This window comes from Thalassophryne amazonica, chromosome 13 (genome assembly GCF_902500255.1).
Source record: "Thalassophryne amazonica chromosome 13, fThaAma1.1, whole genome shotgun sequence".
NCBI classification, from domain to species: Eukaryota; Metazoa; Chordata; class Actinopteri; order Batrachoidiformes; family Batrachoididae; genus Thalassophryne; species Thalassophryne amazonica.
Window position 1 is genome coordinate 69,677,671 of NC_047115.1, and position 72,089 is coordinate 69,749,759.

A 72,089-nucleotide genomic window follows, 5' to 3' on the forward strand; every position below is an offset into this window, starting at 1 on the left:
TCAACCTGTGAGAAAAGTAGGCACATGGGTGAAGAACCTTATCGGTCTCTCCACTCTGGGATAGCACGGCTCCTATCCGTGAGTCAGAGGCGTCCACTTCAACCACAAACTGGCGGCCAGGGTCAAGCTGCACCAGAACTGGTGCAGTCGAGAACCATCGTTTCAACTCCCTGAACGCGGCTTCGCACCGATCCGACCAGGTGAAGGGGACTTTTGGAGAGGTCAGGGCTGTCAGGGGGCTAACTACCTGACTGTAGCCCTTAATGAACCTCCTGTATAAATTTGCAAAACCGAGGAACTGTTGCAGCTTCCTACGGCTTGTTGGTTGGGGCCAATCTCTCACCGCCGCAACCTTGGCCAGATCAGGGGCGACGGAGTTGGAGGAGATGATAAACCCCAGGAAGGACAAAGAGGTGCGGTGAAACTCACACTTCTCGCCCTTCACAAACAGCCGGTTCTCCAACAACCGCTGCAGGACCTGACGTACATGCTGGACATGAGTCTCAGGATCCGGAGAAAAGATGAGTATATCATCCAGATATACGAAGACGAATCGGTGCAGGAAGTCCCGCCAGACGTCATTAACCAAAGCTTGGAATGTCGCGGCGGCGTTAGTGAGGCCGAACGTGCCAGGTACTCAAAATGACCTAACGGGGTGTTAAATGCCGTCTTCCACTCGTCTCCCTTCCGGATCCGAACCAGGTGGTATGCATTTCTAAGATCCAACTTGGTGAAGATTTTGGCTCCATGCAGGGGCGTGAACACTGAATCTAACAGGGGCAACGGGGTATCGATTGCGAACCGTAATCTCATTCAGTAATCAATGCATGGACGGAGTTCGCCATCTTTCTTGCCCACAAAAAAGAAACCAGCACCCATCGGGGAGGTGGAATTCCGGATCAGCCCGGCAGCTAATGAGTCCCGGATGTAGGTCTCCATTGATTCGCGCTCAGGTCGTGAGAGGTTGTACAGCCTGCTGGACGGAAACTCAACGCCCGGAATCAAATCAATGGCACAATCGTACAGACGGTGCGGGGGAAGGGTGAGTGCCAGATACTTGCTGAAGACGTCAGCAAGATCGTGGTACTCATCCGGCACTGCCGTCAGATTGGGAGGGACTTTGACCTCCTCCTTAGCCTGTAAACCGGGAGGAACCGAGGATCCTAAACACACCCGATGGCAGGTTTCGCTCCACTGAACCACCACCCCAGACGGCCAATCAATCCGGGGATTGTGTTTCAACATCCAAAATCACGCGGGAGGTAGAAGGAGTCACAAAAAACTCGATCTCCTCCCAATGATTTCCAGACACCACCAGAGTTACAGGTTGTGTCTTGTGCGTGATTAAAGGGAGAAGGGTGCCATCTAGTGCCCGCACCTGCAATGGTGAAGGGAGCGCCACCAGAGGGAGCCCTACCTCCCTAGCCCATCTGCTGTCAAGCAGATTCCCAAGTGACCCCGTGTCCACCAGTGCTGGGGCTTGAAGGGTTAAATCCCCGCTCAGGATTGTAACTGAGAGTCGTGTGGAAATATGTGTATGTCCCACGTGAATGTCTTGGCCCACCCTAAGCCCAGTTTCTAGGGGCGGATGTTGGTGTTTAACTACTTGGGGCAGTCTCTCTGCAGATGCTCACTCGAGCCGCAGACAGAGCACTCCCCGCGGGCCAGCCTCCTCTGTCTGTTAGGTGGTCTAAATGTGGCCCTGCTCGTGTCCATAGCTTCGTCAGCAGGGGGAGCTGTAGCCACATGGAGCGTTGAGGCTGTGGAGCGTGGGGAGGGCGGAACCTTTTTGGACCCATGAAGGGAGAGGGATGGCGTGTGCCCGGCCACGTCCTTCGTCTCGCTCCCGACGGCGTTCTTCTAACCGATTGTCTAACCGTATAACGAGATCAATAAGCCCATCTAAATCCCGCGGTTCTTCCTTGGCTACCAGGTGCTCCTTCAGGACCGACGACAGTCCGTTTATGAAGGCGGTGCGGAGCGCAACGTTATTCCAGCCGGACCTCGCAGCCGCGATGCAGAAGTCGACTGCATATTTGGCTGCGCTCCGGCGCCCCTGTCTCATTGACAGCAGCACAGTTGAAGCAGTCTCTCCTCTATTAGGGTGATCAAAAACCGTTTTGAACTCCCTCACAAACCCAGTATAAGTGGTAAGGAGCCGTGAATTTTGCTCCCAAAGCGCTGTAGTCAAGCGCGTGCCTCACCACGAAGCAAGTTAATTACATAAGCCACCTTACTGGCGTCAGACGCGTACATTACGGGACGTTGTGCAAAGACGAGCGAACACTGCATAAGAAAGTCCGCGCACGTCTCCACACAACCTCCGTACGGCTCTGGGGGACTTATGTATGCTTCAGGGGATGGTGGGGGGTGTCATTGGACGCCCAGTGGAACGTCTATATTCTGCACCAAGTCGGCAGGAGGAGGAGCTGCAGCAGCGCCCTGAGCACGCGCTTCCACCTGCACGGTGAGAGCCTCCATCCTGCGGTTAACGATGACGTTTTGCTCGGTCATCAAATCCAACGGAGCGGTAAAGGCGGTGAGGATTTGCTGCAACTCACCAATCACGCCTCCTGCAGACGCCTGTGCACCCTGCTCTTCCATTGGTTGTCCAACAGATGGTTGACGCCCCTCGGGATCCATGACATTGGCTGAGATATCCTGTTGGCAAAGTGTAGTGACACGGACCCACAACAGGGGGCGTAAATGATCGGACAATGAAAGAGTCGAATGTGAACACTTTACTGTTGTGAAAGAGCACAACAAAAACACAGAGGATTACAGAATTTGAGCAGTCAATCCACAAAGGTGACGTGTGGGCAAGCTCGAGGATAGAAGACGTCTGTCCTGAGAAGAACCGGAACCACACGATTTCCTCCGCCACCGAACCTGGAGAATACTGGAGCCGCCAAGTTCCGAGTCCCCAGGTGGGCACCGTCTCCGAGTGTCGGATCTGGTACTGCTGGCGAGGAGCAAAAACAGTCAGATGTGGGTGCGTGCACACCCAGTAACAACAATGGTGGGAATTCCACCTCCACCTCTAATACACACTCGTGCAGCTCCTGTCTAACCACTTATCTGGTTGGGGTGTGAAGCGAAGCCGTCGCTGATCACACCAAACGCCAATCTCTCAGATAAGGAACACCACAGGAAAGCGGCTGCAAAAAGAGTTCAGACTAAGACACAGTTTAGTGTTAAGGCTGAGAATATTACCTTCACAGGTAGATGATATCTCGGCAACGAGGTGGAGATGACGTCCGGTTTTTATGGAGTGGAATGATGAAGTGTAGATGGATGCAGCTGTCATGAGATAATGAGTGACAGCTGTCACCCCCGGCTGTGTCCGTGGTGGCAGCGCCCTCTCGTGCCTGAAGCCCGCACTTCAGGCAGGGCGCCCTCTGGTGGTGGGCCAGCAGTACCTCCTCTTCTGTCGGCCCACACAACAATCTTGTTTTGTTTTATACCACATTCTGTTTTATCTTGCATTTGATTTTTTTTTATTATTTTTATTATTATTCTTTTACTTTTTCTCTATTCTCTTTTTATATTTTGCACTGTTCCTTATTATCTGTAAAGCACATTGAAATGCTTGATGTACGAAATGTGCTCTATAAATAAATTTGCCTTGCCTAAGAGGCATACGCAGTGAAGGCAGGGTGGACGGATTTTTAGGGAGGACCGTTCGGTCAGCGACACTTACTCCAGTCATTTTGGTGCCCTAGGTGTGATTATGATTTGAAGCCCCCCCACACACACACACACACACATTAATGTACAACAGGTGTATGACAAATCTTAAAGGATTAATTGTTGATCAAACACACAAACAAACACACTAAAATAACATAAACAATAAAAATAATTAAATGAAATAACATAGGTACAAGTAGAGTTCCTTAATCAGGGTCTGTGAGTTGAAGCGGCTGGACACAAATGCAAAGCTCTGACACAGATGGGTCATGTTTAAGAGGTTTTACTGAAGGTACTGGCAGGGTTCGGCACACCAGAAGGCAGTCCAATATCAGCAACAGTATCAGAAACATTAGGCAAAAGCAGGGCCCATAAAACAGGCAGGCAGTTTAAAAAAACCACAGCAGGGAAATCAAGACAAAACTTAGAAGAAAACGGGTGGAAGCACAGATGGTAAGGCAAAACGATCTGGTGGGGAAAGAGGGAAGAAGGTGACGCTTAAATACAGAGAGGTAATGAGCAGAAGATGAGGAACAAGTGTGAGGGAAAGATTCAGGGTGTGGGTGTGGAAAGACAGAGGGAAATGCCCACCACCAAGCACCAAGTGTCAGACAAGAGAAAGCAATGAAGCAAAAACCCAAGCAGAAAATATCATACAAGACATTATAGTCTCAAACATCCTGCTCAGGATTTGTACAAATGTTTGGAAAGTCTTGACACCTCCCACAATATGAATAATAAAAAGGTGCTATGTTCAAACAATACATAACAGTGCAATAAAATATAAAAATAGTACACAAAAATTAAAGTACAGGTTTGACTCAAAATCAGTCTCAGTGACAGCAAACATTTTTCCCCTCTTTTTTCAGCAACATACTAAATGGAAATGATTCTATGGTCAGTGATTATTTTGTACTTGTATTTGGTAACAATGAATCTTATAGAAGCAGAATGTGCAAACAAGAAGACAGAATAAAATGTCACCAGCTGTAATATAAATACGAATCATAACCAATAACATACCTGTACAGTATTTAGCACAGTGCTTTAATTTTCCCTCAAAAATGTTATTTTACGGAGGACTTCCGGGTCACGAATGGAGTAGACGCTCGCCGCTCGCGCTCCCGCAACATCTCGATGTAAATTAATATTTAACAAGGACTGTGTGCTTACATAGCAGCGTTGGCCTTTACTACCAATCTACTACTGCCCGAAGTCCAAATGGCGTCGAAGTCAGCCAGGAAAGATGGGAAAAAAGACGACGAGTCAGCAGGTGCTAACATGGCGGCCCTGGCTAAGCTACTGGAGGAGCATAAAGCAGCCCTCTCCGCTGAGTTTAAAATGGCTATGATCTCCCTTGAAACTAAGCTAGACTGTGTTCAAACAACCATCTCCGACCACGGACAGAGACTGACTTCCCTGGAAGCCGAAGCGAACCAAGTTAGTGACAAGCTGGAGGACATGGAGGCTAGGATCGGTGCTCTGGAGCAGGGCTACAACAAGCTAAAGGCTAAGGCTATCGACCTCGAATCCCGCAGCCGACACAACAACATACGGATAGTGGGAGTGCCTGAGTCTGCGGAGGGCACGCAGCCCGCTGCCTTTTTTTCAAAGCTTCTGCTTGAAATCCTTGGCGAAGGGGTTCTGAGCTTGCCTCCAGAATTAGACCGAGCCCACCGAGCCCACGCCGACTGCCAAGCGCTCCGGGGACAAACCACGGCTGGTGATTGCACGAGTTCACAACTACAGGCTTAAAGAACTGATCGTCCAGGAGGCCTGCAAAAGGAGAGGGAAGCTGTTCTACGAGGGGAAACTGGTGGCAATTTTTGAGGACTACTGTCCGGAAATTATGGAGCAGCGCACAGCATACCGAGAGGTGATGTCGGCACTTTACCAGCGGGGTTTCAAGTCATCGCTGCTGTACCCGGCCAAATTGAGAATCACAACCAAAGACGGTGGGAGGAAACGCCTCGCCTCTGTGAAGGATGCTGAGGACATTCTGGCGTCACAGCGCTAAATCCGCAGTGATGTACGGTAACTGTGTGACACCCGTTCGACACTACATGTTACGCTGATGCTCTGACCCAAAGATGGTGCGATTCGACAGCTAATTGTAGCGCCACTGCACAGCATATCGGACAACACACGTGGTTTCCAGTTGGGTGCCTTTATCGTCGATATTCCCCCCCCCCTTTTTTTATCATTATAAAATAATTAAAAATATTAATTAAAATATTAATTATTAATTATAAATAAATCAATATTAATAAACAATTAATAATAATAACTCTAATTAGGGGTCTTCATCTTGGTAGCACCAACCTATCTAACTCCAAGGACTGGCCACGTCACGTGTCTCCTAGCATGGTGCTTACATCACCCCTCTCCCCCCCCCCCTTTTTTTTTTTTACATTAAATAGGTTTCCTTATTTGGGCAGTGCTCGTCTACCCTGTATCAAAAACTGAACATGTCACATGGCTTCCAACTGAGCGCTCCCACCGACCCCCACCCTTTTTATTTATTTAGTTTTTAATTTATTTATTTATTTAATTATTTTTTATTTTATAATAAAAATTAATAATAATAACTCTAATAAGGGTTCTTCACCTTGGTCATACCAGCCTACTCAACCCCAAGGACTGGCCATGTTACGTGGCTCCCAGCCAGGTGCTCCCATTCCCCCCCCCCCCCCCTTTTTTTTTTTCCTATTAAGTACCTCGTTTGTAGTAGCACTTGTCTACTGTATACCAAGAACAACGTTCCTGCTTATGTTGGTCTGAGTTATGACACCCCATCATGCTTATTCAGCTGGCAACTGAGTCTGAACCTCTCTGTCTGCAAGCCATTGGACAAGGTCTACGGGGCAAGTTGCGCCACAGGAGACATATGGCTTACAGCCCCAGCGGCTATCACGGTTTCTTATGTTAGCATTCTCGTCAATGTTACATATTGATCAACTTTCAATCCAGGGAGAAGGAATAGGTACACAGGGAAGTATATCGATGGAGTAGTGCATGGGAGAAGCATGCAGCTGCCCTTCGAGTCAGCTGCTTTGTGGGTAGTGGTGAGAAGGTCTGTTCTTTGTTCTTTGGATGTTATGGGTAGGGTTGGGAGGGGGGGGAGAGGGTTCTGTTTCTTACAGCAAGCACACGTGCAGGTCTATCTATTTCTTCTTACCTTCTGTGTGTCGGTACATGCATGTGCATATGTGTATGTATATGCATATATACTCAACAAATATAAACACAACACTTTTGGTTTTGCTCCCACTTTGTATGAGATGAACTCAAAGATCTAAACTTTTTCCACATACACAATATCACCATTTCCCTCAAATATTGTTCACAAACCAGTCTAAATCTGTTATAGTGAGCACTTCTCCTTTGCTGAGATAATCCATCCCACCTCACAGGTGTGCCATATCAAGATGCTGATTAGACACCATGAGTAGTGCACAGGTGTGCCTTAGACTGTCCACAATAAAGGCCACTCTGAAGGTGCAGTTTTGTTTTATGGGGGGGGGGATACCAGTCAGTATCTGGTGTGACCACCATTTGCCTCATGCAGTGCAACACGTCTCCTTCGCATAGAGTTGATCAGGTTGTCAATTGTGGCCTGTGGAATGTTGGTCCACTCCTCTTCAATGGCTGTGCGAAGTTGCTGGATTTGGCAGGAACTGGTACACGCTGTCCTATACGCCGGTCCGAGCATCCCAAACATGCTCAATGGGTGGACATGTCCGGTGAGTATGCCGGCCATGCAAGAACTGGGACATTTTCAGCTTCCAAGAATTGTGTACAGATCCTTGCAACATGGGGCCGTGCATTATCCTGCTGCAACATGAGGTGATGTTCTTGGATGTATGGCACAACAATGGGCCTCAGGATCTCGTCATGGTATCTCTGTGCATTCAAAATGCCATCAATAAAATGCACCTGTGTTCTTCATCCATAACAGACGCCTGCCCATACCATAACCCCACCGCCACCATGGGCCACTTGATCCACAACACTGACATCAGAAAAACGCTCACCCCACACGACGCCACCCACTCTGTCTGCCATCTGCCCTGGGCAGTGTGAACCGGGATTCATCCATGAAGAGAACACCTCTCCAACGTGCCAAACACCAGCGAATGTGAGCATTTGCCCACTCAAGTCGGTTACGACGACGAAATGGAATAAGGTCGAGACCCCGATGAGGACGACGAGCATGCAGATGAGCTTTCCTGAGACGGTTTCTGACAGTTTGTGCAGAAATTCTTTGGTTATGCAAACCGATGTTCCAGCAGCTGTCCGAGTGGCTGGTCTCAGACGATCTTGGAGGTGAACATGCTGGATGTGGAGGTCCTGGGCTGGTGTGGTTACACGTGGTCTGCGGTTGTGAGGCTGGTTGGATGTACTGCAAATTCTCTGAAACGCCTTTGGAGACGGCTTATGGTAGAGAAATGAACATTCAATACACGAGCAACAGCTCTGGTTGACATTCCTGCTGTCAGCATGCCAATTGCACGCTCCCTCAAATCTTGCGACATCTGTGGCATTGTGCTGTGTGATAAAACTGCACCTTTCAGAGTGGCCTTTTATTGTGGGCAGTCTAAGGCACACCTGTGCACTAATCATGGTGTCTAATCAGCATCTTGATATGGCACACCTGTGAGGTGGGATGGATTATCTCAGCAAAGGAGAAGTGCTCACTATCACAGATTTAGACTGGTTTGTGAACAATATTTGGGGAAATGGTTATATGTGTATTGTGTAAGTTTTAGATCTTTGAGTTCATCTCATACAAATGCGAGCAAACCAAATGTGTTGCGCTTATATTTTTGTTGAGTGTATTTAGGATTAGAGATCACCCGTAATTTAAGGACTTATTCCGCGAAAATTGTGTAACTCTCCACAATCAGGTGAGAAGTCTCTGCAACAATGGTCACCCCTGTCATTGACACTAGCCGGTCGTATATAAATTCCGTAAAAATGAACATATGCCTAAGTTTACATACCTATTCCAATCTCACCTATTTTTGTTCCCAAATCCTTTTTACCTTGTTGGATTCGACTATTTCTTCATACATCTGGCAGAATAAGAAACCCAGAGTAAGCAAAGCTGTCCTCCAATGTTTGAAGATTGACGGCGGCATGGGATTACCAAATATGCGCTCCTACTATTGGGCAGCGAATATTCGCTCTCTCGCCTTTTGGTATAAATACAACCTTCGATCGGATGTCCCAGAATGGCTAAACAGTTGAGCTGAACTCAGTTCAAAACATGTCACTCTCTGCATTGCTTGGTGCCCCAACTAACTACCCAATACCCAAACAAATAAAGAATCCAGTAGTGCGCTCCGCATTGAAGGTGTGGACTCAGTTTAGGAGGGCATTCAGTCTTGCCGAAATTTCCATGCTCAGCCCTGTTGCATTGAATCCCCTTTTTGCCCCGTCTCAGTACGATACCTCCTTTACGGACTGGCATAAAAAGGGCATCATCTCACTCTCACATTTATTCAAGGGCAACAGTTTTTCTTCTTTCGACAAACTCTCTGAGAAATTCCACTTGCTCAAAATGCACTTTTTTCGTTACTTACAGGTCAGAGATTTTATGCGACCCACCCTGCCATGCTTCCCCAACAAACCAGGTGCTAATCCAATTGACACATTTCTCTCCTTTAATCCAACCTTGAAGGGCGCACTCTCTAAACTATACCGGAACATTATCGCACTCTCGGATTTGACACTAGACAAGACCAGAAAGGTGTGGGAACAGGACCTAGGAGGCACGATATCCACCGACCGTTGGGACTTGATCCTAAACTCGATTCATAAATCGTCACTGTGTGCAAGACACTGCCTAATCCAATTCAAAGTGGTCCATAGAGCTCACAGATCAAAAGCGGAATTAGCTATCATATATCCCGATGTTACCCCCACCTGTGTGAAATGTAAATTGGGCGACGCCACACTCTTCCACATGTATTGGTTATGCCCCCATTACAAACCTTTTGTAGTGAGATTTTTCGTGCTCTTTCAAATATCCTGAAACGTGTACTCCACCAAAATTCTATGATGGCCTTATTTGGTACCTTTGGGCCTGACGACCCCCGTCTGACTTTGGTGGAGCACCACATGGTCTCCTTCTCTCTCCTGTTGGCCAGGCGGGCCATTTTGCTTAAGTGGAGGGAGGCAGCCTCGCCCACACATACTCAATGGCTGAGGGAAATTATGCACTGTCTTGCTCTAGAAAAGATGCGCTTCTCACTGAAAGGCACTGAGGGCAAATTCTGTAAGACTTGGGGATCCTTCCTAACTTACTTTCATGATTCTTACGCATTGTAAAATACATTTACGGAGTAGGCCCCTGACATCCAAGTAGCTCAATATTTGAAGAACGACAAGCCTGCTGACTGATGTGTGTGCCTTAGCTGTATTTCTTTGGGGGGGGGGGGGGGGGGAGCAGGTTCAACGTCCTACCTCTATCCTAATAAGATTAAGTGGAGTCGTCATACGCTCCTACATAGGTGTTGCATAACACTTGGAAGGGTAGAGCACTTAACTGTACTTTCCATACCGGTACCTGCCTAATACTGGGAAGATATGTTCGGTTGTGCTATTATTGTTTTTATATTTGTACTATTCAATTCCAAGGTGCATTTGCTGTGTTTTTTTTTTTCTTTTCTTCTCCATGTGTATGTATATGTACGTATATGTGGGTGCGTGTATGTATACATTTGAATACATTCGCATTGGAAATTTAATAAAAAGATTTTGAAAGGAAAAAAAAATGTTATTTTACAAACTATATCTTGTCATTTTTTGGAATTAATTGTAAGGCCTGAAAGAAGTTTCTGTAGGAAGTATTTTAGACATAAGGTCAAGTGAGACGGGGCTTTCTAAATACTTGAAAGACACTGGACTCATCAAGAGGATTTAGTACTGCTATGACAGACTGATGCAGAAGGTGGCAGCAATGCAGCAATAAGGATGCCGGCTGCCACTAAACACCATAGAAGAAGAAAGGGTATATATTTTTATCTATCTATCTATCTATCTATCTATCTATCTATCTATCTATCTATCTATCTATCTATCTATCTATCTATCTATCTATCTATCTATCTATATATATATAAGCGGTTTTATATGACAAAATAAACGGAACATGGAAACGAATTTTGATGGAAATCCATATACAAACGGAGGTTTTGCAGGACAGAGATGCCACGGAGGGCACCATCTTGGAAGTACTAATGTTACAAGGTCAAAATAAAGGTTTAATGTCAAATTAAAGGTTTTGAAATTAATCCCCAAAATTTTCAGAATAAAGGATGCACATCATTGTGCCATGCGCAAGCCATATCCGAAAGCTGAGGTCAATCTGACAGTCAGCGAGATATGCGAGCCACATACATACACACACACACGTTTCTTGATTTATAGATAGATTTGTGAAGAATATTTGAGAGACCACGTGATATATGCCACATTTTGACCACATGGCTATGCCATATCCGTACGGAATCCTATGGAGAAAAAAACATATCAACAAACAAGAAGGTGGAGCTAACAAAATTGTTCCCAAAAAGACCTGCAGCATCTGGAGAGGTTAATGTGCCCCGGACAGGCAACTCTCAGATACCACTGCTTGTGATGAGACATTTAAAATAATGTCTGGACTATACGATAGCATGGTTACACCAACCACAAGGAGAAAGGAAAGCTTGCAAAATTGAGAAGTTTGCTTGGCTCATGCAGTCATCATTCACTCAGCGAGTTGTTGATTCTGGAACAGCTTTCCCAGTCATGTGATCAAAGCCACCAATGTGCCTACCTTTGAACATCGTCTGGATTAAACGGTTTAAAGATCTGAAAATTAAATTTGACCACGAGTGTGAATTGCTGCTGAATGCGTTATGTAATCTGCACCTTACTTTGCAGTCAGATTATGCACTGTGGAAAAGGGCAAAGTGTAGTTGGTCATGTCCCAAACGCACCTCAGCTATACATTCAAGCTCTACAGATCATAAAGATCGGGCCCTTTGGTGTCAAAAATTGAGACAGACTGGATTTACTTCTCAAAAATTTAACTTCATCACAAATCAAATTTGCTTACAAATTTGCTTATGAAACCTAATTTCTTACAATTTGCCATGGCTGGTTCCTGCAATTTCTTATTTTGCAATCCAGAAGACTATGAACAATACAAAAACACCACAGAACAACCTGTGTGTGTTTGAATTGGGATAAACAACATGAAATAGAAGATCACTACCCTAGAGGGCAGTGTAATCCATTTGGAAACAGATTGGGTGCTTCAGGGAGGGCACATAAAGGGCCCGCTCAACAGGTAGGCCCATTTATCACTGACATCTGTCTGTGTGCACGAGGCTTAGTGTAGATCCTGTCACACGCACACTTTTGTGCCCATAACAGTAGACGATGGGGCCACCCAAACGTTCTGTGTGCTCCTCACTGCATTTTTAAACCCCAGTGGTTTCACAGACCAGTTCTATTCAGCTGAGACTGAATGCCTAAAATAGTGGAAATTTAAACTGTTCTCCACACACACACTTACACACGGCCCACCCATGGACAAATGTTAGCAGATTAATGAAACATGCAAATATCACAACAGGTCCTTGCAGCTCCAGCCCCCGACAGTGTCATTGACATGCATAAGAACCATTAACGTGAACGTCAAAAGGCTCAGCTCTGCTGTACTATATGCACCATTTATATGTTAATATTTGAGAAAAGAACTGTTACTGTGCTGGTGCAGTAGAAGTGGGAGCTGAAGTGGGGTGTTAAAGTTGGGGATGGGGGGGGGGGGGGGCAGGGGAGCCTTGGACCAGTTTTGAACTTGAGAGGTTTGAGGAACACTGTATCCCAAAAATAAAGTTGTCCTGAACATTACACGGAGGGTGGGTTGTTTTTGGCCACATTCATAGATTTCCTCTGTCGACCTCAAGACTTGTTCCTGCTTCACATGCACACCAGTGTAGCTGGCACTGAAACAGGTAAAATCACAACTGGGCTGCTCCCATTTTGCCTGCTTTTAATAAAGGACAGTAGTGCCATTTCGTCTCACACAGACCGGCTCCTTACCTAGGCAGTTATGGTTTTTGTGTTCTTTCATGATAACTGGCTAGCTAGAGGGCTCTGCGTTCAACCGAGCTCCGCCTTTCTCTTCGGAGTTTCCACAATTCCTTCTACAACAGGACTATTCCTCACAGCGTCGTTCTATTACGATCCCCACAATACAAAATAATGCAAAAAACATGATGAAACAGCTTAATCCGGTGTGGTCCCCCTAAAAATTGGTCCCCATGGTGACGCTGGTTCACGGAATTAATGCCTCGTTTCTGATTCAAACTGCACTCCAGTCATCATCTATCCGCGACAGATATCTGCTGCTTTTGTACACAATCATTTCCATATAAATTCAGCATTATTTCATCATAAAAGTCAGTGGAAAGTGACCAGACACCCTGCTCAGAGTGCTGCTCTGGACCGACAGCTTCTTGTTCTGACTTTAACACGATAGTGAGTAATCAGCTTGGGACTCTGACGAGGGCGGTCGCATCTCCCTGCACTCTCCCTTATCTCGTTCTCTGCTTTAACCTTAAGTATCTACTCACCAGACTGTGAATTCCTCAAATTATATGGATACTGGATCTATTGGACTACTATTGGATTAACCATGGAATTGATCAGCTGGTCTCTGAACGCTATTGACACCATTTTTTCTACAAGAAGGTCAGGACCGGGGATCCTACCTGTCCAGATGAAACGTATCCTACGGCTATGTTTCTCGACTCCTGGAGTTCCTGGCGTGTGGTATGCTTGGCGCCTTTCTCGTTGAGGATGTCGAGGATTTATTCACTTTTGGTCTCATGGTAGCAGGGCCTGGTACTTTTGGCTTATGTGCTGCCCTGATCTACCGGAAAATTGGCACGACGACGGCATCAAGAACCACGGGCCCTCACTTGTCCGTCATGATTACGAGGTGGCATTCTATGACTGCGATGACTCTGAACTCAGACGCAAATTGGATGACATCTTGGAGCAGATGCGTGCCTTGCAGTTGAAGTTGAAGATTTCAGAGGCCGTGAATATTCTTAATTCATAATTGGGATCTGGTTGTGCAAGGCAACTGTTTTAAAAGTGTTTTTTCACTGCTCAAACCACACATTAAGGCTTTCAAGCTGAATGTCAGATTGCCGACTGTTTTACTCCAAGAGGCATTTTTTTTCGGCCTGCGGCGAACATGGCTCTCACTCACAAAGACAATAAACTGCTTTCGCAGGACCTGAAGCATGTGTCATTCCCTCCCCCACCCGCCTCCTCCCTCCAGCAACACTCCCCTTTCTGGCGCAGGCTAACGTCACTCCTTTCCCCTTTGGCGGGGGGCGGTGCAGTTTTAGCTGCAGCCCACGTTCTTCCCCCCAAGCTGATGGCGGTGCATCTCAGGGTTGCTGCGTGACCTTCACCCACTTGCCTCAATTCGGATAACGGACTTCTTCAAACTTAGTGCACATAAACATCGTCAAATGTGTATGTGCTGTCTTTAATTCTGATGTGTGCCATTATTACAGTAAACAAGTAATAATTGTGGACTAATTGCTGTCTGAGGTAACTGGAGTGAAAACATAATTTCTCCACAGTGAGATCAATAAAGTACATCTCATCTCATATATCTCATTTAAATCAATTCAAAATTACCAGTAACAAATTATAAAGAGAATTGAAGTTTTAAGAGTGGCCATAATAAATATTTAAGAAACTTAAAAGTTGTGAGCATTGTACACACGACCCGATGGAGTGTGATGCAGAACAGTTCAGAAAGATACGATTGGAATGTTTTACCATTTACAGTTGGTGATGAGGTTTAAAAGGAATAGTTTGAACATGTATCACTGCTTAGTTATCATGTTACAGGGTAACGTAAGTCAAATGTCATAGAATCCAATGGACGTTGACCTTGGTTTGCCCTTTACTTTGGAGACCAAGCATTTCACACAAAACAAAACCTATTCCATTTATTAATCCTATTAGCTCAACCAATAATTGCTCACTTTTTATTAAATTGAAGGAAACTTAACGTTTGATCCCTGTACAACTGAAACTGACCTTTGTCACCATTTTTTGCTGTTTTTAACCCCATAACTCCTTATCATTCAGTCATAGATAGTCCAAACTATACCTTTTTGGAATCTTTACAATCAGACAAATAATGTGGTGTAGTTTCAAAATGATTTGAGCATTTTTAAATTTGACCCCTGTGTAATTCTTCAATTGACCCCTACCTGGCCGCCTATTGAAAATTCAAGTGGCCAGTTGTTTTTTTCAAAACAGTAATGTCTATGGAGTATTTGTGCCAACTTTGGTGCTTGTATCACCATTTGCACGATTGTTTCAGTTATCTGCTGCACTAATGTGGGGGTGCATTGTGAGGATGTTACCCTTTGACTTCTCTTGTGCTTTCAACACAATCATCCCATCTTCTCGTTCAATGTTAAAGATAGGAGTTTTTCTAATTTTCCAAGATTTTTCCTGACTTTGACCTTTGACCTTCAAAATTGAATCACTTCTTGCTTATCAGGATATGAATCTTCAGTAAAAATGTCACAATGATATATGAAAAATTGTGGGCTCCAGGCTGTACACAAACAGACAAATAAAAAACCAACAGGAGCGAAAACATTACCTCCTCCAACTTCATTGGTGGAGGTAAAAAAAAGTTCACTGGACTTCAGAGCATGTTTTTGCTCGTCTATGGTGCAAACACTTTCTACTGCCAGATGATGACACACGCTAAAGAGTACTCGGGATTTAGAGGAAATGGGCTGTAGGCATGAAAACCACTTAAAAGAGTGATGCTGCCCCACAACACTGGCAACTACAAGTCAGTGGTGCTGCCAGTGAATCAGTACATAAGACTTTTGCAACTGCTTGGAAACATTGGAGTTGGAAAGTTGTGAGCTTTCTCTGTAACGCCTTCATATCTTACTATTGAAACAGACTTTTGTCTCTGTACAACCGTCTCAGCGGCTTGTGGTATGAAGTTTGTAGCCAGCTTTAAGGTGCCCTGACTCAGAGAGGGTTGTGGGAGGAGGTTAGTGCTGGCTGCAGTGTCCGGCCCTGCGCTCCTCGACCCCTCTCAACAACAACAGCTGAAATGGTTTGCAGATGTGCTTCTGCTCAGCTAATAAATTCTTTGGGAACTCAGTAGACGAGAAGGAGGGAGTCTGGAGTGCAGAGCTGGCTGGACCTCAGGGGACTCTGTTTGTGTTTTGGATGTGCATGTGTGTGGATGTGTGTTTGCACAGTGTACAGGTGTGTGCGGTGTGCTCATCCTGAAGGTCTTCTTTGTCATGAAGAGTTTTTCTGCATACATTTGCATGTGAAGTGTGTGTGTGTGGTGTGTGTGTGTGTGTGTGTGTGTGTGTGTGGTGTGTGTGTGTGTGTGTGTGTGTGTGTGTGTGTGTGTGCTCGCTCATTCATTTCTGGACTTGGTCGAAAGTCTGGCTCTGTGTGCAAATGCCTTGAGCTGCTGCTCCCGCTGATTTAGAATATCAGCGAAAGCTACAGAGACAAGATGGGAAACAGTTAACAGTCCTTCATGGCCTGATATCACTCGAAATATACTCAGGACCAATTAACTCAGATCCAGATGTGTATTGTTACAGTTATTAAAGTGAGTACAACCTTAATAGCCTGAAAATAGTACATACAGTATATACATGGAATCTGCTGCAGCCACTCTTCGAGTTTGAGGTTAGGGCTCCGAATACTACAATTACGGCTGGGACCACTTTACCTTCCACATCTGCTTCACTTGTTCCTTCAGTCCTTGGTACGTCTTGATTTTCTGGTGTGTTGCTGTCAGCTGGGATTGCCACATCGATTACAACTGCAGTTTTCTTCCCTTGCCAACCACCAATATGTCTGTATGGTTACCCAGCTGCTTGTCTGTCTGGAATTTGAAGTCCCACAGGACCTTAACCCTGTCATTCGCAACCACCTTCAGCTGTGTCTCCCATCAGGACTTAGGGATTTCTAATCTGTATCGACACAGATGTTCCTGTTCTCTATTCGAATAAGATTGTATGACTTCCCCTGGACTGGACTCTGGTTCGACTCTCCACCCCATTCTGGTACCTATTTACAGCTAGTGGACTGAGAATACAAATTGTCTTCCAAGGACAGAGGCAGGTAGCATTGAGTGGGATTCAAACCCAGGACTACATGTTGGTAGGCCAGCTTCTCATCCCTCAGCTGCCCACTCTGTGAATGTGACCATATTTGTACTGATGGAACAAGACCAAAACAAAAACAGTCTAAACTTTCTTTTCTCTCTCTGTCATTTGTCTCTCAAAATGCAGCATATTTCAATCAACATTAATCTACAGTTTGTTAGGGCCCCTTCACACATAGTACGAATAAGTACAAATCAGGGCCAATCACGGCAGAACAGCTCGTTTGAGCGAACCATGAAAACATCGAGCCGATGAGCAGGCGTCAGCGATCCTGCTGCAACGGTTTTGTGCAGGCATTGGTGTTGTGCATGAGCATCCAAGAAACCATTGCAGCGCAAACACATTGCGAACAGCTGGAGCATGTGTAACCACCTCGCACAGCTGCTGTGAAAAAAAAACACACACATACCACCCACAGGATTCGAACCTGCAATTTACAAAAGCTCTGATTGCCAGCCAGAAACTTTACCACTGCACTACCATCGCTGGCCTGTAAAAGGTGCAGAAAAATGCTTGAAATCAACAAGGAGATGGACGTATTAAAAAAAAAAATAAAGCCACACACCATAAAAAAACACTGCATTTTATTGAATCCCTCTTATCAAGCGGACAATACAAGCATGAACCGTCTGCTCCTCTGTAGATGACCCATGGTCACAGACGTAAAGTCATGAAATGACATGAATGAGAACCAGGGTGCTCTTATGTCCACATCTGCTGAACCCGGCATGTCCAGCTGACCCCGCGCATGTCCTGTCCGACATGCATCTTGTGGACAGCGGGCTGCAGGACAGACACTGCGTCATGTGGAACAGAACTTGTGGGTGATGTGACATTCAGATCACCCGCTGCGTGTTATGATCTGACAATCTGTATCACCTGGGGGGCAGCCTGTCAATGTGCACGCTTTCCAGACGTCACAAAAGCGATATTTATTTTTATGTCTTTCCATGTGAGGATAGCAAGCACACACATGCACATGTCTGTCAAAACACGGTACATGTTCTGCAGCTGTGACCAGAGATGTTAACAGCTGCTGTGTTGTGTTGTGGGGGAGCCGACTGTCGTGCCACATGTGTACTTGGCAACTTGGCGCATAGACAAATTTCACATCCAGCTTGAAAGTGATGGTCTGCTGACTGTTTTCGTGCTAATAGTGTGAATGGCCACACATTTTCTAAGTGCCATGCGAGCAGTGTTAGATGTTCATGTGTGTCACCTGGAATTTGGCTAACACCTGCCATGAGAGGGATCGAATGGGCTCTCACAGGGCATTGGAGGCAGCTCCCATTTCTCACAATTGGCATGCAATTCCTCCTTTGTGTGCTAGTCGACTTAAATCATGTTATGTGTGAAGGGGCTCTGAATATCTTACTGCAAAATTAACTGGAGCTGTACAGAATTGCTGCTAGTGAACATAGAGACATTTCCATGAATTTTGCGTAAAAGTGGTGACATTTTGTATGAAAGCAACAACAACAAAAAAGTTTCGTTCACATACTAGTCTGATGGTATGAAGAGAAAGTCTTGTAGACATGGTATTGAAACAAGAGTGAAAATGTTTGGAAAAGCCCAGACGTAAAGTCAGGTGTGAAAATCCAGTGATGATCACAATTTAACAAACTGCACAAAAGCAGCTAAGAAATGTCTCTCGCGTTCCCACGTAGCCCCCCTCGCTGACATGTTCAAGGTAATGTTGTACAGGGCTTTGCTGGCAGGCGGACAAGACGACTGGACTGCCAAAAGGTTTTCACATTAATCATGAATTATGCACAGTTTTGATGAATGGTTTCCCTGCCAGAGCCTGGATGTGACAGAATCTTTTCTATTAACCAGCTTTAAGGAAGCACAAAGAATGAAATGAAGTTGGATGCAGATCAGCGCACAGATCTGGCAGGTACTCTATTCTCTGGGTTTATTAAAACAGTAATCAGACACAACGTGACTCAACAGGCCTGAGGCCGTAAAAACACAAGCTTATCATTTGTGTGTTATTCCTCATAATTCCTTTTCCCGGGCCAAGTTCGCCTGTTTCAGTTGGGCTGACGGCTCTGATTTTGGCTCTTTCAAGCTTGGTTGTATAACTGATTAATCCCTCGCTCCTTTCTGCTCTTATCCACCCCCACATTTTCTTTTTTCTTTTCTCTTTCTTTTCTCTTCCAAATCAGCCCTCCAGCTCTCTCGTTCTCACTGCTTCACCACAGCCGTGTCTCCTCATCTCTCAGTCTGTACTGTACTCTGTGGTCTGTTATAATGTCATTTTTTGTTGTTGCTTTTAAGTAAACCTTAATTTACTTGTTTGTTTACAAACAGACTTTTTGATTGGGACAAGGAAGATCGCGTCTTACTGAGTCAAACATGGTCACACTAACAAAATATGTAAAGAATGGGGAAAAAAGAACAGAGCGTTCCTACTGACATCACGCCCTAACAATTACAACACAGTGGTGTCAACATAGTAACGGCCTGTTTTGATTATTCATCCGCCACAGATAGCAAGATGTAAATTAGCATAACTAGGCTAAAGGTAGGGTTAGGCCAGGATCCCTGCTCATTCTTTGGAAGCGATTTTAGCACAGGCATAACATTGTACCAAGATAACTGTACCACTTTTCTGGCACCCTTCGCTTGGGGTACCAAAATTATATAATAGGAACAAAAGGGAGGCGCTAACCCACCGTTGTCAATTGATTAGGTCATAGCAATGCGTCATCACCCTGCCACAGCTGACACGCTATACAGAATCCTGTTGAAATATACACGCCATTTTAAGAACCACACAATGAAGCATGTCAACAAAAAGCCAAGCTTGGTCAAACGATGGTGATCACTGCTGAGGAACAACGATATGATGTCACGCTGCCCATCTTGATGATGTGACATCTGCCATGCACCACCTACCAAACAAAGGCAGTGGAAACGCAAGCCAAACCATGTGTAACTGTCCTGAACTGTAATTTTACAGTTTCACAGTAAGTGTAATTGCTAATTGACTTGTTTTGGGGAGAACTCCCCCCCTCTCACTACCATCAAGCATCTTGTAGCAGAAAACCAGCCTTAGAACTTTAGAGATGCCGACCCACTGTTCTTTGAATGAGAGTCTTAGGTTCTTGCGAGAAACAAATTGCTTTACGGCACTCCAACACATACACGACTCCCCCTCCCCATCGAGGCACCGTGAACTAGCAGCAATAACAACAAGCCAGTGAAGGCTTTATTCCTTACATCCATCATCATGTCAGAGCCGTCAATAAAGCAAAGAAAATTAAATGCTGTTGGAGGAAGAGAAAAAGAGCATGTGATTGAGCAAGGGGTCATACACAGGTCAACGTCGGTTAGAATGTCTTAGAATAGATGCGCGCAAAATGAAGCAGACCTGGTGTTCATGCTTTTGCACTTACTTTTATGTTGAGACAAACACTTTGTTCTGTGTGTTGTTCATTTTCTTGACATGGCTCCATGGATTGCATTCGCCAGCTCCATTGTAAACAAATGCACACGGTCAGCGGGGCAGAGGGGAGGGGAGTGATTTTTTTAAGACAGTTTTGTGACATATGCACTCCTGAGCTATGGAGCTCCGTAGAGAAGACTGACAAAACAGCGAAAACCTAACTAGAGTTGTATAGTTCAGCTTTAATATGTATTTATTATGGCAATGAAATTATTTCAGTTACTCCTGACATAAAGGTAAATGTGTAGATTATAGACTTTTGGAGTCAGCAAAAACCCTCATCCAGACACCATTTTCATCATTTCATGAGATCTGAACCTGAATTTAGTGAAGATTTTATTCACATACAATTGGACAAAGACAAATGAAGCTGATAGATGCAGGATGAAGGGATTGACAGAGGTGAGCTGGATGTAAAGAACAGGTGTGGTGGACTAATGTAAAAAAAAAAAGATGAAGATAGGGAGGATGAGTGCAAAAATCCAAATTACATCAGTAGTGGCTGTCAAAAACAGAAAATAGAGTGTTTAACTGGAGGCAGGGAGCAGAATACTTGGCTCTCTTGCATGCAGTCTGTCCTCCCTAATATCAGTTTCTGTCTGTGAAGTTTGGTTCACGCCATCATGCTGCAAACCTGGTGCTTTTCCTGCTGCCAGTGACTTTTGTTCTTATGTTGAAGCATTCGATCTTTTATAATTATTTTTGTTAGAAACATCTGCTCATGTGCAAGTGGAAATATAAAGATACAGAACCATTACAGCAGCTTAATGCTAAATGTCCTTTGGCAAGCTTACTGTACAGATCACACACATCCATCCTGTTGAATCTTTCTCAAGGCATAGTGTGCAGACACGCAGACATTAGAGGGAAGATGTCTATCAATAGCTAATAACAAAAATCTGAGACTCCACAAATAAATCTAGTGTGGCGCCAGTGCAGTGCAGTGCAGGCATCATTTACAATCTAACTCAATTCTACATCAAAGACAAACTGTGCAGTTTTGACTCGATCTTTTCTTTTCTCTATCTTGTTTTCTTTTTTGTCTTGCTTGTCCCACTGACATAACTGAGTTGTGACAAAAGTTCTTTTTTTTTATCATAAACAATGCTCAGCTTGAAGAGAATTCTGGAATCATTGCATCAATAAAACAGTCAGATTCTGTGGAGACTTTCAAGTCCAGACTTAAGACGCACTTATTTTCCCTTTCGTATGGCTACCATAGTATGTTACTATGCTTCTTACTCTTAATTCATTTTATTAGGAAACGGAGCGGGCTGCGGCCTCAACTTTATGTAAATTCTGAGTCTTTTAGTGAAGCTTAGAGCTAATTTGTTGTCTTCCTGATGCCTGACTGTTTTTTTTCTCTTTTCTCTCTGTTTGAGGTGCGGCTCCATCCAGAGATGGGTGTGGTATCTGTTCCAGAAACCATCCTGTGCACCGGCAACATTTCCATTACATTCATTTTGTAATTTGTGTCAGTAGCATGGCCTAAGCAGAGGGTCACCCCTTTGAGTCTGGTCTGCTTGAGGTTTCTTCCTCAGAGGGAGTTTTTCCTTACCGCTGTTTCTCTGGGGTTGGTAAGGTTAGCCCTTACTTGTGTGAAACGCCTTGAGGCAACCTTGTTGTGATTTGGCACTATATAAATGAAAAAAATTGAAACCTTGATTTTTTTTTTTATATATATATTAAGTCATAATTCGTCCCCATCATGGACAGTATAGACCCCGTCACATGACCTGCTGTCTTCACTGGCAAGAAATCCTCTCCCAGGGTCGGTGTGATGAATAAATAATTAATCCTTCTTTTTAGTATTCTTTCATTTGAAACATTGTGGCTTGAAGGGGATGTGGTAGTTTCAAGTTCAGCATAAGATAATGGACAGGGACAAATTTGTACAGATTTCCGTGACACCGATAAAGAAAGTTAAATCAAGAGTTGCAATGTAGCAGGACAACTGGGAATCATCCTTAACAAGTATCATAGTGTCTTTATAGAGGGTTTCATGTGACGTATCGGTCACGTCATTTTGTGTCCCGCGGCCATTCTGGATTACGACGCGGTGGTCGCTGTGTTACGCTACATGCATTTGGCGAACAATTGCAGAAGCTTTAACGTTGGTGTGAAGAAGCCTCACGGCACCGTGACGCTGAGAGAGATCCGCCACTACCAGAAATCCACTGCTCCCAGAATTTTATCTTATTTTATTCGGCAATAAAATTATATAAGAATACTTAAAAATACCGTCGAGGATAACACAAGATCGCTTCCAGTACGGATGCTTATTTACATTGTGGTCCTCGAGCACCGAGCTGCTGATCCGCAAGCTGCCCTTCCAGCGCCTGGTGAGAGAAATCGCTCAGGACTTCAAGACGACCTCCGCTTTCAGAGCTCCGCTGTGATGCTCTGCAGGAGGCCGGCGAGGCTGTCCTGGTCGGCAGCTTCCTAGTTCACAATATCGCAGTGTGACACTGTCAGCCAGTTCGTTACATCACCACTAAATTCACTATCTGGTATAAGATATGGATCCACTGAACCAACTGCTACACATCTATCATGATAAATAGCTTTATCTCAAGGATTTAAAGCATCATAATAACCATACATTCTCCTCATTTTTCTATCACGCGCCAGCCTCCTTGTAATCCAGAATGGAGACGGCACCTGTCCTGCAGCAAATCAGTCACGTGATTGAAAACCCTCTATTAGTCTCGCTAGAGAGAAATTTGTGTTGGGCAGAGGGGTCTGCTGCACAAACAACACATCAAACACACCAGTACATACCACCCATACATCAAAAACAATTACATAATAGATCAAATTAAAATACAAAATACCAGCATCTTAGTGCAAATTCAGCAACACATGACCTTATACTATCTTTTCTGTCCACCCTGAGTCATCTGCTCATTTATTATGAGCTTCACTGACAATGGGATAAACTGTTTGTATCTGTTATATTTCAAAGAGGAACTACGCAGTAAACAATTCCCCAACGGTAAGTTGGTGCTTGATAGCATCACATAATTAAGATAAGCCAGAGAGGGAGTGTATTTTAGTGTTTACCTCACAGGCAAGTGTGTGCGCATTTATGCTGGTAAGGTTGGTAAAGTTAGACCTTACTTGTGTGAAGTGCCTTGAGGCAACTTTTGTTGTGATTTCGTGCTACATAAATGACAATAAATTGAAATTGTGCTTGAAATGTCTCTGGCCCTTAGATAAATGAACATCTTCATATGTGATCATTTGTTCTTTCACTACAGCATTTACAGAAGCCAATGTGTGAATTAGGAGTTTGATTAATAAAATGTCAGACCTGCTGTTTGAATCTGCTAATAATGTATGGAGGTCATACTGAAACGCATGTGTCAGTCAAGGTCATCCGAAGGCAATCAGCAATCAGTCCACTGCTGTATTAGGCTTGAATCAGATTTTTTTGCTTTTGAGACTGAGACTGAAAATTCAATCTTGATATGCTAAAAATTGTATATGGACGGGCATTCTGTACAAGACCCAAATGTTTGTATTGGTTTCTTTATTTAATTTCTGACCTGGTCCAGTGCTTTTTACCCTGGGTATATTTTGCTTCTAGCCATTTACGAAATATACACACGTCCAGATCCACGTAGAAGCTCTGCGGTCACTTTAGTGTCAACTTGATATTATGTTAATTGTTCATTAGTTATCATGACACGTGGTAACTGTATGGATCTTGCAAGCCAGCTAGTGAAACTTTGGAAAATATCATTCCTTATTGGCACCACTGAATTCATTCTTTTTTAACCATTTGCTTAATCCAATTAAAGGTCAAAGAGTTGGCTGGAGTCTATCCCAGCAGTCACAGGGTGAGATGCAGGTACATCCTGTACAGGACATCAGTCTATTGCAGGGCCACAAAAGGCACCTTGACACTTGCACGAATTTGATCCCCGCACTGGCACAGGGCACAATCAGTGAGTAAACCTGTCGTAAACTGTCCGTGAACTATGTGTGGCTCCATGCCAGTGCGCAAAGAAAACTTTGAAATGTTCAAAACTTCTGGCATGCATTATTTTGATGAACTAGTTGTGAACATTGTACAACCTATTCAAAACCACTGCGTATCACTGTCTGTCAGTGCATGTCATTGCGTGCAGCTCATCTGAATGATTATGACGAGATGTTACATCTACGAAAACATAACTTTACAGATACATTATCTAACTCATAAGGGAATGAAAATGCAACTGTTTTACCAATCATATATATAAAAAAAATAATTACCTGGGCAGCACGGTGGATTAGTGGTTAGCACTGTTGCCTCACAGTGAGAAGGTCATGGGTTCAATTCCCGTGGCCTTTCTGTGTGGAGTATGCATGTTCTCCCCGTGTGTGCGTGGGTTTCCGCTGGGTGCTCCGGTTTCCTCCTACATCCAAAGACATGCGGGTTAGGTGGATTGGGGTCTTTAAATTGTCCGTAGTGTGTGTTGGGTGTGTCTGTTTGTCTGTTTGTGGTGTCCTGTCCTGCGTGTACCCCGCCTTGCGCTCTATGACTGCTGGGATAGGCTCCAGCCCCCGCGACCCTTAATTGGACTAAGTGGTAGACGTTGAATGAAATAATTACCTTTGAGAGAAGATTCCAAATGCGTTTTTCACAGCATGACGCACGAGACAACCTGCAGCTGTAGGTAATTTCTCTGAGATTTTGGAAGCTGAGAATATGGTTTCACCAGCCAAGTTCTGAGAGAAAATGTGTCATTAGCTATGAAATGATTATTTTATATAGCATGGCATCAAGCAGGATACATTGGCACGATGAACTACATGGCAGTGTGGGATCAAATTCATGCAAATGTCAAGGTGCCTAAACTTATTCACACTTGCATCTTTGGCCACTTTAAAGGTTCAATTAATCTATCCTCCACTTCTTTGGAAGTGGGCGGAAGCCGGAGCACCTTGAGAGAACCCACATGAACACGGAAGAAATGCCAAGTCTACCCAGAAAGCAGGATTGTTAGGCTTGATCTTAGACTGAGGCTGAGTGTCAGCTGAGTAACACACAGAACCCAAGTTAAGTTTAAGTTACAAATTCATTAACGTAACTTAGCTAAAGCAAAGATTTGCCTAACTGGATCTATTTTCCTTCTGCACATCTTCATATGGTGTACATTAAGGAAAATAGATCCACTTAGGCAACTGGAATGTACATTTACAAGCAAAACTGTTGGGCTATTCAGTACAGAGGTTGACTAGTTTGATTCTTCAGGTATTTCATCACAAACAATTTATTACCACAATATAAAATTACTATAATACAATATATACTGTGACACATGAGCTGTTCACAGTTGTGTAGTTTTCATGGAATCTGCATGGTTTTTGTTCTGAAACATGTTACTTCCCGATTTGATGATGCCATGTGTCGCACCCTTCGTTAGGAGTTGGATTATGAAGCGTGGCCTTTAAAGCTTCCATCTGTAGCACTTGACATAAACTGTAACAACGTGTGTTTTTATACCCTGCTGCAGGATACTTTGTTTGACTGAATCCACACTCTCTGGGACAGTAATGTGAAATATCACATGATGTCATCAATAAACTTTAAGAGACCCAGGCTGCCATTGTCACCTTTGACCTGGAGGCTGGTTGATCTTGTGACTGTGACTGTGACTGTGACTGTGAGAAAATGTTGTTGGTGACAAAAGTGAGGAAGATGAGTCACAGCGAGACGTTGGAGTGTCACTGTATCTTGTTTGGACAGCGGTTTCCTCATTTGTCGAACATGACAGGCAGGTTAACTATCAGTGCCCTCAGCAGACAGCAGAGGGACCAGAAAGGATGTTTGTCTCCACGTGAATCACTCTGCTACAATCTCCAGTTCTTCATTTCTGCTTTGATGCTGGATGTCCATCTAATCGTGACCGTTATGTCACAGGATGGATTTGACATGATTTACTGAAATCATTTTTTGGGGTCCACACAGAGGTCCAAGTGGCCAAGCACGCCCATCACCCATGTTGGTCCAGTGCACCCATGGTGATTTGGTGTTAAAATTACATGTGGTCAGGCGCAGTGCTGGTGTTTTGCTGTTGTGAGGCAGATGAAAGCCACAGATCACCAAAACCTGTCTGCCATTTACAAAATTCATACACACCTTACACAGGCGAGTTCATGATGTGCATGTGCTCTATACTATTATATAACTTGTAAATGATGAGTGGACTTTATTCATGCCTAATGCTTTTTACAGTGATGCCTCACATTCACCCACTCACACCAGAAAGATTCTATTTTCATTTTATTTTCTACACCTGCTTACTCCAAACAAGGGTCACAGGCAGAGCCGGTGTTGCCGACCGAACGGTCCCCTCTAAAAATTGGTCCGCCCTACCTTCACTGCGCATGCGTCTGAGACTGACTTCGAGTCTGTCTCTACACCCAAAGCAATCAAGGGAATAATGTGATTATTAACTATCAGACAACAAACTAAAACCTCATTCTAGGGTCAGTTTTAAGCAGAAACAAGGTGATAATCTGTGAATCGATGCTGATGCTCAAAATGACGTCTGTTGACTGTGCTTATCATAGCACTGAAACAGCCCTTGTTAAGGTAATAAATGACATTTGTCTAAACACTGATGCAGGGAAAACATCTGTTCTGGTGATGCTGGACGTCAGTGCGACTGTGATACAGTCGACCACCAGATACTACTCCATCGACTGGAGCACTGGGTTGGTTTTTCAGGTGTTGTCATAAAATGGCTACAATCTTACCTACAACAAGGCTTATGTTATGGTTTGGACGTGGATTGAGGAGCGATCCAGCGTCTGACTGAACCCAGCGTCAAATAACCAGAAGCAGTTCCAAAAGAAACAAGTTTTATTTTTTTTTTTTCCCCTTGTGCTGTACATGAAATACTAAACAAAGCTGGTGAGGTGAAGAGGCAGCGCGCTTCCTCAGCGTCTCAACAGATCGGAGCCCGAACGTTTTGGACTCAGGAATTCCGCCGACACCCCCCCAGGTGGCTTTTCCCAGGACTGTACTCTGTGAAGGAGGAACAGAGGTGAGGTTATTTAACACTGTTACCACGAAATATTATTTAGAGGCACACTTATCAGCTACACGTTCAGGTCTGCTTTCGGATTTAGTTCAAAAGGGCTGCTGCTCACAGCTAGTGGAGGATAATCAATCCGCGCGCCACCGCCGTGAGGAGCAAACCAGACAATTTTCACCAATATTTAATTATAGCTGCGCAAAAACGCCAAATTACAATTACAGATAAGCCTTGCAGAATAATCACCTCTGACGTGTGCTGATCGCGTTTGCCTCTCACCCTCGTCCTCCTTCACAGGCGCAATGTCAGAATCTGGAGCGGCCCTCAGCGTCACCAAACGATCGTTACATGGTCGTATTCTCCGGCAATTCAGCCCTGATCACTGCTGGCTTAAATGCAGCTCTTCATTTCTTCATTGGCACCAGCTGAGAGTCCTTAGATCTGCACGTGAATGCCACAGGTGTCGTAGATCGTCCTGATAGAGAGCCGCACGTGAGTGCAACAGGTGCAGCAGATCACCGTAACAGAGGTGAGAGACTCTTCTGCAGCACACTCTCCCCAGAGATCAGCCCCAAACCACCTGGGAGGAAAATAAACACAAAAACAGCAAAACAATGCCCAGCCAAACCCCCCAACACACAACACTTATTTTGTTGCCATAGAAACTATTCCTCAGCACCAGCATCCTTGACCTGTGTTGTCCCTCAGGGATCAATCCTAGACCTTTTACTGTTCAATCTCTACATGCTCCCACTTAAGCCCCGTTTACACATAGACGGTAAGAGCTCCCGGAAGCGTCCCGGAAGAGTTTTTGGCCGTCTTAAGGATCAAACGCCGTTGTCAACACCAGCACTAGGGGGCGTGGCTTAGTTCCGGCTTTACCAGGAATCGTCAAAAAATTATTCAACATGTCGAATAATTCTGGGAGCGCTCCCGGAGAATTCGCGTGACGACGGAGACAACGCGTACAACGGCGTTTGATACTTTTTAATCGCCGTGTCATCCTGCTCCTTCCTGTAGTGCCGCAGTTTACACCGCCGTAATTGGCGGCCGGCGTTGTATCCCTAACCAACGGCATGTAAAACGGCGATAGAGCCCACATCGGCATCCTCAAAGGCGTTTTAAACCGGTGACAGAGGCAGACAAAACGGCGGCGCTAGCGGACAGTACGTCGTTCTAAACGTCACCTCCCAGGTTAACGGTGTTACAAACGGCCGATAGGCGGCGGTCAATATAAAAACGCTAGCGCTGCATGCAGGCCTCTCACTCGTGGCCAACTCCAGATATTTTTGCAGAGAAGCTCCAGTATGCCTCCTAAAAGAAAATTGGCAGCGCCAAGGACTTACCAAGAGGTCTGGTTCAGAAGCAGAGGAGAGCCCTGTAGTGGAGATGAGCAACACGTTGAGGAGGGGAAAGGAAAGGAGAATAAAAGGCTGAGAGATGAGCTCCCTCCCCCTGAAGTGACAGCTGCTTCAGCCTATTATACTCTGGGGGTGGTGCCTATATGCAAAAGTTCCTGGAGTAACGCAGGATTTGCCTGGATAAATCCAGCGGTACACAGGGCATTATCGGCGGCAGCAGAACACCGTCGTTCTCATGCGCATCTTAACCTGCGATGGTAAAGGATAGAACTGGGTATTAACCCCCGTTGCCTGACGTGTGCCGGATGCTACAGCGTCAAAACGGCGCCTTATTCGGCAGATTTAGCGGCGTTTTATCTGCACATTTGCGGCTAGTACGGTGCTCAAAACGCCGGCGAAATGCTCTGCCCCTTTCCACCGCAAAACAGCCGGAACTACCGCGAACTTCGGTCTACGTACTGCCCGCTGACAAAACCATCTAAAACCGTCTATGTGTAACCTGGGCTTTAGCCAGATCATAAGGAATAATGCAATGTGTTATCATAGCTATGCAGATGACACCCAAGTCTACCTTGCTCTTGCTCCAAACGATTATGCGCCCCTTGAGTCTGTATCAGTCTAAATCAGATTACTAGCTGGATGTCACAAAACTTCCTTCAGCTGAATTCTGATAAAACTGAAGTCATCAAGGAGGAACAAAAACTCAAGATTGCAAATCTGCTTGATACAAAGGAACTGAAGGCAAAGGATGTTGTTAGAAATCTTGGTGTCATTATTGATAGCAATCTGAAATTTGACAGTCATGTGAAATCACTTACTAAATCGGCTTTCTTTCTTTGAAGAACATTACAAAATTAAGGGACCTCATGTCAGCAACAGATTTAGAAAAACTTATTCATGCTTTTATTACAAGTCGGGTGGATTACTGCAATGCCCTCTTAACTGGACTTCCAAAAAGACTATAAAGCAGTTACAAGTTATAGAAAATGCAGCTGCTAGAGTTTTGACTAAAACAAAAAGAAGTGAACACATTACCCCGTTCTAAGGTCTTTACACTTCCAGTGAGCTATAGAATTGATTTTAAAGCTTTGCTTCTTATTTTTAAAGCATTTAATGGCAGTGGCCCAAATACATACATGACATGTTCAAACAGTATCTTCCAAGTAAATCACTCAGGTCTCAAAATAAAAATCTTCTAGTGGAACCCAACACTAAAACTAAATGTGGTGAAGCTGCTTTTAGTGTGTATGCAGCTAAACTTTGGAACAGGCTACCAGATGGAGTTAAAGATGGCCCAACTGTTTTTGTTTTTAAAAACAGACTCAAGACAAAGCTTTTTAATGAGGCATATTGTTAAATTCTTTTCTGTTTTGCTTCATATTTTTAGCTTGTACCTCCTATTTCTTATCTATGTTGGGAAAGTGTAGTGACACGGACCCACAACAGGGGCGTAAATGATCGGACAATGAAAGAGTCGAATATGAACACTTTACTGTTGTGAAAGAGCACAACAAACACAGAGGATTACAGAATTTGAGCAAACAGTCAATCCACAAAGGTGACGTGTGGGCAGGCTCAAGGATAGAACGTCTGTCCTGAGAAGAACCGGAACCACACGATTTCCTCCGCCACCGAACCTGGAGAATACTGGAGCCGCCAAGTTCCGAGTCCCTAGGTGGCCACCGTCTCCGAGTGTCGGATCTGGTACTGCTGGCGAGGAGCAAAAACAGTCAGATGTGGGTGCGTGCACACCCAGTAACAACAATGGTGGGAATTCCACCTCCACCTCTAATACACACTCATGCAGCTCCTGTCTAACCACTTATCTGCTCCGCACCTTGGAAAATTCTACAGCTAGCCAGGCCCCTGTAGTCGGTGCGGACCAAGGTAGCTTAGCCGCCATTAGTTCCCCTCTGGCAGATCCCGAGCAGCCGGGAAAGCAGGCCGACTGGGTGACTGTGAGGAGGAAGCGTAGTTCTAAACAGAAGCCCCGTGTACACCGCCAACCCATTCACATTTCTAACCATTTTTCACCACTCGACGACACACCCGCCGAGGATCAAACTCTGGTTATTGGCGACTCTGTTTTGAGAAATGTGAAGCTAGCGACACCAGCAACCATAGTCAATTGTCTTCCGGGGGCCAGAGCAGGCGACATTGAAGGAAATTTGAAACTGCTGGCTAAGGCTAAACGTAAATTTGGTAAGATTGTAATTCACGTCGGCAGTAATGACACCCGGTTACGCCAATCGGAGGTCACTAAAATTAACATTGAATCGGTGTGTAACTTTGCAAAAACAATGTCGGACTCTGTAGTTTTCTCTGGGCCCCTCCCCATTCGGACCGGGAGTGACATGTTTAGCCGCATGTTCTCCTTGAATTGCTGGCTGTCTGAGTGGTGTCCAAAAAATGAGGTGGGCTTCATAGATAATTGGTAAAGCTTCTGGGGAAAACCTGGTCTTGTTAGTAGAGACGGCATCCATCCCACTTTGGATGGAGCAGCTCTCATTTCTAGAAATCTGGCCAATTTTCTTAAATCCTCCAAACCGTGACTATCCAGGGTTGGGACCAGGAAGCAGAGTTGTAGTCTTACACACCTCTCTGCAGCTTCTCTCCCCCTGCCATCCCCTCATTACCCCATCCCCGTAGAGACGGTGTCTGCTCCCAGACCACCAATAACCAGCAAAAATCTATTTAAGCATAAAAATTCAAAAAGAAAAAATAATATAGCACCTTCAACTGCACCACAGACTAAAACAGTTAAATGTGGTCTATTAAACATTAGGTCTCTCTCTTCTAAGTCCCTGTTGGTAAATGATATAATAATTGATCAACATATTGATTTATTCTGCCTTACAGAAACCTGGTTACAGCAGGATGAATATGTAGTTTAAATGAGTCAACACCCCCGAGTCACACTAACTGTCAGAATGCTTGTAGCACGGGCCGAGGCGGAGGATTAGCAGCAATCTTCCATTCCAGCTTATTAATTAATCAAAAACCCAGACAGAGCTTTAATTCATTTGAAAGCTTGACTCTTAGTCTTGTCCATCCAAATTGGAAGTCCCAAAAACCAGTTTTATTTGTTATTATCTATCGTCCACCTGGTCGTTACTGTGAGTTTCTCTGTGAATTTTCAGACCTTTTGTCTGACTTAGTGCTTAGCTCAGATAAGATAATTATAGTGGGCGATTTTAACATCCACACAGATGCTGAGAACGACAGCCTCAACACTGCATTTAATCTATTATTAGACTCTATTGGCTTTGCTCAAAATGTAAATGAGTCCACCCCCACTTTAATCATATCTTAGATCTTGTTCTGACTTATGGTATGGAAATAGAAGACTTAACAGTATTCCCTGAAAACTCCCTTCTGTCTGATCATTTCTTAATAACATTTACATTTACTCTGATGGACTACCCAGCAGGGGGAATAAGTTTCATTACACTAGAAGTCTTTCAGAAAGCGCTGTAACTAGGTTTAAGGATATGATTCCTTCTTTATGTTCTCTAATGCCATATACCAACACAGTGCAGAGTAGCTACCTAAACTCTGTAAGTGAGATAGAGTATCTCGTCAATAGTTTTACATCCTCATTGAAGACAACTTTGGATGCTGTAGCTCCTCTGAAAAAGAGAGCTTTAAATCAGAAGTGCCTGACTCCGTGGTATAACTCACAAACTCGTAGCTTAAAGCAGATAACCCGTAAGTTGGAGAGGAAATGGCGTCTCACTAATTTAGAAGATCTTCACTTAGCCTGGAAAAAGAGTCTGTTGCTCTATAAAAAGCCCTCCATAAAGCTAGGACATCTTTCTACTCATCACTAATTGAAGAAAATAAGAACAACCCCAGTTTCTTTTCAGCACTGTAGGCTGACAAAGAGTCAGAGCTCTATTGAGCTGAGTATTCCATTAACTTTAACTAGTAATGACTTCATGACTTTCTTTGCTAACAAAATTTTAACTATTAGAGAAAAAATTACTCATAACCATCCCAAAGACGTATCGTTATCTTTGGCTGCTTTCAGTGATGCCAGTATTTGGTTAGACTCTTTCTCTCCGATTGTTCTGTCTGAGTTATTTTCATTAGTTACTTCATCCAAACAATCAACATGTCTAGACCCCATTCCTACCAGGCTGCTCAAGGAAGCCCTACCATTATTTAATGCTTCGATCTTAAATATGATCAATCTATCTTTGTTAGTTGGCTATGTACCACAGGCTTTTAAGGTGGCAGTAATTAAACCATTACTTAAAAAGCCATCACTTGACCCAGCTATCTTAGCTAATTATAGGCCAATCTCCAACCTTCCTTTTCTCTCAAAATTCTTGAAAGGGTAGTTGTAAAACAGCTAACTGATCATCTGCAGAGGAATGGTCTATTTGAAGAGTTTCAGTCAGGTTTTAGAATTCATCATAGTACAGAAACAGCATTAGTGAAGGTTACAAATGATCTTCTTATGGCCTCGGACAGTGGACTCATCTCTGTGCTTGTTCTGTTAGACCTCAGTGCTGCTTTTGATACTGTTGACCATAAAATTTTATTACAGAGATTAGAGCATGCCATAGGTATTAAAGGCACTGCGCTGCGGTGGTTTGAATCATATTTGTCTAATAGATTACAATTTGTTCATGTAAATGGGGAATCTTCTTCACAGACTAAAGTTAATTATGGAGTTCCACAAGGTTCTGTGCTAGGACCAATTTTATTCACTTTATACATGCTTCCCTTAGGCAGTATTATTAGACGGTATTGCATAAATTTTCATTGTTACGCAGATGATACCCAGCTTTATCTATCCATGAAGCCAGAGGACACACACCAATTAGCTAAACTGCAGGATTGTCTTACAGACATAAAGACATGGATGACCTCTAATTTCCTGCTTTTAAACTCAGATAAAACTGAAGTTATTGTACTTGGCCCCACAAATCTTAGAAACATGGTGTCTAACCAGATCCTTACTCTGGATGGCATTACCCTGACCTCTAGTAATACTGTGAGAAATCTTGGAGTCATTTTTGATCAGGATATGTCATTCAATGCGCATATTAAACAAATAGTAGGACTGCTTTTTTGCATTTACGCAATATCTCTAAAATTAGAAAGGTCTTGTCTCAGAGTGATGCTGAAAAACTAATTCATGCATTTATTTCCTCTAGGCTGGACTATTGTAATTCATTATTATCAGGTTGTCCTAAAAGTTCCCTAAAAAGCCTTCAGTTAATTCAAAATGCTGCAGCTAGAGTACTAACGGGGACTAGAAGGAGAGAGCATATCTCACCCATATTGGCCTCTCTTCATTGGCTTCCTGTTAATTCTAGAATATAATTTAAAATTCTTCTTCTTACTTATAAGGTTTTGAATAATCAGGTCCCATCTTATCTTAGGGACCTCGTAGTACCATATCACCCCAATAGAGCGCTTCGCTCTCAGACTGCAGGCTTACTTGTAGTTCCTAGGGTTTGTAAGAGTAGAATGGGAGGCAGAGCCTTCAGCTTTCAGGCTCCTCTCCTGTGGAACCAGCTCCCAATTCAGATCAGGGAGACAGATACCCTCTCTACTTTTAAGATTAGGCTTAAAACTTTCCTTTTTGCTAAAGCTTATAGTTAGAGCTGGATCAGGTGACCCTGAACCATCCCTTAGTTATGCTGCTATAGACGTAGACTGCTGGGGGGTTCCCATGATGCACTGTTTCTTTCTCTTTTTGCTCTGTATGCACCACTGCATTTAATCATTAGTGATCGATCTCTGCTCCCCTCCACAGCATGTCTTTTTCCTGGTTCTCTCCCTCAGCCCCAACCAGTCCCAGCAGAAGACTGCCCCTCCCTGCGCCTGGTTCTGCTGGAGGTTTCTTCCTGTTAAAAGGGAGTTTTTCCTTCCCACTGTAGCCAAGTGCTTGCTCACAGGGGGTCGTTTTGACCGTTGGGGTTTTACATAATTATTGTATGGCCTTGCCTTACAATATAAAGCGCCTTGGGGCAACTGTTTGTTGTGATTTGGCGCTATATAAAAAAATTGATTGATTGATTGATTGATTGATTGATCTGGTTGGGGTGTGAAGCGAAGCCTTCGCTGATCACACCAAACGCCAATCTCGTGTCTGAAGCCCGCACTTCAGGCAGGGCGCCCTCTGGTGGTGGGCCAGCAGTACCTCCTCTTCTGCCGGCCCACACAACAGGACCCCCCCCCCTCAATGGGCGCCTCCTCACGCCCCGATCAGGCTTGTCCGAGTGACGGCGGTAGAAATCGGCCAGGAGGGCTGGGTCCAGGATGAAGCTCCTCTTTACCCAGGAGCATTCTTCGGGTCCATACCCCTCCCAGTCCACCAAATACTGGAACCCCCGGCCCATTCGACGGACGTCCAGGAGCCGGCGCACTGTCCAAGCCGGCTCCCCGTCGATGATCTGGGTAGGAGGCGGTGCTGGACCGGGAGCACAGAGGGGTGAGGTGAGGTGTGGTTTAATCCAGGAGACGTGAAAAACAGGGGGATCCGCAGTGAAGCCGGGAGATGGAGCTTCACTGCAGCAGGACTGAGGATTTTGATGATCTTGAAGGGTCCAATGAATCTGTCCATAAGTTTGGGTGAGTCCACCTGCAGGGAAATGTCCATAGTAGATAACCACACCTCCTGCCCAAGCTGGTATGCAGGGCCGGGGACCGCCGGCGGTCTGCATGGGTCTTAGCCCTCGTCCAGGCGCCCACACCTGACGGCACCTCCGCAGGTGGGCCTGGACCGAGGGCACACCGACCTCTCCCTCCACCACGGGAAACAACGGGGGCTTATACCCCAGACACACCTCAAACGGGGAGAGGCCGGTGGCAGAAGACACCTGACTGTTGTGTGCATACTTGATCCAGGCCAGATGGTTACTCCAGGCCGTCGGGTGCGCGGATGTCACACAGCGGTGGGTCTGTTCCAACTCTTGGTTGGCCCGTTCTGCCTGTCCGTTCGTCTGTGCTGGTACCCGGACGAGAGGCTCATGGTGGCCCCAGTTCCCTGCAGAAACTCCTCCAGACTTGAGAGGAAAACTGGGGACCACGATCCGAGACTATGTCAGCTGGTATCCCATGCAGACGAACGACGTGGTGGACCAGGAGGTCAGCAGTCTCCTGGGCCGTTGGGAGCTTCGGGAGGGCCACGAAGTGGGCCGCCTTGGAGAATCGGTCCACTATCGTGAGGATAGTCATCATGCCATGGGACGGCGGGAGGCCCGTGACGAAATCCAGGCAGATATGGGACCAGGGGCGATGAGGCACCGGGAGCGGCTGGAGCAGTCCTTGGGTCCTCTTATGGTCTGCCTTGCCCCTGGCACAGGTGGTGCAGACCTGGATATACTCCCGGACGTCAGCTTCCATAGACGCCCACCAAACGCTGCCGGACAACTGCCATGGTCCTTCGTACCCCTGGATGACAGGAGAGCTTGGATCCGTGACAGAAATCCGAGACTGCAGCTCTGGCCTCTGGGATGTACAGACGATTTTTTGGTCCAGTTCCGGGGTCCGGGTTCCGTGCCAGGGCCTCCCGGACAGTCTTCTCCACGTCCCAGGTGGTAGCCACGATATTGGACTCCGGAATGATGGGGTCCGGTGGATCCGACAGCTCAGTTTTGACTTCGTCTTCGTGTACCCGGGACAAGGCATCTGATCTTTGGTTCTTGGTCCCGGGGCAATAGGTGATCCGGAAGTCAAAACGCCCAAAGAACAGTGACCAGCGGGCTTGCCTGGGGTTCAGCCGCTTGGCGGTCTTGATATACTCCAGGTTCCGATGGTCAGTGAAAACCGTGAACGGCACAGATGCTCCCTCCAACAGGTGTCTCCACTCCTCAAGAGCCTCTTTCACCGCAAGGAGTTCTCGGTTGCCGACGTCATAGTTCCGTTCAGCCGGGGTCAACCTGTGAGAAAAGTAGGCACATGGGTGAAGAACCTTATCGGTCTCTCCACTCTGGGATAGCACGGCTCCTATCCGTGAGTCAGAGGCGTCCACTTCAACCACAAACTGGCGGCCAGGGTCAAGCTGCACCAGAACTGGTGCAGTCGAGAACCATCGTTTCAACTCCCTGAACGCGGCTTCGCACCGATCCGACCAGGTGAAGGGGACTTTGGAGAGGTCAGGGCTGTCAGGGGGCTAACTACCTGACTGTAGCCCTTAATGAACCTCCTGTATAAATTTGCAAAACCGAGGAACTGTTGCAGCTTCCTACGGCTTGTTGGTTGGGGCCAATCTCTCACCGCCGCAACCTTGGCCAGATCAGGGGCGACGGAGTTGGAGGAGATGATAAACCCCAGGAAGGACAAAGAGGTGCGGTGAAACTCACACTTCTCGCCCTTCACAAACAGCCGGTTCTCCAACAACCGCTGCAGGACCTGACGTACATGCTGGACATGAGTCTCAGGATCCGGAGAAAAGATGAGTATATCATCCAGATATACGAAGACGAATCGGTGCAGGAAGTCCCGCCAGACGTCATTAACCAAAGCTTGGAATGTCGCGGCGGCGTTAGTGAGGCCGAACGTGCCAGGTACTCAAAATGACCTAACGGGGTGTTAAATGCCGTCTTCCACTCGTCTCCCTTCCGGATCCGAACCAGGTGGTATGCATTTCTAAGATCCAACTTGGTGAAGATTTTGGCTCCATGCAGGGCGTGAACACTGAATCTAACAGGGGCAACGGGTATCGATTGCGAACCGTAATCTCATTCAGTAATCAATGCATCGGAGTTCGCCATCTTTCTTGCCCACAAAAAAGAAACCAGCACCCATCGGGGAGGTGGAATTCCGGATCAGCCCGGCAGCTAATGAGTCCCGGATGTAGGTCTCCATTGATTCGCGCTCAGGTCGTGAGAGGTTGTACAGCCTGCTGGACGGAAACTCAACGCCCGGAATCAAATCAATGGCACAATCGTACAGACGGTGCGGGGGAAGGGTGAGTGCCAGATACTTGCTGAAGACGTCAGCAAGATCGTGGTACTCATCCGGCACTGCCGTCAGATTGGGAGGGACTTTGACCTCCTCCTTAGCCTGTAAACCGGAGGAACCGAGGATCCTAAACACACCCGATGGCAGGTTTCGCTCCACTGAACCACCACCCAGACGGCCAATCAATCCGGGGATTGTGTTTCAACATCCAAAATCACGCGGGAGGTAGAAGGAGTCACAAAAAACTCGATCTCCTCCCAATGATTTCCAGACACCACCAGAGTTACAGGTTGTGTCTTGTGCGTGATTAAAGGGAGAAGGGTGCCATCTAGTGCCCGCACCTGCAATGGTGAAGGGAGCGCCACCAGAGGGAGCCCTACCTCCCTAGCCCATCTGCTGTCAAGCAGATTCCCAAGTGACCCCGTGTCCACCAGTGCTGGGGCTTGAAGGGTTAAATCCCCGCTCAGGATTGTAACTGAGAGTCGTGTGGAAATATGTGTATGTCCCACGTGAATGTCTTGGCCCACCCTAAGCCCAGTTTCTAGGGGCGGATGTTGGTGTTTAACTACTTGGGGCAGTCTCTCTGCAGATGCTCACTCGAGCCGCAGACAGAGCACTCCCCGCGGGCCAGCCTCCTCTGTCTGTTAGGTGGTCTAAATGTGGCCCTGCTCGTGTCCATAGCTTCGTCAGCAGGGGGCTGTAGCCACATGGAGCGTTGAGGCTGTGGAGCGTGGGGAGGGCGGAACCTTTTTGGACCCATGAAGGGAGAGGGATGGCGTGTGCCCGGCCACGTCCTTCGTCTCGCTCCCGACGGCGTTCTTCTAACCGATTGTCTAACCGTATAACGAGATCAATAAGCCCATCTAAATCCCGCGGTTCTTCCTTGGCTACCAGGTGCTCCTTCAGGACTGATGACAGACCGTTTATGAAGGCGGCGCGGAGCGCAACGTTATTCCAGCCGGACCTCGCAGCCGCGATGCAGAAGTCGACTGCATATTTGGCTGCGCTCCGGCGCCCCTGTCTCATTGACAGCAGCACAGTTGAAGCAGTCTCTCCTCTATTAGGGTGATCAAAAACCGTTTTGAACTCCCTCACAAACCCAGTATAAGGGTAAGAGCCGTGAATTTTGCTCCCAAAGCGCTGTAGTCAAGCGCGTGCCTCACCACGAAGCAAGTTAATTACATAAGCCACCTTACTGGCGTCAGACGCGTACATTACGGGACGTTGTGCAAAGACGAGCGAACACTGCATAAGAAAGTCCGCGCACGTCTCCACACAACCTCCGTACGGCTCTGGGGGACTTATGTATGCTTCAGGGATGGTGGGGGGTGTCATTGGACGCCCAGTGGAACGTCTATTCTGCACCAAGTCGGCAGGAGGAGCTGCAGCAGCGCCCTGAGCACGCGCTTCCACCTGCACGGTGAGAGCCTCCATCCTGCGGTTAACGATGACGTTTTGCTCGGTCATCAAATCCAACGGAGCGGTAAAGGCGGTGAGGATTTGCTGCAACTCACCAATCACGCCTCCTGCAGACGCCTGTGCACCCTGCTCTTCCATTGGTTGTCCAACAGATGGTTGACGCCCCCGGGATCCATGACATTGGCTGAGATATCCTGTTGGCAAAGTGTAGTGACACGGACCCACAACAGGGGGCGTAAATGATCGGACAATGAAAGAGTCGAATGTGAACACTTTACTGTTGTGAAAGAGCACAACAAAAACAGAGGATTACAGAATTTGAGCAGTCAATCCACAAAGGTGACGTGTGGGCAAGCTCGAGGATAGAAGACGTCTGTCCTGAGAAGAACCGGAACCACACGATTTCCTCCGCCACCGAACCTGGAGAATACTGGAGCCGCCAAGTTCCGAGTCCCCAGGTGGGCACCGTCTCCGAGTGTCGGATCTGGTACTGCTGGCGAGGAGCAAAAACAGTCAGATGTGGGTGCGTGCACACCCAGTAACAACAATGGTGGGAATTCCACCTCCACCTCTAATACACACTCGTGCAGCTCCTGTCTAACCACTTATCTGGTTGGGGTGTGAAGCGAAGCCGTCGCTGATCACACCAAACGCCAATCTCTCAGATAAGGAACACCACAGGAAAGCGGCTGCAAAAAAGTTCAGACTAAGACACAGTTTAGTGTTAAGGCTGAGAATATTACCTTCACAGGTAGATGATATCTCGGCAACGAGGTGGAGATGACGTCCGGTTTTTATGGAGTGGAATGATGAAGTGTAGATGGATGCAGCTGTCATGAGATAATGAGTGACAGCTGTCACCCCGGCTGTGTCCGTGGTGGCAGCGCCCTCTCGTGCCTGAAGCCCGCACTTCAGGCAGGGCGCCCTCTGGTGGTGGGCCAGCAGTACCTCCTCTTCTGTCGGCCCACACAACAATCTTGTTTTGTTTTATACCACATTCTGTTTTATCTTGCATTTGATTTTTTTTTATTATTTTATTATTATTCTTTTACTTTTTCTCTATTCTCTTTTTATATTTTGCACTGTTCCTTATTATCTGTAAAGCACATTGAAATGCTTGATGTACGAAATGTGCTCTATAAATAAATTTGCCTTGCCTAAGAGGCATACGCAGTGAAGGCAGGGTGGACGGATTTTTAGGGAGGACCGTTCGGTCAGCGACACTTACTCCAGTCATTTTGGTGCCCTAGGTGTGATTATGATTTGAAGCCCCCCCCACACACACACACACATTAATGTACAACAGGTGTATGACAAATCTTAAAGGATTAATTGTTGATCAAACACACAAACAAACACACTAAAATAACATAAACAATAAAAATAATTAAATGAATAACATAGGTACAAGTAGAGTTCCTTAATCAGGGTCTGTGAGTTGAAGCGGCTGGACACAAATGCAAAGCTCTGACACAGATGGGTCATGTTTAAGAGGTTTTACTGAAGGTACTGGCAGGGTTCGGCACACCAGAAGGCAGTCCAATATCAGCAACAGTATCAGAAACATTAGGCAAAAGCAGGGCCCATAAAACAGGCAGGCAGTTTAAAAAAACCACAGCAGGGAAATCAAGACAAAACTTAGAAGAAAACGGGTGGAAGCACAGATGGTAAGGCAAAACGATCTGGTGGGGAAAGAGGGAAGAAGGTGACGCTTAAATACAGAGAGTAATGAGCAGAAGATGAGGAACAAGTGTGAGGGAAAGATTCAGGTGTGGGTGTGGAAAGACAGAGGGAAATGCCCACCACCAAGCACCAAGTGTCAGACAAGAGAAAGCAATGAAGCAAAAACCCAAGCAGAAAATATCATACAAGACATTATAGTCTCAAACATCCTGCTCAGGATTTGTACAAATGTTTGGAAAGTCTTGACACCTCCCACAATATGAATAATAAAAAGGTGCTATGTTCAAACAATACATAACAGTGCAATAAAATATAAAAATAGTACACAAAATTAAAAGTACAGGTTTACTCAAAATCAGTCTCAGTGACAGCAAACATTTTTCCCCTCTTTTTTCAGCAACATACTAAATGGAAATGATTCTATGGTCAGTGATTATTTTGTACTTGTATTTGGTAACAATGAATCTTATAGAAGCAGAATGTGCAAACAAGAAGACAGAATAAAATGTCACCAGCTGTAATATAAATACGAATCATAACCAATAACATACCTGTACAGTATTTACAGTGCTTTAATTTTCCCTCAAAATGTTATTTTACGGAGGACTTCCGGGTCACGAATGGAGTAGACGCTCGCCTCGCGCTCCCGCAACATCTCGATGTAAATTATATTTAACAAGGACTGTGTGCTTACATAGCAGCGTTGGCCTTTATACCAATCTACTACTGCCCGAAGTCCAAATGGCGTCGAAGTCAGCCAGGAAAGATGGGAAAAAAGACGACGAGTCAGCAGGTGCTAACATGGCGGCCCTGGCTAAGCTACTGGAGGAGCATAAAGCAGCCCTCTCCGCTGAGTTTAAAATGGCTATGATCTCCCTTGAAACTAAGCTAGACTGTGTTCAAACAACCATCTCCGACCCACGGACAGAGACTGACTTCCCTGGAAGCCGAAGCGAACCAAGTTAGTGACAGCTGGAGGACATGGAGGCTAGGATCGGTGCTCTGGAGCAGGGCTACAACAAGCTAAAGGCTAAGGCTATCGACCTCGAATCCCGCAGCCGACACAACAACATACGGATAGTGGGAGTGCCTGAGTCTGCGGAGGGCACGCAGCCCGCTGCCTTTTTTTCAAAGCTTCTGCTTGAAATCCTTGGCGAAGGGGTTCTGAGCTTGCCTCCAGAATTAGACCGAGCCCACCGAGCCCACGCCGACTGCCAAGCGCTCCGGGGACAAACCACGGCTGGTGATTGCACGAGTTCACAACTACAGGCTTAAAGAACTGATCGTCCAGGAGGCCTGCAAAAGGAGAGGGAAGCTGTTCTACGAGGGGAAACTGGTGGCAATTTTTGAGGACTACTGTCCGGAAATTATGGAGCAGCGCACAGCATACCGAGAGGTGATGTCGGCACTTTACCAGCGGGGTTTCAAGTCATCGCTGCTGTACCCGGCCAAATTGAGAATCACAACCAAAGACGGTGGGAGGAAACGCCTCGCCTCTGTGAAGGATGCTGAGGACATTCTGGCGTCACCAGCGCTAAATCCGCAGTGATGTACGGTAACTGTGTGACACCCGTTCGACACTACATGTTACGCTGATGCTCTGACCCAAAGATGGTGCGATTCGACAGCTAATTGTAGCGCCACTGCACAGCATATCGGACAACACACGTGGTTTCAGTTGGGTGCCTTTATCGTCGATATTCCCCCCCCCCTTTTTTTATCATTATAAAATAATTAAAAATATTAATTAAAATATTAATTATTAATTATAAATAAATCAATATTAATAAACAATTAATAATAATAACTCTAATTAGGGGTCTTCATCTTGGTAGCACCAACCTATCTAACTCCAAGGACTGGCCACGTCACGTGTCTCCTAGCATGGTGCTTACATCACCCCTCTCCCCCCCCCCCCTTTTTTTTTTACATTAAATAGGTTTCCTTATTTGGGCAGTGCTCGTCTACCCTGTATCAAAAACTGAACATGTCACATGGCTTCCAACTGAGCGCTCCCACCGACCCCCACCCTTTTTATTTATTTAGTTTTTAATTTATTTATTTATTTAATTATTTTTTATTTTATAATAAAAATTAATAATAATAACTCTAATAAGGGTTCTTCACCTTGGTCATACCAGCCTACTCAACCCCAAGGACTGGCCATGTTACGTGGCTCCCAGCCAGGTGCTCCCATTACCCTCCCCCCCCCCTTTTTTTTTTTCCTATTAAGTACCTCGTTTGTAGTAGCACTTGTCTACTGTATACCAAGAACAACGTTCCTGCTTATGTTGGTCTGAGTTATGACACCCCATCATGCTTATTCAGCTGGCAACTGAGTTCTGAACCTCTCTGTCTGCAAGCCATTGGACAAGGTCTACGGGGCAAGTTGCGCCACAGGAGACATATGGCTTACAGCCCCAGCGGCTATCACGGTTTCTTATTGTTAGCATTCTCGTCAATGTTAAATATTGATCAACTTTCAATCCAGGGAGAAGGAATAGGTACACAGGGAAGTATATCGATGGAGTAGTGCATGGGAGAAGCATGCAGCTGCCCTTCGAGTCAGCTGCTTTGTGGGTAGTGGTGAGAAGGTCTGTTCTTTGTTCTTTGGATGTTATGGGTAGGGTTGGGAGGGGGGGAGAGGGTTCTGTTTCTTACAGCAAGCACACGTGCAGGTCTATCTATTTCTTCTTACCTTCTGTGTGTCGGTACATGCATGTGCATATGTGTATGTATATGCATATATACTCAACAAAAATATAAACACAACACTTTTGGTTTTGCTCCCACTTTGTATGAGATGAACTCAAAGATCTAAAACTTTTTCCACATACACAATATCACCATTTCCCTCAAATATTGTTCACAAACCAGTCTAAATCTGTTATAGTGAGCACTTCTCCTTTGCTGAGATAATCCATCCCACCTCACAGGTGTGCCATATCAAGATGCTGATTAGACACCATGAGTAGTGCACAGGTGTGCCTTAGACTGTCCACAATAAAAGGCCACTCTGAAAGGTGCAGTTTTGTTTTATTGGGGGGGGGGATACCAGTCAGTATCTGGTGTGACCACCATTTGCCTCATGCAGTGCAACACGTCTCCTTCGCATAGAGTTGATCAGGTTGTCAATTGTGGCCTGTGGAATGTTGGTCCACTCCTCTTCAATGGCTGTGCGAAGTTGCTGGATATTGGCAGGAACTGGTACACGCTGTCCTATACGCCGGTCCAGAGCATCCCAAACATGCTCAATGGGTGACATGTCCGGTGAGTATGCCGGCCATGCAAGAACTGGGACATTTTCAGCTTCCAAGAATTGTGTACAGATCCTTGCAACATGGGGCCGTGCATTATCCTGCTGCAACATGAGGTGATGTTCTTGGATGTATGGCACAACAATGGGCCTCAGGATCTCGTCATGGTATCTCTGTGCATTCAAAATGCCATCAATAAAATGCACCTGTGTTCTTCATCCATAACAGACGCCTGCCCATACCATAACCCCACCGCCACCATGGGCCACTTGATCCACAACACTGACATCAGAAAACCGCTCACCCACACGACGCCACCCACTCTGTCTGCCATCTGCCCTGGGCAGTGTGAACCGGGATTCATCCATGAAGAGAACACCTCTCCAACGTGCCAAACACCAGCGAATGTGAGCATTTGCCCACTCAAGTCGGTTACGACGACGAACTGGAATAAGGTCGAGACCCCGATGAGGACGACGAGCATGCAGATGAGCTTTCCTGAGACGGTTTCTGACAGTTTGTGCAGAAATTCTTTGGTTATGCAAACCGATTGTTTCAGCAGCTGTCCGAGTGGCTGGTCTCAGACGATCTTGGAGGTGAACATGCTGGATGTGGAGGTCCTGGGCTGGTGTGGTTACACGTGGTCTGCGGTTGTGAGGCTGGTTGGATGTACTGCCAAATTCTCTGAAACGCCTTTGGAGACGGCTTATGGTAGAGAAATGAACATTCAATACACGAGCAACAGCTCTGGTTGACATTCCTGCTGTCAGCATGCCAATTGCACGCTCCCTCAAATCTTGCGACATCTGTGGCATTGTGCTGTGTGATAAAACTGCACCTTTCAGAGTGGCCTTTTATTGTGGGCAGTCTAAGGCACACCTGTGCACTAATCATGGTGTCTAATCAGCATCTTGATATGGCACACCTGTGAGGTGGGATGGATTATCTCAGCAAAGGAGAAGTGCTCACTATCACAGATTTAGACTGGTTTGTGAACAATATTTGAGGGAAATGGTGATATTGTGTATTGTGTAAGTTTTAGATCTTTGAGTTCATCTCATACAAAATGCGAGCAAAACCAAATGTGTTGCGCTTATATTTTTGTTGAGTGTATTTAGGATTAGAGATCACCCGTAAATTTAAGGACTTATTCCGCGAAAATTGTGTAACTCTCCACAATCAGGTGAGAACGTCTCTGCAACAATGGTCACCCCTGTCATTGACACTAGCCGGTCGTATAAATTCCGTAAAAATGAACATACTGCCTAAGTTTACATACCTATTCCAATCTCACCTATTTTTGTTCCCAAATCCTTTTTTACCTTGTTGGATTCGACTATTTCTTCATACATCTGGCAGAATAAGAAACCCAGAGTAAGCAAAGCTGTCCTCCAATGTTTGAAGATTGACGGCGGCATGGGATTACCAAATATGCGCTCCTACTATTGGGCAGCGAATATTCGCTCTCTCGCCTTTTGGTATAAATACAACCTTCGATCGGATGTCCCAGAATGGCTAACAGTTGAGCTGAACTCAGTTCAAAACATGTCACTCTCTGCATTGCTTGGTGCCCCAACTAACTACCCAATACCCAAACAAATAAAGAATCCAGTAGTGCGCTCCGCATTGAAGGTGTGGACTCAGTTTAGGAGGGCATTCAGTCTTGCCGAAATTTCCATGCTCAGCCCTGTTGCATTGAATCCCCTTTTTGCCCCGTCTCAGTACGATACCTCCTTTACGGACTGGCATAAAAAGGGCATCATCTCACTCTCACATTTATTCAAGGGCAACAGTTTTTCTTCTTTCGACAAACTCTCTGAGAAATTCCACTTGCTCAAAATGCACTTTTTTCGTTACTTACAGGTCAGAGATTTTATGCGACCCACCCTGCCATGCTTCCCCAACAAACCAGGTGCTAATCCAATTGACACATTTCTCTCCTTTAATCCAACCTTGAAGGGCGCACTCTCTAAACTATACCGGAACATTATCGCACTCTCGGATTTGACACTAGACAAGACCAGAAAGGTGTGGGAACAGGACCTAGGAGGCACGATATCCACCGACCGTTGGGACTTGATCCTAAACTCGATTCATAAATCGTCACTGTGTGCAAGACACTGCCTAATCCAATTCAAAGTGGTCCATAGAGCTCACAGATCAAAAGCGGAATTAGCTATCATATATCCCGATGTTACCCCCACCTGTGTGAAATGTAAATTGGGCGACGCCACACTCTTCCACATGTATTGGTTATGCCCCCATTTACAAACCTTTTGTAGTGAGATTTTTCGTGCTCTTTCAAATATCCTGAAACGTGTACTCCACCAAAATTCTATGATGGCCTTATTTGGTACCTTTGGGCCTGACGACCCCCGTCTGACTTTGGTGGAGCACCACATGGTCTCCTTCTCTCTCCTGTTGGCCAGGCGGGCCATTTTGCTTAAGTGGAGGGAGGCAGCCTCGCCCACACATACTCAATGGCTGAGGGAAATTATGCACTGTCTTGCTCTAGAAAAGATGCGCTTCTCACTGAAAGGCACTGAGGGCAAATTCTGTAAGACTTGGGGATCCTTCCTAACTTACTTTCATGATTCTTACGCATTGTAAAATACATTTACGGAGTAGGCCCCTGACATCCAAGTAGCTCAATATTTGAAGAACGACAAGCCTGCTGACTGATGTGTGTGCCTTAGCTGTATTTCTTTGGGGGGGGGGGGGGGGGGGGAGCAGGTTCAACGTCCTACCTCTATCCTAATAAGATTAAGTGGAGTCGTCATACGCTCCTACATAGGTGTTTGCATAACACTTGGAAGGGTAGAGCACTTAACTGTACTTTCCATACCGGTACCTGCCTAATACTGGGAAGATATGTTCGGTTGTTGCTATTATTGTTTTTATATTTGTACTATTCAATTCCAAGGTGCATTTGCTGTGTTTTTTTTTTTCTTTTCTTCTCCATGTGTATGTATATGTACGTATATGTGGGTGCGTGTATGTATACATTTGAATACATTCGCATTGGAAATTTAATAAAAGATTTTGAAAGGAAAAAAAAATGTTATTTTACAAACTATATCTTGTCATTTTTTGGAATTAATTGTAAGGCCTGAAAGAAGTTTCTGTAGGAAGTATTTTAGACATAAGGTCAAGTGAGACGGGGCTTTCTAAATACTTGAAAGACACTGGACTCATCAAGAGGATTTAGTACTGCTATGACAGACTGATGCAGAAGGTGGCAGCAATGCAGCAATAAGGATGCCGGCTGCCACTAAACACCATAGAAGAAGAAAGGGTATATATTTTTTATCTATCTATCTATCTATCTATCTATCTATCTATCTATCTATCTATCTATCTATCTATCTATCTATCTATCTATCTATCTATCTATCTATATATATATATAAGCGGTTTTATATGACAAAATAAACGGAACATGGAAACGAATTTTGATGGAAATCCATATACAAACGGAGGTTTTGCAGGACAGAGATGCCACGGAGGGCACCATCTTGGAAGTACTAATGTTACAAGGTCAAAATAAAGGTTTAATGTCAAATTAAAGGTTTTGAAATTAATCCCCAAAATTTTCAGAATAAAGGATGCACATCATTGTGCCATGCGCAAGCCATATCCGAAAGCTGAGGTCAATCTGACAGTCAGCGAGATATGCGAGCCACATACATACACACACACACGTTTCTTGATTTATAGATAGATTTGTGAAGAATATTTGAGAGACCACGTGATATATGCCACATTTTGACCACATGGCTATGCCATATCCGTACGGAATCCTATGGAGAAAAAAAACATATCAACAAACAAGAAGGTGGAGCTAACAAAATTGTTCCCAAAAAGACCTGCAGCATCTGGAGAGGTTAATGTGCCCCGGACAGGCAACTCTCAGATACCACTGCTTGTGATGAGACATTTAAAATAATGTCTGGACTATACGATAGCATGGTTACACCAACCACAAGGAGAAAGGAAAGCTTGCAAAATTGAGAAGTTTGCTTGGCTCATGCAGTCATCATTCACTCAGCGAGTTGTTGATTCTGGAACAGCTTTCCCAGTCATGTGATCAAAGCCACCAATGTGCCTACCTTTGAACATCGTCTGGATTAAACGGTTTAAAGATCTGAAAATTAAATTTGACCACGAGTGTGAATTGCTGCTGAATGCGTTATGTAATCTGCACCTTACTTTGCAGTCAGATTATGCACTGTGGAAAAGGGCAAAGTGTAGTTGGTCATGTCCCAAACGCACCTCAGCTATACATTCAAGCTCTACAGATCATAAAGATCGGGCCCTTTGGTGTCAAAAATTGAGACAGACTGGATTTACTTCTCAAAAATTTAACTTCATCACAAATCAAATTTGCTTACAAATTTGCTTATGAAACCTAATTTCTTACAATTTGCCATGGCTGGTTCCTGCAATTTCTTATTTTGCAATCCAGAAGACTATGAACAATACAAAAACACCACAGAACAACCTGTGTGTGTTTGAATTGGGATAAACAACATGAAATAGAAGATCACTACCCTAGAGGGCAGTGTAATCCATTTGGAAACAGATTGGGTGCTTCAGGGAGGGCACATAAAGGGCCCGCTCAACAGGTAGGCCCATTTATCACTGACATCTGTCTGTGTGCACGAGGCTTAGTGTAGATCCTGTCACACGCACACTTTTGTGCCCATAACAGTAGACGATGGGGCCACCCAAACGTTCTGTGTGCTCCTCACTGCATTTTTAAACCCCAGTGGTTTCACAGACCAGTTCTATTCAGCTGAGACTGAATGCCTAAAATAGTGGAAAATTTAAACTGTTCTCCACACACACACTTACACACGGCCCACCCATGGACAAATGTTAGCAGATTAATGAAACATGCAAATATCCAACAGGTCCTTGCAGCTCCAGCCCCCGACAGTGTCATTGACATGCATAAGAACCATTAACGTGAACGTCAAAAGGCTCAGCTCTGCTGTACTATATGCACCATTTATATGTTAATATTTGAGAAAAGAACTGTTACTGTGCTGGTGCAGTAGAAGTGGGAGCTGAAGTGGGGTGTTAAAGTTGGGGATGGGGGGGGGGGGGGGGGCAGAGGAGCCTTGGACCAGTTTTGAACTTGAGAGGTTTGAGGAACACTGTATCCCAAAAATAAAGTTGTCCTGAACATTACACGGAGGGTGGGTTGTTTTTGGCCACATTCATAGATTTCCTCTGTCGACCTCAAGACTTGTTCCTGCTTCACATGCACACCAGTGTAGCTGGCACTGAAACAGGTAAAATCACAACTGGGCTGCTCCCATTTTGCCTGCTTTTAATAAAGGACAGTAGTGCCATTTCGTCTCACACAGACCGGCTCCTTACCTAGGCAGTTATGGTTTTTGTGTTCTTTCATGATAACTGGCTAGCTAGAGGGCTCTGCGTTCAACCGAGCTCCGCCTTTCTCTTCGGAGTTTCCACAATTCCTTCTACAACAGGACTATTCCTCACAGCGTCGTTCTATTACGATCCCCCACAATACAAAATAATGCAAAAACATGATGAAACAGCTTAATCCGGTGTGGTCCCCCTAAAAATTGGTCCCCCATGGTGACGCGGTTCACGGATTAATGCCTCGTTTCTGCTTCAAACTGCACTCCAGTCATCATCTATCTCAGCGACAGATATCTGCTGCTTTTGTACAACAATCATTTCCATATAAATTCAGCATTATTTCATCATAAAAGTCAGTGGAAGTGAACCAGACACCCTGCTCAGAGTGCTGCTCTGGACCGACAGCTTCTTGTTCTGACTTTAACACGATAGTGAGTATATCAGCTTGGGACTCTGACGAGGGCGGTCGCATCTCCTGCACTCTCCCTTATCTCTGTTCTCTGCTTTTAACCTTCAAGTATCTACTTCACCAGACTGTGAATTCCTCAAATTATATTGGATACTGGATCTATTGGACTACTATTGGATTAACCATGGAATTGATCAGCTGGTCTCTGAACGCTATTGACACCATTTTTTCTACAAGAAGGTCAGGACCGGGGATCCTACCTGTCCAGATGAAACGTATCCTACGGGCTATGTTCTCGACTCCTGGAGTTCCTGGCGTGTGGTATGCTTGGCGCCTTTCTCTGTTGAGGATGTCGAGGATTTATTCACTTTTGGTCTCATGGTAGCAGGGCTGGTACTTTTTGGCTTATGTGCTGCCCTGATCTACCGGAAAATTGGCAAGACGACGGCATCAAGAACCACGGGCCCTCACTTGTCCGTCATGATTAACGAGGTTGGCATTCTCTGACTGCGATGACTCTTGAACTCAGACGCAAATTGGATGACATCTTGGAGCAGATGCGTGCCTTGCAGTTGAAGTTGAAGATTTCAGAGGCCGGTGAATATTCTTAATTCATAATTGGGATCTGGTTGTGCAAGTGCAACTGTTAAAAAGTGTTTTTCACTGCTCAAACCACAACATTACAGGCTTATCAAGCCTGAAGGTCAGATTGCCCGACTGTTTTACTCCAGAGGCATTTTTTTTCGGCCTGGGGAACATTGGCTCTTAACTCACAAAGACAATAAACTGCTTTTCGCAGGACTGAAGCATGTGTCATTCCCTCCCCCCACCCGCCTCCTCCCTCCAGCAACACTCCCCTTTCTGGCGCAGGCTAACGTCACTCCTTTCCCCTTTGGCGGGGGCGGTGCAGTTTTAGCTGCAGCCCACGTTCTTCCCCCCAAGCTGATGGCGGTGCATCTCAGGGTTGCTGCGTGACCTTCACCCACTTGCCTCAATTCGGATAACGGACTTCTTCAAACTTAGTGCACATAAACATCGTCAAATGTGTATGTGCTGTCTTTAATTCTGATGTGTGCCATTATTACAGTAAACAAGTAATAATTGTGGACTAATTGCTGTCTGAGGTAACTGGAGTGAAAACATAATTTCTCCACAGTGAGATCAATAAAGTACATCTCATCTCATATATCTCATTTAAATCAATTCAAAAATTTACCAGTAACAAAATTATAAAGAGAATTGAAGTTTTAAGAGTGGCCATAATAAATATTTAAGAAACTTAAAAGTTTGTGAGCATTGTAAACACTGACACGATGGAGTGTGATGCAGAACAGTTCAGAAAGATACGATTGGAATGTTTTACCATTTACAGTTGGTGATGAAGGGTTTTAAAAAGGAATAGTTTGGACCATGTATCATGCTTAGTTATCATGTTACAGGGTAACGTAAGTCACATGTCATAGAATCCAATGGACGTTGACCTTGTTTGCCCTTTACTTTGGAGACCAAGCATTTCACACAAACAAAACTATTCCATTTATTAATCCTATTAGCTCAACCAATAATTTGCATCACTTTTTATTAAATTGAAGGAACTTTAACGTTTGATCCCTGTACAAACTGAAACTGACCTTTGTCACCATTTTTTGCTGTTTTTACCCCATAACTCCTTATCATTCAGTCATAGATAGTCCAAACTATACCTTTTTGGAATCTTTACAATCAGACAAATAATGTGGTGTAGTTTTCAAAATGATTTGAGCATTTTTAATTTTGACCCCTGTGTAATTCTTCAATTGACCCCTACCTGGCCGCCTATTGAAAATTCAAGTGGCCAGTTGTTTTTTTCAAAACAGTAATGTCTATGGAGTATTTGTGCCAACTTTGGTGCTTGTATCACCATTTGCACGATTGTTTCAGTTATCTGCTGCACTAATGTGGGGGTGCATTGTGAGGATGTTACCCTTTGACTTCTCTTGTGCTTTCAACACAATCATCCCATCTTCTCGTTCAATGTTAAAGATAGGAGTTTTTCTAATTTTCCAAGATTTTTCCTGACTTTGACCTTTGACCTTCAAAATTGAATCACTTCTTGCTTATTAGGATATGAATCTTCAGTAAAAATGTCACAATGATATATGAAAAATTGTGGGCTCCAGGCTGTACACAAACAGACAAATAAACAAACCAACAGGAGCGAAAACATTACCTCCTCCAACTTCATTGGTGGAGGTAAAAAAAAGTTCACTGGACTTCAGAGCATGTTTTTGCTCGTCTATGGTGCAAACACTTTCTACTGCCAGATGATGACACACGCTAAAGAGTACTCGGGATTTAGAGGAAATGGGCTGTAGGCATGAAAACCACTTAAAAGAGTGATGCTGCCCCACAACACTGGCAACTACAAGTCAGTGGTGCTGCCAGTGAATCAGTACATAAGACTTTTGCAACTGCTTGGAAACATTGGAGTTGGAAAGTTGTGAGCTTTCTCTGTAACGCCTTCATATCTTACTATTGAAACAGACTTTTGTCTCTGTACAACCGTCTCAGCGGCTTGTGGTATGAAGTTTGTAGCCAGCTTTAAGGTGCCCTGACTCAGAGAGGGTTGTGGGAGGAGGTTAGTGCTGGCTGCAGTGTCCGGCCCTGCGCTCCTCGACCCCTCTCAACAACAACAGCTGAAATGGTTTGCAGATGTGCTTCTGCTCAGCTAATAAATTCTTTGGGAACTCAGTAGACGAGAAGGAGGGAGTCTGGAGTGCAGAGCTGGCTGGACCTCAGGGGACTCTGTTTGTGTTTTTGGATGTGCATGTGTGTGGATGTGTGTTTGCACAGTGTACAGGTGTGTGTGCGGTGTGCTCATCCTGAAGGTCTTCTTTGTCATGAAGAGTTTTTCTGCATACATTTGCATGTGAAGTGTGTGTGTGTGTGTGTGTGTGTGTGTGTGTGTGTGTGTGTGTGTGTGTGTGTGTGTGTGTGTGTGTGTGTGTGTGTGTGTGTGTGCTCGCTCATTCATTTCTGGACTTGGTCGAAAGTCTGGCTCTGTGTGCAAATGCCTTGAGCTGCTGCTCCCGCTGATTTATAGAATATCAGCGAAAGCTACAGAGACAAGATGGGAAACAGTTAACAGTCCTTCATGGCCTGATATCACTCGAAATATACTCAGGACCAATTAACTCAGATCCAGATGTGTATTGTTACAGTTATTAAAGTGAGTACAACCTTAATAGCCTGAAAATAGTATACATACAGTATATACATGGAATCTGCTGCAGCCACTCTTCGAGTTTGAGGTTAGGGCTCCGAATACTACAATTACGGCTGGGACCACTTTACCTTCCACATCTGCTTCACTTGTTCCTTCAGTCCTTGGTACGTCTTGATTTTCTGGTGTGTTGCTGTCAGCTGGGATTGCCACATCGATTACAACTGCAGTTTTCTTTCCCTTGCCAACCACCAATATGTCTGTATGGTTGACCAGCAGCTGCTTGTCTGTCTGGAATTTGAAGTCCCACAGGACCTTAACCCTGTCATTCGCAACCACCTTCAGCTGTGTCTCCCATCAGGACTTAGGGATTTCTAATCTGTATACGACACAGATGTTCCTGTTCTCTATTCCCGTCACTTTCTTGTGCCGCTCAATGTACGCTCTCCCAGCTTGCATCCTGCTACTCTGTGCTGGACTGTCTCTGGGGCACATTTGCACAGCTTACAACTTGGGTCCTGTTGATGTGGTAGACTCCTGCCTCTATGGATCTGGTGCATTGGGGTTGTTCTTGTGCTGCCATGATCAGAGCCTCTGTACTGTCCTTTATTCTAGACTTCTCAAGCCACTGGTTGGACTTCTTGGTGCCAGCCATTTACTCTATCTGTTGATAGTACATCCCATTGAGGGGCTTGGTCTTCCATAATGCCGCTTCATCATGATCACAGTCTGTCTTCAGCTGTCTGAGGTTCTCTTGTAGCAGCTGATGTTGGGGGGGGGGGGGGGGGGTGTGTCATCTTTGTCATGTAGAAGGCCAACACCAAGGCACTGGCACAAGTCACCATCAAGTGTGGAATATACCACTGCACCTGCTGCTGTTCTGCCTAGGCCTCATCTCCCTCAGCCAACTCATCACAAGGAGTGGATATGGATATTGAATCAGGGGTGGAGTATCCATCAGCCACCTCCTGTACATGGATGACATCAAGCTGTATGCCAAGATTGAGCAAAACAGATTCACTGATTCACCTCAACAAGACCTACAGTGAGGATATCAGGATGTCATTTGGATTGGATAAGTGTGGTTGAATGGTGGCAAAGAGAGGGAAGGGAATCCAGACTGAGGGGATGCAGTTGCCAGAAGGCAGGATAGTGGACATACAGGGCAACTACAAGTACTTGGGAATCCCACAAGTCAGTGGGAACCATGATGAAGATGCAAGAAGGTCAGCCACTACCAAATACCTCCAGAAGGTAGGACAGGTGGTGAGAGCTCAATGGTAGGACTAAGGTCCAAGCCATCAATACATACGCCCTGCCAGTCATCAGATTCTCAATGGAAAGAGGGATATACAGGCATAGACATTTAGCATTTTTAGAGACTTGTCGTATAGGACAAGTAAAATGAGAGAACCACTCGTCCTGTTGCTATCGTGACTTATCCCATGTCTGCGGGTTTGACAATGAGGAGCAGCCGAGTCAAAGTAGTGCCAAAGGTGTGAAGAAATCAATTTAATCTAGCCTTTTTTAAAATAAAGATGACTTATGGTATGTAGTGTATGAAGCACTTGGGTTTTGGGCAAAATTATTTTATTCTTAAATATTATAACTAGTAACTCAATAATAATAATTATCATATACCTATAAATGATACACCAATATGACTGGATAAAACACTAAAAAATAAATAGTAATACACCCTTTTCGTGGACGGGTAATATTTTTCATACCACCCGAGTAATCACCCAATCCGGACAGTGGAGCGGCGCCACGACGAAGAGGCACGGTCAGAGGAACTGTGAAATACTGGTGAGTCACTATTAATAATTTCTTACGTGTACAACCTCGTACGTTGATCATTAAAATTAAATTCGTTAAATTAAAGCCATCATAATTATTTATAGGAAAAAGTTCTATTTTTTTTCTACTAAGGTTTGAACTTTGAATGTTTACATGGGAGAGAAAAGTGAGAAAATGTTAATGCCTGTTTGAGAAAAGTGTATAAAGTGTGTAGTGAGGGGTTTTACAGCCTTAAAACATCGATAATAATTGTAAAAAATAATGCTGACTACTTCGCGGATTTCGCCTATCATGGGTCATTTTTAGAACGTACATCCCTTTCGTGGCCTCGCAGTTTCGCGGATTTCTTTAGTGCAATTTTGCATGCTTCTTCTTCTTTTCTTTTTCTTTTTTTTAACAGCGCATTGTGTTCTGCGTCCTTATCAGACGGGCCGGTCGGCATCACCGTGATTGCTCTCACTGCCTCCGATGCGCGTTCTGAGTCTGGGGCTCGGTAAGCGCCACAGCAGGCCACTCACACCGCCCCCTGTCTGCTGTGCCGAGCTGCATCCAACTCCAGCACCAGGTCCAGAGACTACGCTCACTGTTTTGATGCGCAGCGCCCGCTGCATGGTCTCCGTAACTGCAGCTGCAGAGCTCCGTGGCCATGACTTGGATTCTTTGCGAGTCCCACATCCATACCCCTGGAGGCAGTGAGCGAAGGGAGAGCATGCGCATTGTGTTCTGCGTGCATTTATCATTTATAGGTATATGATGAAATAGTTATAACTGATATAATAATAATAATAATAATAATAATAATAATATTGACCTGATTCTAATACTTTGAAAAAATAAGAATTATTTAATAATAATATATTATTATTATTATTAGGTGCAAAAAAATGTATTTAAAATGGCTTGAAATGCAGTTATCACTTTAAAAACAAGTCACCGTGACAAAAATCACACTTATGTAAACTTTGCAACTAATCCATGGTTCACCTGCATGCTCTGAAACCTGTAACGACGTTTGACCACGTTAGAAAGAAAAATTGGACTTGTCCCATTTCGACAAGGTTATAGGGGATCTGTTATTCAATCACATTTTTTTTTACTTATATACAGGGTTGGGTAGGATTACTTTGAAATGTAATCCAAAAGTAATCATATTACAAATAATCCAAATGTATGTACATACATATATGTAATCCACATGTATTCTTTCAAAGTAATCCTACCCAACCTTGCTTATATATGTGTGTGTGTGCATGTATGTGTCCCTGCAGGACCCAAGGTGGGTCCACATTGCAGCACCCACCATTCCACTACCACACATGGTCCCAGGCCTCACCAGCCGATGTTTGGCCCAAAGCTGACTGTATAAAATGGACATACTGTAATTACAATGGCTGTTTCTAGGAATTAGTTACTGTTGTGTGGGCCGCCAGAAGAGGAGGTACTGCTGGCCCACCACCAGAGGGCGCCCTGCCTGAAGTGCAGGCTTCAGGCACGAGAGGGCGCTGCCGCCATGGACACAGCCGGGGGTGACAGCTGTCGCTCATTACCTCTTGACAGCTGTCACCCATCTACTCAACATCATCTCACTCCATAAAGACCAGACGTCATCTCCACCTTGTTGCCGAGATATCATACTTCATAGGAGGTAATACTCTCAGCCTTTTTGTGAGTTTTGTAACTCTGTTATTGTGAGAATTTGCAGGAGAACTGGTCGTTTGTGAGGAGGCTGTGCAAGACGGCGCTCCTTTTCAGCTGAGACCGCTGCAACATATTGAATGAGAGGTGGAGGTGGCATTCCCACCGTTGTTGTTACTGGGTGTACACACACCCACACTTCACTGTCTTTGTTCTTCGCCAGCAGTACCAGATCCGACAGTCGGGGACGGTGATCACCTGGGAATTCGGGACTTGGCGGCTCCAGTATTCACCAGGTTCTGGGGCGGCGGAAATCGTGTGGTTCCGGCTCTTCTCAGGACAGACGTCTTCTATCCTCAAGCCTGCCCACACGTCACCTCTGTGTATTGACTGTTATGATATTCTGTGATTGTCTGTATGTTCGTTGTGCACATTCACAACATTAAATTGTTACTTTTTGGCTCATCTATTGACCGTTCATTTGCGCCCCCTGTTGTGGGTCCGTGTCACTACACTTTCCCAACAGTTACTGATACTCACATATGGTTACGATTAAAAATGAATGTGAAGTCATATATCAACTTTCTGTTATGCACATGTTCTTAGATGTTCTGTAACCCTGAAAAGTCAAACATTGAGTCATAACTGAGTCAAACACTTTACAGCCAATATGGAACAAACATGATCGAAGGGTTGTGTGTTAGTCAAACATAAAGTGGTGAATTCAGGTGACCTTGAAAAGTCAGACTCAAAGTCATAATATCTGAATCACAAGGAAATAATTTACATCAATATTTGTCAAACCTATAGTTGTGGATGTTACACTCGGTGAGTGGCTCTTTGAATTTGTATTTTAATAAGAAAATGCACTATGGTCTGAACTGCCTGTCTAAATAAAGCATATATTGCGAGCTATGACACTGTTTCCAGAACAGTTGTTTTAGTTTGCATCATTAATTTGCAGTACCAATGAAAATTTTTGGTATTTTAATTCCAATTTTGCTTTCCCATTCTGTTGTAAATTTTGTTCCATATTTGGCCAGGTATTTTCTCCCTGTGGTTGCTCCTTTAAGTTTTTTGCTTACATGACATGAAGGCAGGTGTCACTGCTTTTTCAATTGATCTGGTGCTTCAAAGTTAATCACACTCAAGGACATTTGTTGTGAAAGTGTAGGAACACAGACCCACAACAGGGGGCGTAAAATGAACGGGCAATGGATAAGCCAAACAGTAACAATTTAATGTTGTGAAGTGCACAACAGAATACAGACAAATACAGTTTTGGTAGTACAGACAATTATATGTTGAGTGACGTGTGGGCAGGCTTGAGGATAGGAGACGTCCGTCCAGAACCGAGCCGGATCCCACACGGCCCTCACCGCCAACGGACCTGAAGAACACCGGAGCCGCCAAGTCTTGGATCCCCAGGTGGCCACCGTCTCCAGCTGTCAGACCTGGTACTGCTGGCAGAGAACAGAAACAGTATACGAGGTCTGTCCATAAAGTATAGGTCCTTTTTATTTTTTCAAAAACTATATGGATTTCATTCATATGTTTTTATGTCAGACATGCTTGAACCCTCGTGCGCATGCGTGAGTTTTTCCACGCCTGTCGGTGACGTCATTCGCCTGTGAGCACTCCTTGTGGGAGGAGTCGTCCAGCCCCTCGTCGGAATTCCTTTGTCTGAGAAGTTGCTGAGAGACTGGCGCTTTGTTTGATCAAAATTTTTTCTAAACCTGTGAGACACATCGAAGTGGACATGGTTCGAAAAAATTAAGCTGGTTTTCAGTGAAAATTTTAACGGCTGATGAGAGATTTTGAGGTGATGTCACTCTACATTGCTGCATTCATCTTTCCCTCAATCCTGACTAGTCTCCCAGTTCCTGCTGCTGATAAACAGCCCCACGGCATGATGCTGCCACCATCATGTTTCAGTGTAGGGATGGTGACTGGTTTCCTACAAACATGATGCCTGCCTGGCATTCACGCCAAAGAGTTTGATCTTTGTCTCATCAGACCAGAGAATTTTGTTTCACATGGTCTGAGAGTCCTTCAGGTGTCTTTTGGCAAACTCCAGGCAGGCTGTCATGTGCCTTTTACTAAGGAGTGGCTTCCGTCTGGCCACTCTACCATACAGGCCTGATTGGTGGATTGCTGCAGAGATAGTTGTCCTTCTGGAAGGTTCTCCTCTTTCCAAAGAGGAATGCTGGAGCTCTGACAGAATGACCATTGCATCTCTTGGTCACCTCCCTGACTCAGTTTAGACACCAGTTTAGGCACCTGAGCTCAATTTGGAACTTCATGGAAAAGACTGTGAATACTTATATACATGTGATTTCTTAGTTTTTTATTTAATAAATTTGCAAAAATCTCACAAAAAAACTTTTTCACATTGTCATTATGGGGTATTGTGTGTAGAATTTTAAAAAAATTAATTTCATCTGTTTTGGAATAAGGCTGCAACGTAAAACGTGAAAAAAGTGCAGCACAGTGAATACTTTCTGGATGCACTGTAACTAGTACTATATGAACTGTTGAAACGTTCAGCACTACAACTTATGTGGGTCACATGTCTGTTTTTCTTATTGTGCAAAAGCTACTTTCACACCAGGGATTTCAACTGTCAGCACTCAGATTACAGCGCGGCTTCTCTTTTAACCTTTGCTGCGCCTCAAAAATCACACACCTTACTTAAACGTCACAGTGACAGGATGCAAACCCACTATTCACACGTGTCCATTCAAAAAAAACACACGAGGCCTCTCTATATAGCAGGGAATGATGTTTTTCTCAAAACAAAACTAAAATGTAAAACCTGCACACATTTGCCAAGATGTTGCTGTGTCTGGTTTTCGTCAGCAAACTCCCCCCACACTCACACACTCCTCAACACAGATGTAATCAGCAGCTCTAGAGCACACACACACACACACACACACACACACACACACACACACACACACACACACACACACACACACACACACACACACACACACACACACACACACACACACACACGTGTGTAGAGGACAGAAAAGCCTTGTGACATTAAGCATGGATGACAGAGAGTGGCCAAAATAAACACGGCTATGAGCACAAAGCCTGCCCCCCAAACACACTGTCCTCAGTGCGTAGGCCCAGGGCCCGCAGCTACAGAGGGAGAGAGACAAAGACTGAGGAGGAGAAATGAGAGGGAGAGACAAAACAGGGGAATCGGGTTTTCAGGAACAACAACAATAATAATAACTGGCAGCATGGTGGCTTAATGGTTAGCACTGTTGCCTCACCAGCAAGAAGGCCATGAGATCGCGTCCCACCTGGGCCTTTCTGTGTGGAGTTTGCATGTTGTCCACACGTTCATGCAGGTTCCCTCCGGGTGCTCTTGCTTCCTCCCACTTCCAAAGACATCCAGTTTAGGTGAATTGGTGACTCTAAATTGAGTGTAGGTGTTTCACGCCTGTGTGACTGTGTTTATCCGTCCACATGTGGTCCTGCGATATACCCGGCGTCCTGTCCAGAGTGTACCCCGCATCACGCCCTATGACTGCTGGGATAGGCTCCAGCCCCCTCGTGACCCTTGACTGGAGTGAGCAGGTATGGTGGATGAATAAGTATACCTTGTCACATGTCTGTTTATGTATCACACCCTGTATCATGCCTCAGTGTATCTGTATCTCATACAGATGCGAGCTAAAGAACAATAATCATACACATGAATTATGCAGCAGAACAAATAACGCAGGGATATCATATAAATATGTCAATTATGGAATGTTCTTATGTCTCTCTATTAAGTCATGAGTGTCCTCTTCACTGATGTCTCACAACTTCAGTGTGAGACTCAAGTTGTAGAATTCTCACTGCTCGGGAGGCTCAAACTCTCTCATCTTGATCGGACATCTTGGTTCAATGAAATGATCTGGATCCTGTTTCAGGATCATGCACTTGTCAGCAGGGTAACACAAAATGGGGGTGTGTCATTGGTGGGGCTGAGAAATAAGGGCTCCTGATTTGATGAAAAGCAGGCGATACTAAGCCTGGTATTTTCAATGTCTTTTATGGTATGTTTTAAGATTTGTATCGCCCTTCAGTTTCCAGGGCAGTAAAACTGATAGGACAAGTGTATGATTTATCAGCCCTATTTTTCTTGTATCACATGAGGGCTTGTTTATGAGTATAGGGCAGATTTTCATTGTAATATGTGATAATAACAATTCCATGACCCCAAATCAGGAAAAAGATGGGATGACATGGAAGATGCAAAAATAAAAAAAATAAAGAGCGATGATTTCACTGCAAACATTATGAAACCATTCTGCATTAAAAGCCCGCAACACATTAAAAAAAATTAAAAGAGGTGAAATCTATTCTAAATATAAGGATTAAATCATCAGTTTTACAGTAGGGTTTCTTGAGACAGTCATGGGGATGGATACATGAACATTTCCAAGTGCCTGAATATGTCTTAGTACAGTAGTGTTCACAATAATAGTAGTGCTATGTGACTAAAAAGATTAATCCAGGTTTTGAGTACATTTCTTATTGTTACATTGGAAACAAGGTACCAGTAGATTCAGTAGATTCTCACAAATCCAACAAGACCAAGCGTGTGAATCAGGTGTCCCCTATTTAAGGATGAAGCCAGCACCTGTTGAACATGCTTTTCTCTTTGAAAGCCTGAGGAAAATGGGACGTTCAAGACATTGTTCAGAAGAACAGCGTAGTTTGATTAAAAAGTTGATTGGAAAGGGGAAAACCTATACCAGGTGCAAACAATTATAGGCTGTTCATCTACAATGATCTCCAGTGCTTTAAAATGGACAAAAAACCAGAGTCGCGTGGAAGAAAACGGAAAACAACCATCAAAATGAATAGAAGAATAACTAGAATGGCAAAGGCTCAGCCATTGATCAGCTCCAGGATGATCAAAGACAGTCTGGAGTTACCTGTAAGTGCTGTGACAGTTAGAAGACACCTGTGTGAAGCTAATTTATTTGCAAGAATCCCCCACAAAGGCCCTCTGTTAAATAAAAGACATGTGCAGAAGAGGTTACAATTTGCCAAAGAACACATCAACTGGCCTAAAAAGAAATGGAGGAATATTTTGTGGACTGATGAGAGTAAAATTGTTCTTTTTGGGTCCAAGGGCCGCAGACAGTTTGTGAGACGACCCCCAAACTCTGAATTCAAGCCACAGTTCACAGTGAAGACAGTGAAGCATGGTGGTGCAAGCATCATGATATGGGCATGTTTCTCCTACTATGGTGTTGGGCCTATATATCGCATACCAGGTATCATGGATCAGTTTGGATATGTCAGAATATTTGAAGAGGTCATGTTGCCTTATGCTGAAGAGGACATGCCCTTGAAATGGATGTTTCAACAAGACAATGACCCCAAGCACACTAGTAAACGAGCAAAATCTTGGTTCCAAACCAACAAAATTAATGCCTCGCAGATGTGAAGAAATCATGAAAAACTGTGGTTATACAAGTAAATACTAGTTTAGTGATTCACAGGATTGCTAAAAAAGCAGTTTGAACACAATAGTTTTGAGTTTGTAGTGTCAACAGCAGATGCTACTATTATTGTGAACACCCCCTTTTCTACTTTTTTTACTAATAGCCCAATTTCATAGCCTTAAGAGTGTGCATATCATGAATGCTTGGTCTTGTTGGATTTGTGAGAATCTACTGAATCTACTGGTACCTTGTTTTCCATGTAACAATAAGAAATATACTCAAAACCTGGATTAATCTTTTTAGTCACATAGCACTACTATTATTCTGAACACTACTGTATGTGTTTCACGTAGGCAGTAAAAATATTTACAGGACTATAAATTTTTGTTTGGAAAGGTACTGGATCCTGGATCATGACAAAATGAGATGGTCTTACAGAGCTTTCATGGATCCATTTCCATGTTAAGAGACAAAGTTCTGTTTGGGGGATGGGGGGGGGGGGGGGGGGACGCTACTTTGCACAAGAGCATCACTGAGCCCCTGTTTTGAAGCATACTTACTGTGAGGATTGGTGGTGTTGATGTTTAGGGTGACCCTCCTCAAATGCATGATGATGGGATACTGAGCGGGATAAAGTGGAATAGAGAAGAGATGGATGGAAAATAAAATAGCATCACATCTGTGAACAATAACATTTGATAACCATCAGGCAGTGGTGCACTGCAATGGAACATTTTTGGAAATATGATGCTGCTCCACAAATCACATTTATTTGAATTTTGTTCGCCATCATTTTTTCTCTTCTCGCTATGAATATCTTGGCACCACAGGGGATAGTGGAAGACTTACACTCTCTCCAATCCTATACTGTCTGTACTGTAATATATGTAATATATGAACCATTCATACATGCATATTCTCTTTGTTTCTGCATTATGTAAGTGTTAAAGGTTTCCACAGCCATTGTATAGGGCTGGCAGACTGCCTGGCAAAGCTTAAGGCAGCTGTTTGGAAACATTGCATGTCCCATAGATTGTATCACATGTCTGCAGTGAGATCCAATCAGACAAGGAAGATGATTCAGCTCTAGTCTGTTCCATGGACGATAAACTTTGTAATCGTTCATCTTCATGCAAGGCAAGCACGCAAATATGTCAACAACTTGACTTGTGCACACTGCTGGTAAATGTGTGAGACACATTTAAGATACTAGTACTTTTTAAAAGAATGACAAAGGCATGCATGTTTAAGATTTATAACTATATGCAAATGAGCAGAACAGCACAGTGTGGTGTGCTTCCTTCCAGAGCAGAAGGCTCCCAGTTCAGGACCATTCTGCATGTAATATGGAGTTGTGTCAGGAAGGGGTTTAGGTGTAAAACCTCTACCAAACTGACATGCAGCTCCCTCCAAAGGAACTTACTTACTTATTTTTATAATCATTTAGTTCCTGAGTGATCACCAGCAGCTGTCTTTGTGTTCTTATGTTGCAAGTAAAACACCTCCAAACAAATCTTTTGAAATGAGGTAGAGGTGGGCAGATCGATCCTAATATCGATAATATCGATACCAACGCTGGTATTGATATTGAACAATCCTCGTGTAAAAAAATCGATACTCCGGCTTTTTTTTCTCTCTCGCACGCACTGATTGCTGCACATGCAGATTTATCAAAGTCTACTCTCTGTCTATAAGAGCAGCGCTGCGCTGTGTCACACAACACGGAGCAGCGCACCCTTGTATTGTGCTTTGTCAGCCCTCTACCTCAGGAGATTTTGTTTTAAGTTGTGTTGAGTAATTATTTTAACAAAAATGTTGATTGTGGTAATAAAGTATGTTGTCACGTACAATGTTTGGCAAAATTCTGTCCTAGGTCTTTTGGATCCTTTGGATCTATGAAGCTTAAATATGAAAAAGTATCGGTATCGATATCCGCGATACTGGGCCTGTATTTACTTGGTATCGGGTCAATACCAAAATTCCCAGTATCGCCCACCTCTAAAATGAAGCTCACACCTTCATAACTGACTGCTTCATTTTCTGAATTAGAAGAAATATTGACATTACATTTTTTTTGTTGCAGTAAGAGTATTTAGACATTCAATATTTTTTCTTGGTCCAATGTAGATAGAAAGAAAACACAAATCAAAATCTTACATTTGGATCGAGTGTTGCACGCCCTTTGAACAGCACTGTATTTTGCAAGTTTCGCATGTTACAATATGAATTTAACCATTAGCAAGTTTTTTCCCCCGGGTCAAAGTTATAGGGAACAGACAGGTTTTATAGTTTTGTCTAAAGATAAAGGCCCTGCTCTCACTTTCATCGACATGCAGTCAGTGTTGGAAACCTTGTCCTTGAGCCCCTGTCACACTGGTGTGTTCGTAGAGCTGCGTATTGCGGCGTTGTGTTTCATTTAAGTACGCTCGAAATGCATGCATACTCAGCCTTTTTCCGTGTTTGTAGATTTGCTTGCAGCTGTGTGTGTTCGCTTTTTTAATCCCTTGCTGCTACGCTTTTTTAATCCCTTGCTGCTATTTAAACCCAGTTCAGTCCTGTCGGCTGTGCAAGACACATCACTGCGCTTGGAAAACAGTGGACTGTCATGAGGTTTTACAGTTTCATTACTGCCACTTATGTAGCCAAAGCTGCTATTTTCTGCCTCTGTGGAAGTGCGCTCTATTCTCTACTGCATGGTGTGGTGCACGTCAGAAACAGAGTCATTTAACATTATTGTTATTTATTTATTTATTTTTTTGTCTTGGTGGATCATTTTCATTGTGTACAGATGCTGCAGAGTCTGGCTGTGGTGAAGGCTGCTGTGAATGAAGCGTTGTGACTCTTTAAACTTTTAAAGCTGTGCTGTGGGCTGTGTGATCCTGTTCTTCAGCTGATTCATTCTGGATGCATGCACTCAGTTTTCGGATGTGTACAGGAGTGCGGTGTTGCACAGACTTGCATGCAGTAACGCTGTGCTGCGCAGACCTGTTTAAAACTGCATATTTTCTGTGTTCAGCGCTCTACGCTGAAGAAAATTAAACATGTTTAATTTCTTCCATCCTACGCGCGTAGCCCTCAACATACTGCTGCGTAGGGAGCAAAAACTCAATGTAGAGCTGCTAAAACTGGGCGAAGAGCTGCTCAACTCAGCATACACGATACGCCACAATACGACTCTACGAAAACACAAATGTGAAAGGGGTTTTACTTTGGAAAACCTCAGAGCATCCAGAAGGTTGCACAGCAAATTCACCAGTGCTAAATTTGAGCTGTTAATGCATTTGAGTGCTATGGTTCTGCTGTTACTGTATTTTCAGGAGTATAAGTCGCACTGGAATATAAGTAGCACCTGTCAAAAAAAAAAAGCCTCTTGAAGGGGAAAAAAAACATATCAAAGTCACACTGGAATTATACATTTTTCTGTGTTATGAACTCTTTCATTTGGGATTTTTCTTGCATTGTTGTGTATTTTTTTATTACTGGCATTTCTTCTTTTATAATTGGAGTTTCTTTTGTTTAGTGCTTTGATTCTTGGAAAATCAATCAATCAATCAATCAATCTATCTATCTATCTATCTATCTATCTATCTATCTATCTATCTATCTATCTATCTATCTATCTATCTATCTATCTATCTATCTATCTATCTATCTAAACTTCTCAAACTCCAACAGGTTGGATGGGGAGCGTCGGTGCACAGACATTTTTAGATCTCTCCAGAGATGTTCAATCAGATTCAGGTCTGGGCTCTGGTTGGACTACTCAAAGACATTCACAGTGTTGTCCTGAAGCCACTCCTTTGATATCTTGGATGTGTGTTTATGGTCATTGTCCTGCTGAAAGATGAACCGTTGCCCCAGTCTGAGGTCAAGAGCACTCTGGAGCAGGTTTTCATCCAGGATGTCTCTGTACATTGCTGCATTTATCTTTCCCTCAATCCTGACTAGTCTCCCAGTTCTTGCCACTGAAAAACGTCCCCACAGCATGATGCTGCCAATACCATGCTTCACTGTAGGGATGGTGCCTGGTTTCCTCCAAACATGATGCCTGGCATTCACGTCAAAGAGCTTGATCTTTGTCTCATCAGACCAGAGAATTTTGTTTCTCATGGACTGAGAGTCATTCAGGTGCCATTTGGCAAACTCCAGGTGGGCTGTCATGTGCCTTTTACTAAGGAGTGCCTTCCATCTGGCCACTCTACCATACAGGCCTGATTGGTGGATTGCTGCAGAGATGGTTGATGGAAGGTTCTCCTCTCTCTGGAGGTGAATACTGGAACTCTGACAGAGTGACCATCGGGTTCTTGGTCACTTCCCTGACTAAGGCCCTTCTCTTCTGATCACTCAGTTTAGATGGGTGGCCATCTCTATGAAGAGTCCTGGTGGATCTGAACGTCTTCCATTTATGGATGATGGAGGCCACTGTGCTCATTAGGACCTTCAAATCAGCAGAAATAGTTCTGTAACCTTCCCCAGATTTGTCCCTTGAGACAATCCTGTCTCGGATGTCTACAGACAATTCCTTAGACTTCATGCTTGGTTTGTGCTCTGACGTGCACTGTCAACTGTGAGAGCATCCATGTAGATAGGTGTGTGCCTTTCCAAATCATGCCCACTCAACTGAGTTTTCTCCAGGTGGACTCCAATTACTGTAGAAACGTGTCACGGATGGTCAGTGAAAAAAGGATGCACCTGAGCTCAATTTTGAGGTACATGGCAAAGGCTGTGAATACTTATATACGTGTGATTTCTTAGTTTTTATATTTTAAAAAATTTGCGAAAATCCCAAAAAACCTTTTTCACTTTGTCATTATGGGGTATTGTGTGTAGAATTTTGAGGAAAAAAAAAAAAGAATTTCATCCATTGTGGAATAACGCTGTAACATAATAAAATGTGGAAAAAGTGAAGTGCTGTGAATACTTTATGGATGCACTGTAGATAATACTGGAATAAGCGAAGTGCACATCTTGAGCCACGCGGTGCATTATGGGTACGCTACATTTTTTGGGATGCCGGTCCACATTCAAAGACGGTGAAAAACAACAAGGAGTGCTATGATTTGGACCATTTCAACCTCTGGAAAGTTGACGATTTAAAGTGTTTTTGTAAGCTTGTAAGCGTGGATTGCCTGTTACAACCAGGACTGCGTACAGCAGTAGACAGAAACAGAAAGAAGAGCTGGCTGCACTTGCGTATGCTGCATCAGTACAGAAACTACCGTTGGTGCTGACAAAGGAGGAAGAGAGAGCTGCTGTTGAAAATGACCAGTCCATTTTGATAGTTGGAGACAAACAAATTTCTGACCCCTTGAAGGCAACTGACGGATGGTTAGATGAAGTCCAGGGTCTGAAACTGTGGATATTGCAGAATATTTGCTAAGCAGGGATGAGAAATCGCGACTCCACCAGCTTTGTAGTGACTACAAGGAAGGTGGTTCTCACACATAACCTCTTTGGTGTCACATTTGTTTTGATAAGTTGACAGACATAAATGATATGTGCATGCATGCAGTTTGTTTATAGAACATGTCAGTATTACAATATTATGCGCCATGTCATTCATGGCACGACATTACAGTCATAAGCCGATGCACGAAAACGGCGTCATCAACCACATTATAATTCAGCACAGTTTCAGGAGATTGACAAAATAAATGTGTGCAAGAAACTTACAATTTTAGTCTGTCTTTTATGTCCGTCTGGATCTTTCTTTTCTGTGGGGAAATTGTGTAGAACCACATTTCTTCTTCTTTCCGTCTTTGTGTGGACCCGGACCTTGCAGTCGTGTGTTTTCAGCCAACTTTCAAGCCTATAAATTCCATATGAGCATTTGAAAACAGCACAATGCGCACCTGTCATTATTATATGCATCGCTTAAGGCTTAAAGCCATTGAAGCAATCCCTGTAAGCCTTAACTTTTACAGTCCGCTAACGCTACTGTATACGAAATTCAATGGTAGCAGCTTGTGTTTGGTACCTGGAATGTTTGACCCCGTTTGACCCACACATGCGCAAATGCGTTGCCCACTTTGCTTATTATGGAGATGTTTATCTTTCAACAAAGATGTCCTGTCACATCTACCACCCTCTTATCATTCTTCCACCAACACCTTTCTTTTTCTCTCCCCTCCCTTTCTCTAGTGCCGCCTCAGTAATCAAGGAGTAAATCGTAATCTCCAGACTTTGCAGACGCACAACTATTCTTTGTATTAATGTGGAAAAATATAGCTCAGTGCAGATAGAAGCAGAAATCTAAAGTCACGTCCGTGGTCAATTAGGCTTTGAAAATATTTTAAATGTGCTGCACTGAAACAAGCTCTCTGCACTTCAAATGAAAATCATCAGAGGTTTTAGCCCAGAGTAAGCTGCGAGTGTTTAAGTGTTTTAGTGTGGGGCGCACGTTAATGATTTGTGCATGTGTGCATGCGTGTGAACACGTATGGCTGATCTGTGGCTCAAATCCACGCGTTAGCCAGCGACAAGTTATGAAGAAAGGCAGTCAGACATGCCGGCGGTGAAAACATTTGGCTGAGCTCCAGTTTAAATACAGGAAAGGCAGCATTAGTTTATGGCAGTTTAAGTAGCACTGAAGCAACGCATAAAATGTGCCGTTTTCATCCTGCTGCTGAGCGCGTCCTTTTATTTGTGAAATGACTCATCTCAGATGGTAGAACGATAAGATTGTTCACTGGCGTTAACTTACATCTCTGTGAGGAGTTTGTGGAGACAGGTCAAACCTTTAAGCATCTCACATTCAGAAGAAACACATGGCCAACTTTCCCTTTGGAACACTTACTGTGTATTTACACAGTCTGTTTATTCTGGTATCCCTCTGAGACATACTCACACCCCAATGTTCAAGAAAAATGACAACTTCTGCCTCTTCCTTCGGCCACCTTATCATTCCAGCAGCATACATGTCCACCCCTTTGAGGGTTCACCTGTATAACCAAGTGAGAAAATCCATAAAATTTGTACAAAATCCTTATAACCTCCAATCGTGCACCCACTCTGTGGAACAGTCTTCCTGCGACCATGAAGCAGTCGGAGTCCGTGGACATTTTTAAGTCAAGACTTAAAGCCTATTTTTATTCTCTTTCTTATGAATAGTTTTTATTTTTTATCTGTTTTATTCTTTTACTTCTGTTTTTAATTATGTATTTGAATTTTTAATTTTTATTTATTTATTTCAATTTTTTTTTATGTTGAACTATTCTATGTGAGGCGCCTTGAGATGGCTTTTGTTGTGATTTGGTGCTTTGTAAGCCAATTAAATTGAAATTGAATTGAAACTGAACAACATTTTATTGAGTATTAAAGTAAATAAATATGAAATTGATCACTCATTCGTTAAACTTTGGACATAATAAACTCTACATGGTGGATCCTTGATCTCTGGACATAAATAGGAATAAACAAAATCTGTAGTTTTTGTCAAAAGCATTTCCTTTCAGACATTATTGGCATAAATGTCTTTCCATACATCTGAGCTCTTACAGCCGGCTGTGCTGCACCTCATTTGTAAAGAATGAGAATGTCTCATTTTGGGAGGAAAAAAAACGTTTTAGTCGATTATAGTTTCTTGGCTGTAATACAATGTTTTAAAGAGGTGTCATTTTATTTAAAGCGGCGATTTGTTTTGGAGTTATTAATACCGACTGGACTCTGTCTCAGCAGAGCCACGCAGCGTTTGGAGCTGTGCCAATGGAACGGAGGACAATTCTCTTTTCTTGACTACAAGACAAGAGTCCAGTTAGTGACTTTAATACACACAAAAGTGACTCACAGTATTTTAATGGCTTTGAGAGGAGTTAAGAAGCGGACTTGCCATTTCTGAAGAGCAGCGAATCAAAGAACCAACGAGCTAGTGGATCGAAGCATTGCTTCAATGGTTCATGCTTCAAAGTGGAGTTGCGCTGCAGAAACGGTTGATTACAGACCCACTGCAGACCAAACCCTGAATATCCGTAAGACTTTATTTGTACGTCCGTATGACTCTGAAACTCGGAAAAATCCGTATAATTTATTGACAATCCCTATAGGTTGACATGTATGCAGCAGTGTGTCTGAGAACTGGTAGGGCATATGTGAAGAGTTCAGATGCAAAACCCAGTAATAATAATAAACCATAAATTTTTAGTTAATGTCAACATGTACTTGGCTGTCAAGGGGAGCATTTTCAACTGCATTTTTCTCCATTTGAAAAAAAAAGGACTTACTGGGTTTTGCATCTGAACTCTTCATGTGTTGATGACTTGGATCTTATTTCGATTACTGAGCGGGTCCTTGTTACTCTGTATTGGTATCTGGCTGTGGCTGGTTTTTTGGCTTCCTGATTACGTCTCCTGTTGGCTTATAGGACACCACAGTAATTGTTACTGTCTGGAATATCTGCAGGTAGCTTCACTCCCTTGGTCTTAACCACTTTTCCCCTCTTTGCCACTATTTGACCACACTTGTCCAGTCTGAATTTCGTGCTGATGTCACTCCTGAATATCCTGGTGAAGTAGATCATAGAGCTTGATGTCAAGGAGGTGGCTAATGGTCACCCATCATTTATGAAACTGTATCCATATCCAGTATTTGCAGTGATCTGGCATAGACGGTTCAGGCCTACGCAGAACAGCAGTGGGGACAGTGCATCACCTTGGTATATGCCGCAACCGATGGCCCATGTGATGATACTGGAGTCTGCCCCTAGCATTGTTTTCCTCAGCCACAATGAGTGCTCAGTGCTCTTCATTTTGTGCACATCCAAGTACTCCAGTATCCATGTCTGGAGCATTAGATAAAAGGCTTTCTTGTAGTCACTCCACAGGTTAGTCTGTCCAGTTGTAGGGAAGCTTTCACACCTTCCTTGCAAACAATGTTCACATTGTTTGCTGTGAACATTGGACTAAAATGTAAAAATACAATGCAAACTCTGTGAAGTTATGCTGCATTTCTCCTTATTGAGAGCAAATGTGGAGACAACTGACTGGCTGTGTGAGAGATCTTTTGCTCAATGTTGGGTAGCAACATACAAAATGTCCCATGACTTTCAAGGTGAGCAAACATGCTTTCAACATTAATGACTGCTGGTCTACCTGTCATGCCGGTATTTGTCTTTTTGTTCAAGAAATACAATTGTTTTTCCAAATTGAAACTACATTTGTTGCACTAACGAATACCAACCTGATAAGGGCTGATGTGGTTTTCTTCAGGCCATTTCAGACTGATGCCAAAGTGATGAAGTGGAAACGGTCCTACTAAAGGGAGGTCCTCAGGAAGAACGAGCCACAGATCCTGTTAGACGAGCTGAGGAAAGCTTTGTCGACTCTGTCTCTCCTTCTGTTTCACTATCTAAACTCACTCAGGAGTTCATCCTGCTTTGTGTTCCAGGGAACTGCTTCATTGCCCAGAACACATCACAACATTGGATATTTCTTCTTACAGACACAGCTCAGCATGAAGGCATACAAAATGCACATTCAGTACATTAATTTGCACACAAATGTGCATGCTCAGACATGTACAGATGTCCACACACATGCTACCGCAAACGGCAGGTTCAGGCAGGTACACTGACAAATGTGTTTTTAGGCTTTGGGTATTGATATTGTTCTGTTGTGTACCAAAGCTTTGGGACTTACGATGATGAACAGTGAGGTCCTACAACATCTTTCCTGTTTACTCTGCTCGGCACGATAACTACTCTGTGTGTGGGTGTGGGTGTCTGCGTGTGTACTTTATGAACTGTACACAGTGCATTATTACGGTACGTGTGTATCTTGGCATGTGAGTTCTCAGCCATGTGTTCGTGTGTGTCCACTTGTCTGCCTGCCATGATTTGTTGCGTTGTTATGTCAAAGCATTTAGGTTTGGTTTGTATTCAAAAATGCTAATACAGAGTGCAAATATTATTTCTGAGATAACTGGACACTGGTGGGCAATATGGTATCAGTGTTGTTTCTACTGGAACCCCAAAGTGTAGAGTTACATGTGGAGTTGTAATAATCGAGGCTGCTTGAATAACATTTTGTTATTTTATGGACCAGCAGGAAAATAAACCACTCTGATAGGAAAATCGCTGAGAGGAGCAGTGGTGCATGATTTGGTTGAAATTCTGCACCATACA